Source organism: Bos taurus, chromosome 13, assembly GCF_002263795.3.
Source record: "Bos taurus isolate L1 Dominette 01449 registration number 42190680 breed Hereford chromosome 13, ARS-UCD2.0, whole genome shotgun sequence".
In the NCBI taxonomy this organism is placed as follows: domain Eukaryota; kingdom Metazoa; phylum Chordata; class Mammalia; order Artiodactyla; family Bovidae; genus Bos; species Bos taurus.
This window is the reverse complement of record NC_037340.1, coordinates 60410451-60471398: the sequence shown is the minus strand read 5'-3', so window position 1 is coordinate 60471398 and position 60948 is coordinate 60410451. Positions and strand designations below refer to the sequence as shown.

Below are 60948 nucleotides of genomic sequence, written 5' to 3'. Positions count from 1 at the left end.
AAACAATAAGGTGTTAAAAACTACATCAAAGGAGAAGCCAAAGCATATATATGCTGAAATTAATTTGTTAAGATGCAAAATTATTTTCTTCTAAGAGGGATGGGGAGCAGGGTGGGGGAATTGATTATACCTCCAGCAGATAAAACTTGCTTCCCGATGAGCAAGAATTATTTGTGTCACTACCAGTCTTGTTACAACTTACATAGAGATGCGCCATAGCTCAAAGAAAGGGAAAGGGATATACTACCATAGAATCAGTTAACCCAAAATGAGGGGAAGACTAGGGACAAGATTCTATAGGACAGCCGGTGATCTTTGTGGTTCTTGTTTTGTTTTGCATTTTGCCATCTTGAAGTCGTTTCCAATTTTCCTTAATATGAGTCAAATCCGTACTAGGTACTAGTAATACAGAGGTAAACCATACAGACACAATATCTCCCTCAGGGAGAAGAATGTTAAATGTTCCCTTAAGTTCTTATAGTGGGGCAGTGGGCTAGGGAACAGAAAGTTTTGGGAAGCCAAACCAAGTCTCTGCCATTTTTGTCTAATAGTCAGATCAGATTATAAAAACACTTTATAGCCTGAGAAAAACCAGGGCTCTTCTGTCTGGTTCTAAATCCCCAAGCAAGCAAGGCTTTGAGGCTTTCCTGTGAATTTCCACCTCTCTAACAAAAACAATTTTATTTCTTACTTCTGCAAAACTATGTCCAAAAATAAGTGATTACCTTTGCAGATATAATAATCAGGTGAGAAAATAATTTTTTCTAACTTGGAAAAACTAATCCTTGGTAATTTTTTTCCCTTGACGTATCTGTTGCATTTTTATTTTGTTTATACAAGTATCTGTTGTATCGTATCTGTCGTCTTTGTTGCTGCACAGGCTTTTCTCTAGTTGTGGAGAGCAGGTGCTTCTCTGTAGTTGTGGTGCAAGGGCGTCTCGTTGCAGCTGCTTCTCTTGCAGTGGAGCACAGGCTCTAGCGTGTTCATTCTTCGGTAGCTGTGACTCCCGGGTCTGGAGCATAGACTCGGTAGTTGTGGCACAGGCCTTTGTTGTCCCATGCCATGTGGGAATCTTTCCAGACTAGGGACTGAACCCACGTCTCCTGCATTAACAGGCAGATTCTTTACCACTGAGCCACCAGGAAAGCCCCTCTGTTATATTTTTTATTCAGTGATTTATCATTCTAAAACTTGGACCCTCTTGTAAAACTTCTTGTCAGGTAAATTTTTGTTTGCTTTCTAACTGCTTTTGTCTCTAAATTTTCTTTGAGACAACTAACAGTTATATACACTCACACATGCCAAACAACCAGGATAATTATACACTGTTCTAAGTGTGTGAAATAAATCAATGCAGTAACACAATCAAGATGAACTGGGGACAGCAAGGTCCTGCTGTAGAGCACAGGGAACGATATTCAATATCCTGCGATAAACCATATGGAAAAGAATATGAAAATGAATGTGCACAATGTACATCTGAGTTCTTTCTAAATTAACACAACATTGTAAATCAACTATACTTTAATTAAAAAGAAAAATAAAACTTGGGAAGAGGGGAAAGATTACTTTAGATAAGGAGTCAGCAAACCTTTTTCTGTAAGGGACCAAACAGTAAATATTTAGGCTTTGAGCCACATCTAGTCTCTGTTACAGTTCTTAGCTCTGAATTATAATGGGAAAGCAACCATAGATAATATGTAAATAAATGTATACGGCTGTGTTCCAATAAAACTTTATTTATAAAAACAAACGGTGGGCCAGATTTGGAATATGGGCCATTGTTTGCTAATCTCTGCTTTAAATAATGCAGTTTTACAAGGGCTTCCTAAGATGAAGCCTGACGAATGAGAAGAAGCTAGCATCCCAAGCAGAGTGGACAGGATGTGCTAAGACCACGGGGTAGAAAAGACTCTGGTGTATCTGAGGAATAGCAAAGGGACCAGGGGCAGAAGCGCAGTTATAAAAGAGTGAATGAATGAATGAATGAACTCAGAGCCTAACACAAAGTCTGCTTACATAACAGGGCCTAATAAATATTTGTTAAAATCTGAGTGGGTGATATAGTCACACAGTTCAAAAAGTATAAAAACGGATCCTGTGAAGAGTCTCATTCCCAGTCTGTCTCCTTCCCACCACTTTTATTCATTTCTGATCTTTCCAGAGATTCTTCATTCAAATTTATGCAAATGAAAACTACATCCTTGACCCCCAGGCCATGCTTGGTGAGAGTAGTGGGACTGAACAGGTGGAAACTCCTCTGTCCATGTACAAGAACCAGAGCTCCGAACTCAAGCTCCATCCTGGATGGGGCTCTGACCCTCTCCACCCTGGCCTGTGTGCAGGGGAGGCTCGGCCCCTCCACAGGAAAAACGGCTTCCTAAGAGTGGGTGGAGTGGGACAGGTCCCACCTGAGCTGCTGCCAGGTGGAGCCACTCCCAACCTAAGAACAACTGAGCCCAGAGTGGAATTTTCCTCCCTTTCCCATTTTCCTTCAGCTTGTTGTTGAGGAGAAAGTCTCTGTTGAATGCTGGTGTGTTTTTAACACCTCTCTTAACACTTACTTCCCTTTTTAACAGAGAGCAGGCCTCCACCTCCAAGCCTTCGGCAGGCAGCTGGATCTGGCAAGAATTTAATGACATTGTTTTGTTTTCATTGTACTTATTTTTATGGTTACTTTCTATTTATGGCATGAGATACTGGTTTTCCATTTATGGAGGGATCTAAAGTTCCCTTTTGAAATGAATATATTTATGTTTTTAAAAGAGGATTCATTTAAAGAAAAAAAATATTATGTAACTGATGGCACAGGTGGTACCCAGACATGGAAAAAATTGAAAAGAGGGACATGATGAGCTGAGAGGGGGAAATGCCTCTTAGGTCAAATGCCTTGCCAGCCCCTGTGGAACAGAAAGGACCTCTGAGGCTTGTCAAGGGGAAGGGACTTTTCTAAAGTCACGTAGATGACACGGACTGAGACTTGGGCCTCCTGATCCCCTTGTGGTGGGGATATGCTGTGCCAGAGGGATAGGGCAGGGTCAGGAGTCATGCATACTCTCGCGGCCACTGCGGTAGCCAGGGTCAGGGTCTTTCCAAAGATGGCCAAAACACAGACTGAATGTAAAGAGGGCTTGGGTTGTGAAGGAGAGGAGGGAAGCACAGTGGTGTCCCTCAAGCAGAGTCCAAGTGCTAGACCCTGGGCTTAGACCTTGCCCCAAGGGCACTCACAGATTCAAGGGGAAGACAAAAATAACTTAAATTCCTGGTGGCAGTGTGGCCAGTGCTCCAACAGAGACATAGCTGTTACATCCATCACTACTGATATCTGGGACTTTTGTCTGCCCCAGTAGCCATTTCTTTTGGGAAAACCACCCCTCCTCCCATTCTTGGTTTTGTAGCTCAGGTCAGGCAAACCGTACACCCACTTCAGAGATGGTCATAGGATTAGGTTCGAAAGAGAGAGAGGTTGGAGTGATGAAAATTTGTCTGGAATCCTTTCTTGTGGAGGTGGGATTGAACAGGGTTTTGAAAAACGGAAGAGGATTTTGATGCATGAGGAAGGAACGATCTTTCCAGTAAGGGGAGCAGCTCAGGCAGTAGAACAGTGCTGGGACCACATAGCCATTGTGGCTGGAGAGAGGAGGGGGGCTAGAGAAGTGGTGGGAGAGGGGCTGACAAGAAGGCATGTTCTTGAATTTTGCAGAAATTGTCTACTTCTCTGCCTGTATCTTCCTTCTCTGGAAGAGAAGTTAATTTACCCACAACCATTTTGTTGTTCAGCTGCTCAGTTGCATCCGACTTTTTGTGACCCCATGGACTGCAGCATGCCAGGGTTCCCTGTCCTTCAGCATCTCCCAGAGTTTGCTCAAACTCATGTCCACTGAGTCATTGATGCCATCTAACTGTCTCATCTGTCATCCGCTTCTCCTCTTGTCCTCAATCCTTCCCAGCATCAGGGTCTTTTCTAATGAGTCAGCTTTTCACATCAGGTAGCCAAAGTATTGGAGCCTCAGCTTTAGCATCAGTCCTTCCAGTGAATATTCAGGGTTGATTTCCTTTAGGATTGACTGGTTTGATCACCTTACTGTCCAAGGGACTCTCAAGAGTCTTCTCCAACACCACATCAAACTTCAAAAGCATCAATAAACCATTTAATGAGCACCTATTATGTGCCATGTATGGTTGTGAGAGTTGGACCATAGAGAAGACTGAGCACTGAAGAAGTGGTGCTTTTGAACTGTGGTGCTGGAGAGGACTCTTGAGAGTCCCTTGAACAGCAGGGAGATCAAACCAGTCAATCGTAAAGGAAGTAAACCCTGACTATTCACTGGAAGGACTGATGCTGAAGCTGAAGCTCCAATACTTTGGCCATCAAATGCAAAGAACTGACTCACTGGAAAAGACCCTAATGCTGGGAAAGACTGAGGGCAGGAGGAGGAGGGGGTGACAGAGGATGAGATGGTTGAGTGGCATCATCGACTCAATGGACATGAGTTTGAGCAAACTCTGGGAGATGGTGAAGGACAGGGAAGGCTGGCATGCTGCAGTCCATGGAGTTGCAAAGAGTTAGACACAACTTACCAAGTGAACAATATCTACATGCCAGGTACTGTTGAAGGGCTGGTGAGGCAACAGTGAACAACACAGCCAAAGGCCGTGCTATCTTGTAGCTTCCATTCTACACAGATGGACAATAAACCTGATAAATTGATAAGTAAGTATCATAATGTCAGGTAGTAATAACTTACAAAGAAAAACTAGGACAAAGTGGATGGAGATTGGTGGAGAGCTGTTTGGGATTATGAAATGTTCTGAAAACAGATGGCAGTGATGGTGTACATGGTGAAAGTACTTAATGTCACTGAATTGTACATAAAAAATGGTTAAAATGGTGACAGTTATGTTATGTCTGTTTTATCAGAATTAAACAAATAGATGGGTGGAGGAGCGCTATTGTAGTGATGGTAGTCAAGACAGACCTCCTTGAGGAAGTGACATTTGAGCAAAGATATGAAAAACAGGAATTAGTGAGCCTTGAGGATACATGGAAGAAGAGCAGTCTAGGCAGAGGGAACTGCACAAACAAAAACCAGGAGGCTGGAGTGTGCCTGGTGTGTTGTGAGAATTGCTAGCAAGCTGGTGTGCCTGGGGTCGAGAGGGCAAGGAGGGAAGGCAGAGAGCAAGGGGGACAGGGAGGGAGGAAGATGAGGCCACATGGCGGGCAGAAGCACAGGGAGAGAACTTTGGATTTGGTTGTAAGAGTGATGGGAACCCTTGCAAGTGTGGGCAGGAGAAGGGGCAGGAGTTGGCCCTTTCTATTCAACTTTCCCCCTCTCTCCAGCACTGTCTCTTAATCAGGCCTGTTATCTCACCTCTGCTTTCTGAATATCTCTCCTGGGCTGCTGCCCTCTTCTGCCTACCTTCACGATCACTACCTAATTTATCATTTTTTAACACGGATGACACAAGCAGCCTCCAACCAGCCTTCAGGCCTCCTGCTAATAGGGCCTCCACCATGTCTACTGGAGGCTTTTTCTACCTGCACTCGTGACCAGTCCTTCCCTAGATGAGAGCCATGTCTTCCCACTTTCCAGTTCAGCCCTGTCCAGCTCTCCAGTCTCTTCTCCCCTCACGTTCACCCCCAACACCTTGGCTACTCTGAGCCTTCCAGGGGGTCCCCCTGCTGCCTTAGGCTCTCTCCTCAAGGCTGGTGCATGTACCCTCTCCTTTACACAGGTCCCTTTTTACCTAGAGAATCTCCCCCATGATCCTTTAAGAGTCAACCCAGCACCACTGTCTGAAGAGACTTCCATGACTATCCCTACCCCAGGCCACCTTAGCTGCCTCCTCTTCTGTGTTCCCCCGCCTCTTCCACCAGCAGTCCAGAGGACCCTGTCACTCATGACTGCTTGGTTTGGTTTGATTTTTTCCAAACCTCTACCTCTCTTCACCTCCTGGAACGCCCTAGTTCTCTGCCCATAGTATGTTCTCAATAAACATTTGTTGAATAAATGAATGAGTTTGGAATGTATCTTGCAGAAACAACAAGAGCTGACTTGGTTTAAGGATGTGCTACGTGCCAAGCTAAATACTTTAGAGTCTGGATCTAATTTCTTTTTCACAGTCTTAGGAGGAACCTACTATAATTAGAACCATTTTAGAGATGGGAAAACTGAGGCTTGGTGAGATTAAGCAATTTCTCCATAGCCCTGAAACCTAGAAGCAGTGGAGATGGGAGCGGAGCTGGCAGCAGAGCTGACAGTTCAGAGTGTCCAGTTCAAAGTTATGGGCACATCACACAGCCAGGGGAGGTTTTAATAGCATTATTGGGCCCATGGTGGGGTTTCCGGGAGTCTCTGAACTTTATATGAAGCTCAGTTGTTCGTGAGCGGTTTTCAGACAGCAGGCTGATTGCTGTCATCAGAGTCTCAGAGGGGTTCTTGATAACCACTATGTTCAAGATGTTCTTCTGCATACAAGAGAAAGGTGGGGAATTTTTGAATATTGGACTGATGAATTCCAAGTTATGCTTTGGAAGGATCACTTGGGCAATTCATTGCAGCATTATTCATAAGAGAAAAAATTTGAAATATCCTCAATGTTCACCAAGAATGGACAGATTATTTTATGGTAATTCTTCCATAGAAGGGAACACCATGCAGCTGTAAAGATGAATGAGGAATCTCTTTCAGCACCGATCTGAAATGATTCTAAGATACATTTTTAAGTAAATGAAGGCAAGTGCAGACGAGGGTATATAATAAGCTTCTGTTTTAGAAAGGGAGTTGAGAATAAGAGTACAGATCTAGATTTGTTTCTATATGGATAGAATATCTGGCAATATTCATAATAATATAGACAATGGAAACCCTACTTCATATAATTTTTATAAAGATTAAATGAGTTAATACTAGATAATTGTTTAGAAAATTGCCTGGCACATAATAAGTACTAGAGGAGATTTTGTTGAATAAAATAAAAGAGGAATTGCTGCAATGGGCAGACAGGAGGTAATAGGCAGTGGTGGAAAGACTTATTTCATCTCATGCTCTCAGGCAACTTTTGAATTTGGTAACATGGGCAAATATTATTATTATTATTTTTATTATTGATGTGGACCATTTAAAAACTCTTTATTGAATGTATTACAATATTGCTTCTGTTTTTTATGTTTTGGTTTTTTGGCACGAGGCTTACAGGATCTTAGCTCTTCAACCAGCATTCCCTGCATTGGAAGGTGAAGTTTTAACAACAGGACACTCAGGGAAGTCCCCATGGGCATGTATTATTGATACATATTTTGAAAGTTAAAATTAAATGTATTCAGATACATAAAAGATAATCTGAGGGGATCAGAGACTGGAAGGAGGTCCCACCCAGCATCCCCGGGAATTAGCTGGAATTGGTCAAAGATTGCATTGTGTAGTGTGAAAGTCAGGACGTGAGGAAAAAGCGGAGGGGGGCGGGTGGACACCAAAACACCCACGCCCCAGGGCCCACTATAAAAAGCACATTCGAAAACATCAGACTGGAAATGTTTTTTTTATTTTTATTATTATTATTTTTTTAAATAGCCAAAGCTCGTCCCCCCAGGAGGCGTGTTGCAGCTGCGGGCCGTGGCAGTTCCCAGGTGATGTCAGTCCTGGCCTCGTGCCAGCCCCGGCCCCTTGGAGACGGTCTTGGTGGGTTCAGCTTGACTGTTTTTCCTTCCTGAGACTTGAGGACACCTTCCTGTCTCAAAGAAAGCAGCCTTTCCAGGGCTTTCTGAGAGCCTGGGGTGGAGGAGGTGGTGGGCCTGGGCTGAGAGGAGAGAGGGAGGCAGGGGAAGGTAGGTGAGGGGTGGGGAGGAGGGGGAGGCTGCTTCGAAGGAGAAGAGAGAAGGCTGGGTGAGCTGCAGACAGGCCCAGCGCCGCCGACTGGGTGGCTTCAAAACCACCCCACAGGGGACAGGAGGGGGCGTGCTCCTTGGGAATCTGAGACCCATCTCCCTGACCCCTTCCTCCCGCTGCCCTGGCTGCTGCCTGGGGGGATGCACTGGGGTGGGGTGGGGTTGGGGGCAAGATTCATTCCCACGGAGTTCCCAGCTGGTCAGCGCCTCCTCTCTTCCCTAAGCTCTGGGCCCATCCCTCTCTCCTCTCTGGCTAAAGGCCCGTTGCCAGTATCTTCTGAGCTTCCAGGCGTGGGTTTCTACAGATGGGATGAACTGCAGAGCTGGGTTTGAGGTCTCACTGTGCTCCTCATTATGTAACCTTGGGTCAGCCACTGCTCCTTTATAGTCTCCATCTGTGAAATGGGTCACACTCGCCTTGCAGGGTGGATATGAGACTCTGATTCTGAGACTCTGGTTCCCTCAGTGAGGGCTGGACTCCAGGCAGGGGAGAAGACCCAGACTCAGAGGGATGAACTTTTCTGTCTTGTTCTGGAAGCCCAATTTCTTGGTCCTTCAGCAGGTCTCTGCTAAGCACCCATTAGGTGCTGGCACCATGTGAAGCCCTGGGATGCTGCCGCATGATGGTGGAATCCAGAGGTGTTGTGAGCAGGGGCTCTGGCCCAGCTCAGGGGCCTGGAGAGTTGCCTTCTGCCTCGGAACCTCGACACTGAGTGCATGGACAGCAGAGGAGGAAGATGAAGGGGTGGCTCTGCACTCTGCGTGTACGCTGTCTCTTCAGTTGTGTCTGACTCTGTGCAATCCTATGGGCTGTAGCTCACCAGGCTCCTCTGTCCACGGGATTCTCCAGGCAAGAATACTGGAGTGGGTTGCCATGCCCTCCTCCAGGGACTCTTCATGCCTGGGTCCAAATCCTGGTCCTTCAGTGGCCGAGTGACCATGAAGATGCTAACAGCCCCTGCCTCTCGGGGTTGGAAGAAGTCGATAAATTATGGGTTCACACCATGCCCGGCGCAGACCTGGTGCTCCGTGAGCTCCCCCATGCTTTTCTCCTCGGTCCACAGAGGCTCGCCTTGCTCTGAGTACTTTGCAGAGCAGCTCTGGGTGCCCAGATGAGACGTGTCAGGGATTATCAGGTTATGTTCAGGGGAGGTCCAGGGACCCGCAAGAGCCCCAAGCACTGCATCTCATGCAGGGGTGGCCTGAACCACTTTGCAGGACCTTTGCACGCTCGGCAAAGTCTTTTCTTGCGTCCGAGGCATCATCCTTATGTTTCCTCTATTCTTTCTCATTCACATACCCCCACAGACCTTGGAAGCACCAATCATATTTTTACTCTTTCTTTGCTCACAGCCTGTTTTTCTGATAGACCTTGGCCTCCATGAGAGCAGGCACCACATCTGTCTTGCTCTCTGGCCAGAATGACCTTTTCGATCTTGTTCTGTAAGCTCAGGTTCAGTCCAGGCCCTTACAGGACTGGGCACATACCTAGTGAGGCCGTGTGGGCCAGTGGCGAGAGTTCAGTGAGGCTCTGCAGCCAGAACACCTGGTTCAAATCCACTTGCTTGCCAGGGGCCATGTAAAGGTGGGCATGTTCCCTGTGCCTCAGTTCCCGCATCTATAAAATGGAGCCATAACTTGTTGGGTAGGTTACATTAACTTACGTAAAGTGTGTAGACGAAGACCTGACACCTAGTAGGACCTTAGAAAAAGTCAGGCACTTTTCCAAGTCTAGAGGATCTAGGCATTCAGAAAACACCAGCTCCTAAATTTTATCAGTCTTCCCTCCACAGGGCCAGTCTGTCCTAGTTCATATAGCCCTTCTGGTCTAATTTGTGCAGGCTGTGCTAAAACGAGGAAAACCAAGGCCTAGAGAGAGGCAGACACCCACCCTAGGTCACATAGGAACAGCGGCCAAGGTAGACCAGGCCAGGTCTCCTGTCTTCCAACCAGTTCAACCTTAGGATCTCCTTGGTTTCTAGGCCCTAGTGGCCTACCCTCTGACCCTGGTACCCCCGGGAGCCCAGTCCCAGGCTCGTGGGGCCTACAAGTCTGGTCTGGATTAGACACGCTGGTAAGCAAACGCCGGGCCCCCCCAGCAGGCTGCCTGGCGGGACCCGTGCTCACAGCTGCTGAAGCTCACAGGGATATAAATCATGGTGGCAGGAGCCTCTGGGGTTGGGACCACCTTAGCCTCCTGAAGGGCACAGGGGCCTGAGAGTCATGGGCAGAAATGCCTGGGTCCACTGGGGGTTTTTCTGTCTCTGCTGGGGCAGCTGGAGCAGGGCAGGTCAGAGCTGGCCAAGAGACCATTGGCAGGCCTTACCTCCTAGAGGGCCAAGATCTCAGCTCTGTTTTAACTTTTTGCTCTGGAGTTATTTACAAACATGCAGAGAAGTAACGGAAGGAGTGCACAGAACTCCAATATACCCTCTACCTGGATTCACCAAGTTTTAACAGTTTGCCACATTTGCTTTGTCTTGCTCTCACTCTTGCAGTTACTTTTTTCTATTCCATTTGATAGTATATCACCTACATCATGTTATTCTACTCCATAATACTTCAGAGTGTGTTTCTGAAGCACCAGAATATCCTCTTACATCACCATACTGTTAGCAAATTCAGTAAATGTAATGTTGATATATGTGTGCGTGCTCTGTTGCTAAGTTGTGTCTGACTCTATAACCCCATAGACTATAGCCCACCAAGCTCCTATGTCTGTGGGATTTTCCAGGCACTGGAGTGGGTTGCTGTGTCCTTCTCAAGGGGATCTCCCCAACCCAGGTGTTGAACCTGAGTCTCCTGTGTCTCCTACACTGGCAAGCAGATTCTTTACCACTGAGCCACCTGGGAAGCCCCAAGTGTGACACTGATAGGATACCTTAATCTGTTGTTCTTACTCCAGTTTTGTCAACTGCCCAGTAACATCCTCTATAGCATCAACCCCCGGTAGGACAGGACTCAGGCCAGGGGCACGTGGCATTTTGCTGTCCCTGTCTAGACTTTAGATATAAAGCCCACAGGATGTAAAATATACAATAGCAAGAGATGCAGACGGGTTGAACAAAGATGGTCAACCTTACATGTGTGTCCTATAGACTGATGATTTTGTAAATCTTCTAAGTTCTCATGATAATTCATCATTCTTGTGATTGTATATGGTTGCTTAATAAGTTAACTTGCTGAATATGCTAGTTTGGGGGATTCCATTCTGTAGTGTGTGTATTTTTTTAAATCTAATGGGAGCATCATAAAATGGAAGTGGTCTGGGCCACTGAGGGGAACTAAAAGTGGTGGAGGAGCCCTGAGCTAGACAGAGGGAGTTTGCATTCTCAGCTCCAGAAGCTGCGCAGCTCTGGCCCTTTGCTGTCCCTCTCTGTTTCTCCATTGCCGTGGGTGGCCTCTGAGGCTTTCCAACTTGCAACTGAGGAATTAGAGAAGAGCGTCCTGAACGGCAGGCAGGAAGACTTGGGCTCCTAGTGGCTCAGCAGAGCCAGGGACTAGCTAGGGGACCTCGGGCAGTTTGCTTCATCTGTATGGGCTCAACTTCTCATGATGAAACGATGCACTCTGAGATCCTTTTTGTGCTGATGCTCCTTGTGGCTAAGAAGGTTTGGGTGGAGGGTGCGAACTGATATTTAGGTGTCCCCTTCAGGGTCCCAGGTGGCCTGGATGAAGTTGCTCATCCCACCTGCCTCAGCCCTGGGTTTCTCCTCCCTGAACTCCTTTAACTCCTCTAGCCCTGAGTAAGCCCTCACTCAGGCAACATGGAATGGCTGGGCTGTCCCATCCTAAAGGCAGAAAGCGTGTGTGTTGGGGGCAGGGATGTTTGGCAAGCGGCTCCCAGAGATACTGGTCCACAGCCGTGCCTCTCCCAAGTCAGGTGTGTTGTGCTGGCCTTGTAGCTTACATGGGCCCCAAGATGTTAACCGTCCACTACCCAGGAATGAGGCCCAGGGAAGACAACAGCAACAAAATGTGCAGAATGGAGCACTATGCAGCTGCAGAAAAGCATGAGGCAGCAAAAAAGCATGAAGCAGCTCTTTCAACACTGAAGCGTGTCCAAGATGTATTGTTTAGGGGAAAAAAAAAACACACAAGTGCATATCAGTGTGTGAAATGTCACCTCTCATGTGGAAAAACAAGATACATGTGATATGCCTGTATCTACAAAGACTATTTCTATAAGAATCCCTAAGCTCTGGTTAACAGAATTGCCTCTGAGAACCGGAAGCGAGTGGCTGGGAGAGGAGACTCGTCGGTTTATTCTGTGTCTTCTGAAGTGTGAGCTCTGTAAGTGCATTGTCTATTTCAAGGGGAATACAATGGAAGCAACCCAGTATGAGGAGGTGTGCGTGAGGGGCTCCTAGGATGATGCTAATCGCATTTCTTGCTCTGCATGCTGGGTGCGCAGGTATGCTCAGCCTGTGAAAGTATACTTAATGGCACATGGACCGTCCTGCACTTATGTTACACTTTGATAAAAGTTTTAACTTAGTATGTTGTAAATGATTATTTAAGCGTATGTGTTTTACAAAAACTCTGCAGGATTATTATAGTGTTAACAGTGGTTGTCTTTGGGATGGGTGATATTTCTAAGATCCTGCAGTATTTGAGTATGTGTATATATATATATATATATACACACACACACACAATGAATACATAAGCAGAGACATCTATAAATACTTTTTCAGAACCAGTAATCAGTAAAGAGCATTTCTGGAAGGACACACAGGAAACTGCTAATAGCAGTTGCCTTTGCGGAGGAGCCTGAGGGAGGTACATACTTTTCACTGCATCTACTGGATACAACTGGCTTTGTTTACCCAATGCATAAATGGCATAATAAAAACTATTTAACAAGGCAAAACAAATAATTATTATTCTGTCTCAGCTGTTCTTGCTGGTTAGGGATTAGGCTAGGGAGACTGGGAGGGGTCACGCACCTTCTCTGGGGTCGCCCAGCAAATCTGGTGGCAGAAGTGGGCCGCTAGCCCGGAGCATCCAACTATCTGCTCTGTCCTCACTCCCAGGTTTCCTGCCATTGACAAAGTCACAGTCCTTTTCCCGTGGCTTTGCGAGGGGCTGCCTGGACCTGAGTAGGTGTGGGATGTACAATGTGCTTTCCTAATTAGCTCCCAAAGGGGGACTGTTTGCTGATCTGCAAAATGGGCAGCCCCATTTCAGGCTCTGACTGAGGGCCAAATACAGGGTGTGACAGAGTGGGTACGGCATGGAATCTGGAACCAGGCTTCAGCTGGTAAAAAGTGTCTGTTAAAAAAAAATAAATTTAAAAATAGGCATACGAAAGTACCTGGAGGAAAGGGTGGCTGCCTGGCTCTGCCGTCTCTCCTGGCCCTTCTCCTTGTTCCCTGCCTCCAGCTTCCCCAGCTTCTCTGATCCTGGACCCACAGGGACAGAGCCCCACAGAGAGAGCCAAGAATGGCTGCACTGACCAGCCGTTCCCATCACCCTCTCGGCTGGACCTGTGAGATGGGGAAACACCATATCCCAGGGCTGCTGGGAGGATAACAAGGGTCACAGGGGCTGGCACCCCGACTGGGGCATCTCCAGGGCAGGGGAAGGAGCTCACTTTGGGCTTTACAGGTGGACAGACCTCACATCATTAACCTGCCATGCTCCAGCCATGCGCCTTTGGGTGTCATTATTTCTTCAAATCATCTCAGTTACAACATGGGTAAGAGTACCCTCTGTTAGCACACACTCATTTGCACATGTGGAAAACCACATGCCTTCCCAACCCTGTTTGTAAAGACATGGATAAGGGATGGATTAAAGTATGGTTCGTTCATAAGATGGAACAAACAGCTACTACAGAAAGGAAGAGAACCCTTTACCTTTATGTACTGACTTGGGATAAGAGCCAAACTAGATTAAGAGGAAAAAAAAAAAAAATGCACGGAGAAGAAAGAAGGTAACAAGGGGCTACTGTCTGTGTAAAGGGTGGAAGAAAGCATACGTGAGTATTCCTGTATTTGCTTGGTTATTCACACACAATAGAGAAGTCACACAAAGCCAGTGGCTGAGCCTGTCTGCGGCGGGAGAGCTGTGGCCGGAGGACAGGAGGGAGGGAGGCTTTTTTTTACCACATACCCCTCTGTACCTTTTGAATCGTGAACCACATGGATGAATACATGCCTCATTCAAAAATAAATAAAATTAAGATTTTTCTTTTACCAGCCACACCAGATACCCAACAGTTGTTCAAGAAGACAGCGATGAAAGACTGGTTCTCTCGATTTCTGGAGAGGGAGACCCCTATCTTCCTTCAGCCCCACCCCCTCCAGGGCACAGGGCGGCCCCTGTGACACCTGTGTCTCTTCCAAGGTCCAGGAGAAGCGCCACCTCTGACCTCTGATGTCCCTAGGCCCCTCCCTTCTGCAGCTGGGAACATCTTTTACTTAAAAATACCTTTTATTTTAAACCCATCAATTCTCTCTCTCACACATACACCCACACTCATCCATAGACACGCACACATCCTGTCACCAACAGTCTATGTTTTTCCAAAAGATCTGCCTTGTCTCTGACCAGCCAGGGCTGGGGCCGGCTGGACGGGTCCTCACGGCTCTCCAGGGTGGGGCGGAGATGTCCCGGGGGCCTGCTCTGAGGGACGTGGGCCCAGGTCATTGTCCTCTGGTCCCTACACAAAGAAGGGACCCAGGTTTGGCTCCTGGGGTCTTCTCCCCTTTTCACCCAGTGGCTGGCCTCTGGCCTTCTTCTCAGGGTCCTGCTTGGAGCAAATGAAACAGGGATCCGGGCTCATCTCCGTGGCACTCGGAGTGGGGCTACCCCCCTCACCTTCAAGCAGCTGCCCCCCAGGTCACGACGGCTTCCCTGTGGGAAGGGAAAAAAGAGGTATTAGGGGGTTCAACTGGCTCTCCTTGAACACTGGAACTAATCTCTGTGCCCAGCAATAGGGGACTTGATAAACACATCACTTAGCCACACAATCAAGTTCATGAAGCAGAACGCAGAAGACACTATATGGACTAACAGGGGATGATGCTGCAATAACATCATTTAAAGACAAGATCAAGGACTCAGTGCGTGCTCCTGTGTGCTGAGATGTCCAGAGAGAAGGGTACATGGGAAACTGCTAATGGTTTCCTCAGAGAAGAAGAGTGTGATAAGGAGACAGGATGGGAGGGAGGCTTTTTAAAAAACTCTGTATACTTTTTTACCTTTTTCATTTCTTTCCCATGTAATCTGTTGCTTAAAAAAATCCAATATAGGTCAAGTCATACAATTTTACACTCAAAGGCATAACACATTCCACAGTGGTTCTCCTACTGCCCGGGCTGGGGACTCAGTGGCCTCCTCATCAGCCTCAAAAGTAGATTCTGGAATTCTGGCCTCCCTGCCTTCATTCAAGGTGTTCCCAGGAATATGCACTCTGGTCCTGTCCTGGGAAGATTTCTCTGTTCCTGCAATTGCCTGGCAGTCCTTGCCTTTCTGGGGCCAGGATAAAACCCAGAAGGGGAATATGGGATCTCTCTGTTCTCCCATCAGGCTGGGAACTCAGTGGGGTGGCTGGGGAAAGTCCTTCACTCTGTAGCCCCAGTTCCAGCCTGGGAACTGGCATGGAGCAGTTACCAACCAATGCTGCTTGGATCAGGGGTGTCCACTGGAAGATGAGCTAATGGTGGCAGGCCTGGAGGCCACCTGTTTCCCTCACGCGGCAGGGACAGTCTCTCCCCGCTATTCTGAAGTCTGACTCCAGGGTTTCAGCCTCACTGTAAACCAGCGAAGTCACAGACATCAGAGCACCCCCTCTTTTGCGTCCTCCAGCATTGCATGAATGGCTCAGAGGCACCCAGCCAGTTGGTAAAAAGGGCTGGGCTAGAAAATCCATGTTGTCCACAGTCTGTCTGGTTTCCAGGACATGGTGGGGTCTGAAATCCCACTGTAAACGCTCATTCCTGAGCCTGACTAGGGGATGACGGGACCAGCCTTTTTCTCAGCCATCTAGAGAAATAGCTGACCATCTGGGAGCTCTGCCCCTGCCCCCCTCCACTCCTGGGCCCAGGTTGGGGCAGATCCATCCAGATGCGAGCCCAGCCTCCCTTGAGGCTCTCTGGGCCCAGGGACAGCGTGTTCATTCACAGGCAAGGCTATTTTGAGGGCTGAGGCCACAGTCCCAGCAGAGCCTGGGGCTTGGGCTTCTCAGACAAACTCTGGCAGCCGTGGCTGAGAAGGGCGGATGGAGGTGGGGGTGGGGGTCGGGTTGAGGTTGGAGCATAGAAAACCAGCTTCCCACCTTTTCAGGGTCAGGAGAGCTGCCTCTACCCCACATCTGGCAGTCATCGTGAGACTGGCATTCCCCTGAGAATGCTGAGACTGTTCACCTCCCTGAACCTCAATCTCTCCATCTATGAAATGGGGACAAAATGATTCTACTTGCCCCCACAGGGGTGCAATCAAACGCAAGTGCAGCTGCGAAAGAGGCTTATAAACTGCCAAACACATTTAGAAGAGGCCTTGACTAGGCCCCAGATTCTTTGTCCCTTTGCCCCTGAGTGCCAAGGGCTCTGGGAAGCACTGTAGTTAGTAGGTGGTTAGAGCAAAGCAGACCTGGGCTTCAACCCCAGCTCTATCTTGGACTACCTGTCAGACCTTGGGCAAGTGACTTCAGCTAATGAAGCCTTGGTTTCCCCACGTGTAGTTACCATGAGGATTATACACATTAACACAGGTAAAGCCCTTAGCAGAGTCAGGAACATAGCAAGTGTTCAACGAACATTCACAAGTATTAGCATCAGCATCACCTGATGATGGCATCTCCTTGCTCCACGACTCCTGGGCTGGTACCCCAAGTGGGGAAGGCTTTATAAGATGATCTTATGTGACCCCTACCTTCAGGTGACAAAAGGGAAAACAGGGCAGAGAAAAGAACCCCCTACCTCCCCTTGCTATTTCTACCACAGAGGGCCACACCTAACCCTCCTTAAACAAGATGCGGCAGGGAGCTATCTCCATGGTGACCCCAACCCCTGACCAGCCAGCTTGGGGCAAGGCGGTAGCTCGGAGTGAAGGGATAGGGTCCAGGGCTTTAGAGCTCTCCAGAAGGCTCCCATGGTCTCCCCAAGACAGCCAGTTTTCTTCCAGTTGAGTCCTCAAGTCTTTGAGGAGCCAGAGCCGGCCAGTATCGCCCCTTCTGCCTACTCCCAGAGGAGTCTGTGGACTTGAGAGCATGGCTTCTATAGCCAAATTTGGCTGGGTTCTAGGTCCTGTAGACAGATCCCAGGGAAGGAGCCAGATCCAGGCGAGGCCGTGAGACCAGCAGAGAAGCCCCCAGGCTACCTGCTGTTACCAGGCCTTCCCACACTAACCTTTCCTATTTCCCAATCGAGCAGGCCTGAGTTTGAATCCTGGCTTCTTCATGGGCAGTGTCTCTGAACTAGTGATGCTATTTCTAAACAGGTAGGGATAACCAGAGCACCTTCTTCCCCAGCTATTGAGGGTTTTTATCTTTTTTTTTTTCTTTTCTGCACCATGCAACATGTGGGATCTTAGTTCCCCGACCAGGGATGGAACCTGTGTTTCCTGCATTGGAAACTCAGAATCTTAACCACTGGACCTCCAGGGAAGTCCCTGCTGGGGGATTTTAATGGTAACACACGGAGGGCGGTTAGCACGAGAGATCAGTGCTCATCAAGACTGCCGACACTGCTGTCACTGGCCTGTCTTCGCCTCCTCTTTGTGTGGTGCCACTTTCAAGGTCTTCCCTTCTTTAGGTCATGGTTTCTGACGCCAGCTCTAGCTGTGTCTTGCTCCTAGAACACCTTCCCCTACCCTTCAACCTGCCCGCCTCCATCCTCCAACATCATCAGGGACTTAGCCCCTGGGCCAGGGGCTTCCTCTGGCCCTGACAGTCCCTCTGTGCACCCCCATCAGACCATAGCATCCCTCTTTTCACCTCCAGCCCTGCCCTGACACCACACTGGGAGTTTCTGACTGCAGTACATCGGCACCTACAACCTGCTTCTCTGGGAATGTTCTCAGAGCCAACGGAAAGCAGCTGTCAGGTAGCTGAGGTTTGCTGAACTGAGTGAATGGGTGAAAGGCAGTCAGGGAATATCGCTGAGGGCCCAGTCAGCCCTTCACAGCCTGGGCTGGATTGCCCGCAGGCCCACCCTAGCTTCTCAGTCCAGCCTGGAGCACAGACAAGGGCCCACAGCTGGGAGTAACAGGGACCCTGGAGAGAGTTCAAGTCTGAGCCTACCAAGACTGACTTAGGGAAACAGAGGCAGCCATCAGGGTGAGAGGCCAGGGCGGGAGTCTGATGAGCTGGAAGGGGGTGGTCTGAGGCTAGGACACAGGGGCTTTCCTCAAACAGAGTGAAGAGAGGAGCTGGGGCAGCTTTGAGAACCAAAGACTGGGGGACCCAGAGGCCTGGCTCCAATCCCCCATGCTTTTTAAAAAAAATTTTATTTTATATTAGAGTTAATCAACAACGTTGTGTTAGCTTCAGGTGTACAGCAAAGTGATTCAGTTATACATATACATGTATCTATCCTTTTTTAGGAGAAGGGGACGACAGAGGACGAGATGGTCAGTTGGCATCAACAACTCAACGGACATGAACTTGAGCAAACTCTGGGAGCTGGTGAAGGACAAGGAAGCCTGGCGCACTGCAGTCCGTTGGGTAGAAAAGAGTCGGACACAACTGAGCGACTGAAGAACAACAATCATTTTTCAAATTCTTTTCCCATTTAAGTTATTACAGAATTCTGAGCAGAGTTCCCTGTGCCCCCAATGCCCTGTCACTTTCCAAAAGGCCATGGGCCGGTCAGGGACTCTCTCAGCCTCAGTTTCTGCAGCTGCAAATGGAAGCTGCTGGGATGCAAAGCTGTCACACAGACAACACTCCTTACACTAAGAAAAGCCCAGGCCAGAAAGGGAAAGGCTAGGGGTAAAGCAGGCTCCCTGGGACTGGTGCAGAGATGGACCAGCTTTCCGCCACAAGTGCCCCTCAGCGACCTCTGCAGCTGCTCACCCTTACCCAGTCCCTACCAGCCTGGTACCCATCCTTACCTAGGGCAGACCACAGAAGCCTACCTCAAGCTCTGCCCCAATGACTCAACAGTGCTTTTCCTGGACACTGCATCTCTTTAAGGGGTGGGTATCCTCAGGGGACCCCCTCATTCATGCTTACTGCTCATGAGCTGGGTACCTCGGGCTCTTGACTGGGGGTGTGCGTCCCCTTTTCTTCTAGCCCCCTGTCCCTGGGTCAGTCTCAGGATGCAGGAAAAATCTTTAACAAAAAGGGCAGTTCAGGTCACACACACCCAGCAGACCCGGAGCCTGCATTCTGGCTTCCGAGCTGGGTGATGAGGGCACCCCTGAGCCTCAGATCCTCATCAGTGATGAAACCAGCAAAGCTACCTGCCTGATGGGGTCCTGCGAAGGTAAAAAGAAAGACCACGAAGGCGCCCCTACGTAGGTAGAGCCCAATAAACGATGCCTTTGTTATGATCTCCCCAAGCGCTCTTCCCAGCAGACCTCTAGTTGGAGGGAGTGTCCCTGGAGGAGCAATCTCCATCCTCTAAAGCACGCCTGAGCGCCGGGCTTCTCTGCACCCCGCGTTTGGGGGACACTGTGAACTGCTGTGCTCCACACCAAACCCTGGGCTTGGAGGGCCGCACCCCCGACGACTCGGTGTTGCTTCCCCTCTCTCTTCACTGGGGTCTCTGCCTCTCTCTTGCTACCTAAGGGGCCAGTTCCCTGACCCCACGGTCGCAGTGCTGGAGCGCGGCGCGCACTCACCCCCTTTCGCTGGTTGCTGAGGCAGAAGGTGCAGATGGAGCGTGGCTGGCGGCCGCCTTCGGGGGCGGCGGAGACCGCGCTCTTGGCACTGCCCGCAGCTCGGAAGCACGGCTGCCCGTCGTCGGCCGCGTCGCCCAGCAGCAGCACGTTGGCCAGATGTGCGATGTAGCTGGACGCCAGGCGCAGCGTCTCGATCTTGGACAGCTTGCGGTCCACCGGCTCGGTGGGGATGAGCGTGCGCAGCGCCGTGAAGGCCGTGTTCACGCTCTGCGTGCGGTCCCGCTCCCGCGCGTTGGCCGCCTGGCGCTGTCGCACCACCACCACCGGGCCCGCGCTGCCCGCCGCCCGCCGCCCGCCCCCGGGGCCCGGGCCGCGCCGTGCCGCCTCCAGGCCCTCGCAGCAGCCGAACGACTGATCGGAGGCGTCGCTCTCGCTCCGGTTCTCCTCGTCCTCGCTCAACAGCCGCACGTCCGGGTACAGCACGTGCGCGCCGACGGGGCGCAGCAGTGCGAACGCCATGGGCACCCGGCCTCGTCCCTGGATGAGCAGCGTTCCCCCTGGATGAGCAGCGTCCTGGCGTCTGCCGCGCCCCGCCGTGCGCTCCCGCGCGCTCCCACGGCCCCTCCGGCCGCAGCCTTATAGCCGAGGGAGGGGCCAGTCCGGAGGCCGCCCCGGCCGGGGCGGGGGGGCACCGCCCCGGCCAATGGGGAGGCTCCCGCCGCCGCCCGGCCAATGGCTAGGCGCCCACCGCCCCCGTCCCCCAGGTTGAAAGCGGCCCGCGAGCTGGTGGCCCGCCCTGAAGGCTCCAGGTCCCCGCTGGCGAGCTGGGTAAACGTGGGGGTCGGCGAGGGTGGGATGGACTGTACCTAGATCCAGGCTCATCTTCAGCCTAGACCGCCCGGAGACTGCGAGCAGATCCCTTCTCTCTTGGCTTCAATTCCTTGTTTGGAAAGAGGGTTGCAGGGAAACCAACTCGGGTTTTTCTGCCCTCAAATTCCGCTGTTTTGATGCTGCAACTCACGTGTTGTCAAATAAGGGAGGGGGGATCTTTTAACTTGATAAATGCCCAGATTCCTCCCAATCTGATTCAGCAGACCCAGGAATCTGCATTCTCTACAGGATGGTGGTGTCCACGGAGAACAATCGGAGAAACACTAATAATCTTTCCAAATAAGGACTCAGTGGTGTCACGTCCCTGACAACAAACTTAGAAGGGAGAGGCGGTGAGAGAGAGAGAGAAAACGAAAACGAAACACACAAACGCCAGTAGCTTTATTCATTATTCATTCAACAAATACTTTCTGGGTCCCGGCTGTGCCAGGCATGGTTTTAGGTGAGAAGAGAAATGTGAACAAAACGAATTCTTGGCTTTCACAGAGTTGGCGTTTTGGTTGAGGTTCTACCACCAAAATGGTTGTGCCAGACACAAGGCTGCGTGCTCTACTGATGGTTACTGTTCTCTGCTGAAGTTGTGGGGGAGTGCCCCTGATTGACAGAAGAGAGCTCTGTCCTTCAGAGTGAGTGAGAGCACTGGCCCTAGCCTGCTTGTCTTCATGATCACCCCTGTTCTGTCTCCACCCCCAATACAAGGAGAACTTCTCTCCCTCACTCTCCACAGTCCCATCCTGTATGGCTGCTGCAGCCCCCCTGGCTCCCAATCCACACCCTCCCCTTTCCTTCTGCTTGAAGTGCCAACACCACCCCCTCAAAACACAGGCGCTTACAGAGAGAGTGGGTGGGAGGAACTATCTTCCCTTGTTGCCTTCCTTCCTTCTGGAAACCTTAGATTGTTCAGCCAGATTTCTGACACGTCCTTTTCCTCAGAGGCTCTGGGAAGAATTACTGAAATGATGATGGTTGCTGGGGTCCCCAGGTTGCTCACGTCCCTTTCCCAGCTCCCTTCTGTGGGGCTGGCCTAACCTGGATTCACTTGGCCTTGACAATAACTTTCTCTTTGGCCCACATGGCAGCCCGTGAAGCAGAGAGAGCCCAGGGAGTGAAGTCAGAGGAGCTCTAGGTACGTTTAGGCTCCATCTTCCTTCTGGGCATCAGTTCTCTGGACGATACCTCTCAGCTCTGCCATGCTGTGCTTTCCTGGCTCTCCAGACCCAGGCCAGAATGGGGGAGAGGCAGGGAGCTGGAGGGTTTTCCTTGGCCGCTGGGAGAGCAGTCCCTGAAGTCTTCAGGCCCTAGGGTCTTCGGGAAGGTCTGTTCCCACACCTGGCTTTCCCCCACCTCATTTGACCATGACCCCAGCCAGGCTGGGCTTTGGAGAGGAGGAGAAGGAGTCTGCTCGGCCCCCTCCCTGCAGGGCCAGCCCCACACACAGCCCCAGGCCAGGCTGCTGCTTCCTGAGCCGATGAATTATTACCGGGAGATTTCCTTCCCTGTCTGCGCCTCCTCACAGGGGCTCCCGCTCCCTTCACTTTCGCTTCCCCCCCACCTTCTCCCCCTCTCTTCTGCTCTGGACCCTCAGGCAGCTTGAGATTCCTCTGTCCAGCCCCCTCCCCTTCCAGCACGACCCGGAGGAGCCAAATAGGGCGTGAACTGGGCCCGGAAGGCGGGGAGGGGGGCTTCCTTGGAAGGCGTATTCATTCATTTGCTCCTCAGGCAGGTTTTGACACAGGGGACCCTGGGAGTAAAATAAAACCATGAATGAGACTCAAGGCCTTCTGCAGCCCAGAGGGGAAGGCAAGCTGTAAACAAAGAATTCCAGGACAATGTGGACGGTGCAAGCCAGGGCCTGGCATCAGAGAGACCCAGTTCCGGCCCAAGGTTAGCTGCCTCTTGGAGTCTCAGCTTCCTGCTTTGAAAACGGAGGAGTAATAATAGTACTTATTCCTAGGGCTTCCCTGATGGCTCAGTCGGTAAAGAATCTGCATGCACTGCAGAAGATCTGGGTTCGATCCCCGGGTCAGGAAGATCCCCTGGAGAAGGAAACGGCTACCCACTCCAGTACTCTCACCTGGAGGATTCCATGGACAGAGTCTGGCGTGCTACAGTCCATGGGGTGGCAAGAGTTGGACAGGACTGAGCAAGTAAACTACCACCTCCACATTCCTAGAGCTTTTGGTGGTTGTTCCCCGAGTTGATGCCAGTAAAGCTGGGGCCTGGCACACGGAATGCACAGCACCTGAGAGCAGTGGTTGGTGCTAGCCGTTAGCCGTGTCAGGGGCTGGGCCCTGCCAAGGAGCATTCTCCCTAGGAAGTCACTGAGCAGCTTGGACTCTCTTAGGCCTTTTTCCTAGGAGGGGGAGGGGGCTCCTGCCACATTCTCAGCCCACCCACACTAGGCTTTCAGCCCCTCCCCTCTTCTGTTCCTCAACCTGCTCCAGCCACACGGGGCTTCTTGCTATCCCTGGAGCACACTTCCGCCAGGCGCCAACTGTCCCCAAATATTCCCAATGCTAGTTCCGTTCCTTCCTCCCCATCTTCCCTCAAATCTCATCTCCTCAGGTAGGCCTTCCCTACCCGCCAGCACCTCTCTGGCTCTCCCTCTCCCCTTCCCCTGTTTTATTTTTTTCCAGAGTATTTATCATTTCTTTCACTCATTCATTTATTCATTCATCCACAAACATTAATTGAGTACCTACTCTGTGTCAGGCGTGATTCTGGGTACTGGGAATACAGCAGCAAACACACCACATATTTACTTGTCTGCCAGCTGTCTGTCTTCATCAGGAAGATAAGTCCCCTGCTTATGAATGAGTTCCAGCCCTAGAGGGTGTTCAAAAGTCCAATTTGTTCATAAGTCCAACAAAGTTAGCTGAGGTACCTGACTAACACAATTGGCTATATAGTACTGTACTTTAATAGGTTTATAATAATTTTCACACAAATCATACTTTAAAAAATAAATAAAATATTTTTAATCTTACAGTACAGTACCTTGAAAAGTACAGTAGTACGGTACAGCAGCTGGCATACAGAGGCTGGTGTCGAGTGAATGGCAAGAAGAGTTACGGGAGGGAGAGGAGGTGGGAGACGGTAGAGCTGAAGGATTGTCAGCAATAGGAGACGGAGGGCAAGCTGCAGTTTCATTCACACCTGATGTTGATGGAATGCACGTTTGCATCTTTGGAAGTTTGCAGCTTGAAGGTTTGTATATAGGAAACTTACTGAAAGCTTCTTACAGCAGGGACTTTATATTTTGTACTTTGCCCATCACAACCTTCTGAGGTAGGTATTGTTATTCCTACATTACAGGTGAAGAAACTGAAGTTCCAAGAGGGAAAACGGGTCTTGCCAAGGTGGCAGAGTGGTAAAGAATCCACCTGCCAAGCAGGAGACTCTGGTTTTATCTCTGGGTCAAGAAGATCCTCTGGAGAAGGAAATGGTAACCCACTCCACTATTCTTGCCTGGAAAATCTCCTGGACAGAGGAGCCTGGCGGGTAGAGTCCATGGAGTCACAAAGAGTAGGACGCAACTGAGCGACTAAACAACAACGTCTTACAGGGGCCAGCAGGGGAGCTCAGCTCAGTCTTCCTCAACCACACAGCTTAGGCATCCCAGGGGCGTGTGAGGGCTGAGGCCTGCCAGGTTAGAGGAGGAGGGTCTTCCAGGCTGAGAGGACCACAGATGGCCCCTGCCTTCCCAACCACGGCACCCTAACTTCAGTCATCTGAAACACTTGCAGCTCCTCTGCAGCCCCAGCTTTACCCGTCTGACCACCTCTTTTGGAGTGCCCACTCCTTTGGGTCTGACCAGGCAGCTCTCCTGCTCTATCAAAGTTCAGTGGAGCTTCTCAGTGGAGCCCCCTTTGTGGCTCCTTCTCCACCTTGATGCAAAGTCCTGTGTTGATATACCGTGTTTTGACTTCTCTCCCTGATTCCCCACTCCCTTTCCCTCTCCCTACATGGCTCAGTTGTATCCAACTCTTTGCAATCCCATGGACTATACAGTCCATGGAATTCTCCAGGCCAGAATACTGGAGTGGGTAGCTATTCCTTTCTCCAGGGGATCTTCCCAACTCAGGGATCTAACTCAGGTCTCCCGCATTGCAGATGGATTCTTTACCAGCTGAACCACAAGGGAAGCCCAAGAACACTAGAATGGGTAGCCTAGCCCTTCTCTAGCAGATCTTCCCGACCCAGGAATTGAACTGGGGTCTCCTGCATCGCAGGAAGATTCTTTACCAACTGAGCTATCAGGGAATCCCCCTACATGGCAACCACCCTATTTAAAAATTCTTTTCTTTTAATACATTTATTTATTTTTGGCTGCACTGGGTCTTCATTGCTGCATGCAGGCTTTCTCCAGTGGTGGTGAGCCGGGACTTCTCTTGTTGCAGAGCACAGGTTCTAGGGTGTGTGGGTTTCAGTAGTTGTGGCACACTGGCTTAGTTGCTCCAAGACAGGTGGAATCTTCTGGACCAGGGATTGAACCCGTGTCTCCTGCATTGACAGGCGGATTCTTAACAACTAGACCAGACAGTAAAGAAGCTGCCTGCAATGCAGGAGACCCAGGTTCGATCCCTGGGTCTGGAAGGTCTCCTGGAGAAGAGAATGGCTACCCACTCCAGTATTCTTGCCTAGAGAATCCCATGGATAGAGGAGCCTGGTGGCTGCAAGAGGAGGCTGGGTCTCAAAGAGTTGGATACAACTGAACGACTAAGCACACACACCAGGAAAGTCCCCACTCTATGTTTTTAAAGACAATTTTTTAAGGGCAATTTTAGGTTTAAACAAACTTGAGAAATTCAGAGATTTCCCATAGACTCCTTGTCCCCACAAGTAAATAGCCTCCCTGTCATCAACACTTCCAGGAGAGTGGTACATCTGTTATAGTTGTTAAACCTCCATTGACATATCATGGTCACCCAGAATCCATAGTTTACCTTAGTTTCCCTCTTGGTGTTGTACATTCTATGGCTTTGGATAAACGTATGCTGACCCATATCCATGATTATAGTAGCATACAGAGTATTTTTACTACCCTAACATTCCTCTGTGTTCTGTTTGTTCATCTACCCACAATGCCTGCAACCACTGATCTTGTTATTGTCTCCATAGTTTTAAACTTTACCAGAATGTCATGTAGTTGGAATTAGATAGTATGTAGCCTTTTCAGATGGAGAAGGCAATGGCACCCCACTCCAGTACTCTTGCCTGGAAAATCCCATGGACAGAGGAGCCTGGTAGGCTGCAGACCATGGGGTCGCTAAGAGTCGGAAACGACTGAGCGACTTCACTTTCATTTTTCACTTTCATGCATTGGAGAAGGAAATGGCAACCCACTCCAGTGTTCTTGCCTGGAGAATCCCAGGGACGGGGGAGCCTGGTGGGCTGCCGTCTATCGGGTCGCACAGAGTCGGACACGACTGAAGCAACTTAGCAGCAGCAGCAGCCTTTTCAGATCTACTTCTTTCACTTAACAGAATGTACTTAATGTTCCTCCATATCATTTCATGGCTTGATAGCTCATTATTTGAAGCACTGAATAATATTCCATTGTCTAGATGGACCATAATTTATTTATCCAGTTACCTACTGAAGGATATCTTGGTTGCTGCCAGGTTTTTGCAATTAACAATCAGGTTGCTATAAACATCTGTGTGCAGGTTTTGGGTGGATATAAATGTTCAGTTCCTTTGGGGAAATACCAAGGAGAACAACTGCTGGATCAGATGATAAGAGTATGTTTAATTTTATGAGAAACCGCCAAATTGTCTTCCAAAGTGGTTGTAGTATTTTGCATTCCCACCAGAAATAGATGAGAGTTCCTATTGCTCCACATTCTCATCAGCATTTGGTGTAGACAGTGTTCCAGGTTTTTGCCACTCTCATAGGTGTGTAGCGATGTCATTTTAATTTACATTCCCTTATGATGTATGATGAAGAGCACCTTTTCATATGCTTATTTGCCATCTGTACATCTTCTTTAGTGAGGTGTTTGCTAAGGTCTTTGGCTCATTTTTTAATAGGGTTGCTTTCTCATTGTTGAGTTTTGAGTTCTTTGTATTATTTTGGGTAACAGTCCTTTATCAGATGTGTCTTTTGCAAAATATTTTCTCCCAGTCTGTTGTTTGTCTTATTCTCATGGCATTGTCTTTTGCATAGCAGAAGTTTATAATCTTTTTTTCCCCCAAAGTTTATAATCTTAGTGACGACTAGCTTCTCAATTATTTCTTACATGGATTGTGTCATATCTAAAAAGTCATTACCATACCTGATGTCATCTAAGTTTTCTCCTCCATTATATTCCAGAAGTTTTATAGTTTTGTGTTTGACTTTTCAGCCTAGGGTCTATTCTGAGTTAATTTTTGCAAGGGGTGAAAGGTCTGTGTCTAGATTCATCTTTCTGCATGTTGATGTCTATTGTTCCAGCACCATTGGTTGAAGAGAATATCTGTGCTCCACACGGTCTTGATTACTGTAGCTTTATTGTAAATCTCCAAGTCGGGTGGTGTCAGTCCTCCAACATCCTTCTCTAATATTGTGTTGGATATTCTGTATTTACTCTAATGTTTTTGATGCATGTCTTTGAACATGTGGGTGTCCTTATACAAATATATGGTGCTGATTTGTGTGAGTGGGTTATTGCATGTATGCTAAGTGCTTCAGTCTTGTCCCACTCTTTGTGACCCGATGGACTGTAGCCCACCAGGGTCTTCTGACCATGGGTTTATCCAGGCAAGAATCCTGGGGTGGGTTGCCATGCCCTCCTGTTAGTAAACTTACACAGATGTGAAGTTTTCATAGGTCTGTTTCTAGGTTGTTTTGTTTACTTGACCCCAAGCTCCACGTGAAATCTAACTGGAGTCATTGCTTCTTCCTTCTGCTTAGTATTTGTGGCGTGCATGTGTCCACCATGCCTCCTTTCTCCACTCTCTGACTAATGGGCACTGTGGCTAACTCCACTTCCCAACTCCCTGAACAAAGCTATGACAAACTTTGGTGCATGGCTCTCCTGGACTCGGTGCATGTTTCTCTGGCCTGTACACCCAGGGGGAGGATTCCGGAAGTGGAGAGTTTACACATAGCCTAAGTGCTGTCTGACTGCAGTCTAGGATGACTGCTGCCGTCCACATGCCCAACAGGGGCAAAGGGACCACTTTCCCCCATGTCATCCCTGGCACTTGGAATTATCCTACTTGCTGTCTTAATCTGAGTTTCTCTGATGACAGAGAAGTGGGTTGTTTTCTGCCTCACTGTGCTTGCCTCTCCCACTAGACTATGAGTTCTCCAGGCAGGGAAATTACCCCAGAATCTTAGGCCAGAACCCGGACATTGTGGGTAATAGTGAATGCTTATCGTATGAATGAATGAACGAGTTAAAAGGCCAATACACAGCCTCCTAAACCTACTTTATACCAAACCTTGACCTTGATGGTGGTGGTACAAGTGTTTGTGTGCAAACAAGGGGACACACAAACAAGGACAAAGTCCTACAACTCAGTCTACTTGGAAAAGAGATTAATGGTAGTTAGCATTTAATGTGGAGAAGGAAATGGCAGCCCACTCCAGTATTCATGCCTGGAAAATTCCATGGACCCAGAGCCTGGTAGGCTACCGTCCATGGGGTCGCAAAGAGTCAGACACGACTGAGCGACTTCACTTCACATAGTGACTTGGAGAAGGCAATGGCAACCCACTCCAGTACTCTTGCCTGGAAAATCCCATGGACGGAGGAGCCTGGTGGGCTGAGGTCCATGGGGTTTCGAGGAGCCAGACACTACTGAGTGACTTCACTTTCACTTTTCACTTTCATGCATTGGAGAAGGAAGTGGCAACCCACTCCAGTATTCTTGCCTGGAGAATCCCAGGGACAGAGGAGCCTGGTGGGCTGCCTTCTATGGGGTCACACAGAGTCAGACACGACTGAGGTGACTTAGCAGCAGCATTTAATGAGAGCCTGAAAATTGAAAGTGAAACTGTTAGTTGCTCAGTTGTGTCTAACTTTCTGTTACCTCATGGACTGTAGCCCACCAGCCTCCTCTGACCATGGAATTCTCCAGGCAAGAATACTGGAGTGGATAGCCATTCCCTTCTCTGTCCCAACCCAGGGATCAAACCCAGGTCTCCTGCACTGCAGGCGAATTCTTTACCATCTGCGCCACCAGGGAAGCCCAATGAGGACCTACTGTGTGCCAAGAACTCATAGATATATTAATCACAATCTTAATTTCAGTTAGGCAAAATAGAAGTGTATTTCTCTTTGGCATTCAAGGTGTTTGCAGGTAGGGCTGGTCTGACATTCCATAGTGTACATAGCTTCCAGTGATCCTTGTTCCCTGTCACCCCCTTGTGTAGACACCTCCCCCCATTGAATCAGATCTGACTTTGATGGTAGAATCGAGGTGATAAAGATATAGGCAGACCTGGAAATACCGAGGATTCCATTGCAGACCACATCAATAAAATGAGCATTGCAAAAAAAGGTGAATCACACAGATTTTGTGACTTCCCAATGCAGATTAAAGTCATGTTTATACTATATTGTAGTCTATTAAGTGTGCAATAGCAGTATGTCTAGAACATACCTTAGTTTAGAAATAAGGCTTATAGGAAAATGGCTCCAATAGACTTGCTTGAGGAAGGGTTGCCATAAACCTTCAATTCATGAAAAATACATTATCTATGAAGTGCAATAAAATCAGGTGCAATAAAGCAAGGTCTGCCTGTACTTAGTTTCTGCCTTGTTCTCTTGAATCTCTAACTGTGGGGATGGCAACCACCAATCAGGAGACATTCAAGTTGTCCTGTGGAGAGATACATATAGAGAGGAACTGAGGCCCCCAGCCTACAGCCAGCACCAACTTGGAGCCATGTGACTGAACCTCCCTTGATGTGGATCCTGGATTCCCAACCTGCAAGAACTGTGAAAAATAACAAAGAAATATAAAGATAATAAATAATGAGTGATGTCGTAAGCCCCTAAGTTTAGAGTATTTTGCTATGTAACATTAATTCACTAAAGCAGATGGTATCAAGGACCCAGGCTCTGCTCGTCTTTTTGCTCCACCATCTGTGACTTCCACTCCCTAGGTCGTCTCATAGACCAGCATGGCTGCTGGAGCCATTCTGTCTGTGAAGGAAGCAAAAGCAGAATGAATCAGAAGAAGGAAGGGAACACTTCATCTGTTGAGGACGCTTGTCTGGGAGTTACAACTTCACTTCTGCTCACGTCCCATTGGCCAGACCTTGCCCTTTGAAGGTACTTTCCTGAAAAGGAGACTAAGGAATGTAGTCTTCATTGCTGGGTTTCTTTTCCTATAGAAGAAAGGAAGACTAGATACTGGAACTCCCTAGTGATGCCTGCCATAGAGGTTACCTCTGGAGATGATGCAGTGTCACATGGTTAAATTTGAGATTTGGGAGCCTGCCTGTATTTAGCTCTGCCACTTACCATCCCTGTGATCTTGAAAAATTTACCCAATTTCTCTGTGCCTCAGTTTCCTTGGCTGTAAATCATGGGCTCTAAGAGAGCATGCCTGTATAGGGTTATTGTAAGGATTAAATGACTCAAAATTTGTAGCATTTGTAACAATCCTGGCACTTGGCATAAGTGTTAGCTGTTACCATTATATAATCCTTGAAAGAGGTTTTCTCAAGGTCACACAACTAGTAAGTTGTGGAAGCAGAATTTGGCCTGATAGCAATTTTTCCCACTTGCATCATCCCATTGAAATTCTTAGAGAGCAAGATCAAGACCTAGAGCAGTACCCTGCACATAATATGTATCCAGAAATATCTGTCGAATAAACACTTAAATTGTCCTTCCATAAAGATGCCAGGTTTTATTTTGTTTTGTTGCTCTATTAATAAGAAGGCATCATTGACCCCATGTGGTTCCTCCGGTGAGGAGCTGGTATCTTTGATTCCATCACAAGAGCTCAGTCCCTCTGAGGTCCCTCCAGGCCATTATTTTTAAGAATGAATTCCTGGGAACTCTTGTTCTGGAAGATGCCCAGAGTTTCATGATAAGAAAAAGTCTGGGTAGCTGTATTTTGCATCTTCTCTCTAGAGAGTGGCAGATATTAGCCTATTAAAATCCCTGAGAAATCCTGCACAAATAACGTCCATAGGCTTTTTTTCAGTCTTCATTTTCTAGGCTTATTTGATCACATACTCTCCCCCCGCAAACCCCCTCACCCCTCCCCACACTGACACTCAGTAAGACTGCAGAGGACGTTTCTCCAGCTGTTGTCCATGACAGTTATCTTGGTATGAGTGGGTATCCCATTCTTCTTGAAAGTACATTAGATAAGAGTGAGGGGGAGTGAGCAGCTGGCTGCTGGTTACCGGGCAGAGTTGGGTTAAGAAAGGGATTCTGGGCATTTTCCCAGAGCCCCACTCTCTACGGGACACCAAAACATCATTAGAAGTATAGAATGTTAGGGGGTGGGGTGGGGGGGAAATGTGTTTCCTGGCACTTTCATCAGGGAAAGAGCAATGAAAATAGGAAGAATACTATTTGAGAGATTACTCTTTGCCAGGCACTCTTATAAACATTTGTAGGCATCTTCTCAATTAATCCTCAGAACAGCCCCATGAGCTAAGTACTACTAATATTCCCATTTAACAGATGAGTAGAGTAAGGAGCAGAGAGATTTAAGTAACTTGCCTAAGGTCATACAGCTAGGGAGTGACAGGAATTCTTTGATAAATTGTTTGTGACCGGGATGAGGAGGGAAGAGACCCACTTTAGGGTATTTCAAACTCAGATGCTCACAAAACTCCACCCCAGAGAGAAAAGGCCTTTTAACTGCAGTGTTCTGATTTTGTGGGGTTGGGGATGCAAATTTGAGGCCAAGGTGAAATTGCTCACTAATAGAGAGGAGGTTGCTCCTGCTATGGCTGTTTGCCTTCAGTTCCATCCCTCCAAAGGAGTATCAGTCTCATGCTTAGAGGCCATCAAGCTGTATGATGGCCTCTAGAAAGTACTAAGTAATTTAGCCTGCCCAGATACCCACCTGGCTCAGGCTGGCACTCATACCAGTGCCAGGTGACACAGTCACTAAGATGATACAGAAGTTCAAAACTTGTTAAATGAAACCACCATTGAAGGAGTCCTTTGAAAAGTCAGAGTCCTATTAAAAATACTCAAGGCTGAGTGTCAGGGGCAGACACCTCTTTCCCAGCTCAGCTGCTGACTGTGCCTGTGGACAGCTCTACTCCGCTTTGTACTCTGCATGGTGGAGGGGGTGCAAGTCGGGGAGTGGGCCCCTGAGAACTCTGGCATAGACAGATCATCTATCCCCAGCTCCAGGTTTGGTAGCCCAGACCAGACAACAGGATTTCAGAGAAGAGTGACACCAGATACCTTGTGCAGACTGGAAAGGCTTTCTGAGGGAGGTGGTCTGGATCCAGATTACAGCGTCTCAGTTACCTTAAATAAGGGAGTCCCATGATGAAGTTGTGGGCTTCCCTTGTGGCCCAGCTGGTAAAGAATCCACCAGCAATGTGGGAGACCTGGGTTCTATCCCTGCGTTGGGAAGATCTCCTGGAGAAGGGAAAGGATACCCACTCCAGTATTCTGCCCTGGAGAATTCCATGGACTGCATAGTCTATGGGGTCATAAGGAGTTGGACATGACTGAGGGACTTTCACTCACTCGCTCATGATTAAGTTGTATTTCCGTCTAACCTCAGTTGTCAGTGGTGATGCTGGCACAACAGGTACATTTGTGAGTCGTCCTCCTGGATTGGCATGTAGACTTCTCTATCTGCTTACACAATATCTACGCCTTCCCTAGCAACAGAACCTCAGTTTGTCTAGGGTGGCAATGGCTCCCTGTTAATAATCCCCTTCTCAGGTTTCACTGCAGCTAGGGGTGGCCATGTGCCTCATTCTGGCCCATGAGATGAAGACAGAAGTTCCTAGGGAGGGCCTACTTCTGTAAGTGAAATGACAGAGTCTCCTAAGGAGTTTTTGTCCCTTCCCCTTCAACTTCTTCCTGCTTGGAATGGAGATGCAGTTCCTGGAGGTGTAGCAGCTAACTTGCTGCCGTGAGGACAAAGGTCACATGCTGAGGTCGGCAGAGTGGAAAGCCACAATAGCTGGGTCCTGGATAATTTCCTTGAGCAGCCACAGTAGTTCCTAATCTCTTGGGGGGAGAAAAAAAAAAAGACAAAACAAAACTCCTATTTGGTGAAGCTACTCTATGGGATTTTTCTTCCATGCAGTCAAATACAAGCCGTTATCAGTCCATCCAGGTCTCATACGAATAACGTTCATACTGTCACCATCTGTGCTGCACTGCGTGTCAGGCACTGAGTAACAGTCTCGTATCCACTGTCTCATTTCATCCTCACCATCCTAGAAGTGGGGGCCTGTAATTACCATCATGTAACAGAAAGGGAAATGAGGGGTTAAGAGGGGGTTAAGGAACTTGCCCACAATTGCCCAACTAGGAGAAGGGAAGAGTCAAAGATTTGGACCTGGGTCTCTAATTTTATTAAGTTGGTGTTAATGGCTGTGGTGGTTTGAAAACATACCCTTCCCCCAACTCTTTCTATTAATAACGAGGGGCTATGTCCCCTGTCCTTGAGTCTGGACAGGTTGGTGGCTGCTTGATTAGTTGAATTTTAAAAATTATTTATTTATTTTTGGCTGTGTTGGGTCTTCGTTGCTGCATGCAGGCTTTCTCTGTGCTGCTGCTAAGTCGCTTTAGTCGTGTCCGACTCTGTGAGACCCCGTAGACGGCAGCCCACCAGGCTCCTCTGTCCCTGGGATTCTCCAGGCAAGAACACTGGAGTGGGTTGCCATTTCCTTCTCCAATGCATTAAAGTGAAAAGTGAAAGTGAAGTCGCTCAGTTGTGTCCGACTCTTCGTGACCACTTGGACTGCAGCCTACCAGGCTCCTCCGTCCATGGGATTTTCCAGGCAAGAGTAAGGGAGTGGGGTGCCATTGCCTTCTCTGGGGCTTTCTTTAGTTGCATTAATTGGTGGCGGGGGTGGGGGGAGTGGTGGGAGAGGTGGGGCGGTGGCTGTTCTTTGTTGTGATGCTCAAGCTTCTCATTAAGGTGGTTTCTCTTGCCGTGGAGCACAGGCTCTAGGCGAGAGGACTCAGTAGTTTGTCACACAGCCTTAGTTGCCCTGCAGCTTGTGGGATCTTCCCGGACCAGGGATCAAATCAGTGTCCCCTGCATTGGCAGGTGGATTCTTAACAACTGGACCACCAGGGAAGGTCCTGACCAGTTGAATTTGACAGAAGTGACCCTCTGTGACTTCTGAAGCAGGGTCTTAGAGGTGACGCATCTTCTGCCTTGTTCACTGGAACCCTCTTTACTTAGAGCTCAGAGTTGCCATGTAACAGGTTCAAATTCCCCAAGACTGCTGTTCTGTGAGGAAGCCCAGGCCACATGATGGTGCTTCTAATCGATTATACTATCTTTCCCATCCTCCCAGCCCAGGGGACAGATGGGTGAATGAAAATGCCTTTGTATGATTCCATCCCTAGCTGTTGAAACATCTTCACTTTTTTTTTAATTGGAGGATAATTGCTTTAAACGTTGTGCTGGTTTCTGCAGTATAACAATGCAGAGCAGTAATAGCTATGTGTATATCCCTTCCCTCTTGAGCCTCCCTCTTCCCTCACCCCTACTTTTGGGTCTTCCCAGTTGAAGCCTCAGATATCAGGGAGCAGCGGCAAGCATTTCCCTGCTGTGTCAATTATTATGAATCCTGAACCATAGACTCTGTGAACATAAGAAAATGGGTATTTTAAGACACTAACTTGTAGGGTAATTTGTCCCATAGCAATGCTAATTGTCACTGCAGCTCACTGCAATGCCTCCTAAGTATTATCTTCACACCTGAAAGTACCAAACCCCTGAAAATTTAATTGATTTTTTTATTATTTGCTGTAATTATAGTCTGTAAAGTTACCACCAACACTGAATTAGCAAATACAGAACACATCACTCCTAGGGAAAAATATAGAGGTAGTCTACTGTGAGACTCTAGTCACATTTTCATCAACTGATCAATAAATAGCCTTGTTTTAGGTGTGCTTTAGATTAGATAACGGAGAAGGAAGGCAATGGCACCCCACTCCAGTACTCCTGCCTGGAAAATCCCATGGATGGAGGAGGCTGGTAGGCTGCAGTCCATAGGGTTGCTGAGGGTCGGACACAACTTGAGCAACTTTACTTTCACTTTTCACTTTAATGCATTGGAGAAGGAAATGGCAACCCACTCCAGTGTTCTTGCCTGGAGAATCCCAGGGACGGGGGAGCCTAGTGGGCTGCCGTCTATGGGGTCACACAGAGTCGGGCACGACTGAAGTGACTTAGCAGCAGCAGCAGCAGCAGCAGATTAGATAAGGATGCCTTATCTATTATATATGATGCTTCCCCTTGATGGCTCAAGTGGTAAAGCATCTGCCTGCAATGCAGGAGACACAGGAGACTCAGGTTTGATCCCTGCATTGGGAAGATCCCCTGGAGAAGAAAATGGCAGCCCACTCCAGTATTCTTGCTTGGAGAATCCCACGGACAGAGGAGCCTGGTGGGCTCTAGTCCATGGGGTCACAAAGAATAGAACATGACTGAGCATGTACACATGCACTAGCTAATGTATCCTGTTGATTCATTCACATTAAAATTATGGACGACAGCATTATAACTCACACTTGAACAAAGCTCATCTAACACACATTGTTTTCTCTGTAAGACACCTCACAGCCCTCTTGAGTTTGGTGACATCAGACAGCACTTTAGTACTATGCTTGAGATCATTTTAAACAGAGAAATCACCAACAAAAAGCATGAAAATGTGCAAAGAGTGGTGCTAAATAGACCACAAGCAAGACACTTGTTTACAGCATAAGATGGAGAGAGAAGGCAGAGTTAGTATGATCCATTTCAGCTGGAAAAGTGGGTGGGTGTTGGTGACTCAAATTTTTCTTCACTCTGCACACATCCGTGAATGACCATAAAGCCACTAGAAAGTATTCATTTTGGTGTTACAAATAAATTTTAGGGAGCAGGCCAATTCACGAATACGGAATCTCCAAATAATAAGGATTGACTGTATTATTTGACAAGCTCAGGGTTTGCAGTCCTGATTGATAATTGTAGAAAGTAAGGCATTGAGCAAGTGAAGACGAGTCCCAAGAGCCTTGATTTTGTCGTGTAGTCAAGTGTGGGTGATGATACCTACCCTGTCGGGCTTGTGGAGGGGAGGAGGTAGTCATAATAACAACTATCATTTATTGAAGGCTACATGCTAAACACTTTACATATCTGATCTCACTGATTCCTCACAACACTCCTATGAGACAGATCCTATCATGAAGCCCATTTTACAGATGAGGAAACTCTGACCTAGCAAGGTGAAGGGACTTAGTCCAAGATCTTGCAAACTGGAACAGGCAAAGCTTGATCTCAAACCCATTTCTGTTCACATTCAATGCCCATGTACTCAACCACCTCACTCCAGACTTCTCATGAGCCTGTGTTTACAACATGCTGGCATGTGGCATGCTCATGGCAAGTGGTTGCTTTGCGGATGATCCTAAAGGGGCTTTGGGGTCTTTGAGGCTGTTCTGCAAAGGGAGGAGGGGAAGCTGAGCCCCAGGGCAGGGTGGGGGCCAGAGTAAGAGCCGCTGAGGAAGGAAGGGAGCCAATGGGGTGGGCAGGCAGGGCAGTCAGCTAGGAAGATCGTGAATCAGACCCTGTGGTCCCATCCCACAGAGGGTTAAAGCAGCCCAAGCTCCTTCCAGCAGAGCGGAAATCACATTTTGAGAGCTGAGCAGAGCTCCAGAGGGAAGTTTTCTTCTCCATTTGTCTGTTGCGGCTGGCCCATAAAATCTGCCGGAACTCTGTGCTGGACTGAGGAATTCCTGCTGAATGGAGATGCAGAGAAAGGAGCAGAGGGGAGCCCTTACCAGGCCAGCAGTCACGCCCCCTCTTCAAGGCCTCACCTCTAGATCAGGTGATCCCCTTTGGAGGCCTCACAAGATTTCTTGGATGGGGCACATACAGGGAAGAAGTGACACCCCCTGTCTCAAGTGAACTTGTGGGGTCGGGGGGATGTGAGGAGTAAGAGCAGACAGGGAGGGGTCATAGGTCAGGCTGTGGTAAGTCAGTGGGGGTGTGGTCCATGTCCTCCTCTTGGACGCTGGGTGGCACTGGGCAAATCTCTGCCCATTTCCTCTTCTGATCCCCAGACAGCCTAAGCCGCTCACCTTTACCTGTGGCTTCCCAGTCAGAGCTGACAGTTTGAGGGTTGTTGTTGTTGTTTTCCATCTAGAAGGCTCCTTGCTGCATTTTCTCCCTTGAAGATAGCACAATTATTATCACACCTATTTTACAATAAACGGAGGCTCAGAGAGGCAAGGTGTTCTGCCCAATGTCACCGACTAGGAACGGCAACCGGGAACTCAAACCCAGACTCCATCTCTCAAACATTCACGCTCCTGCCTCTCAATGTGAGCATCCCTAATTCTCCCTGTCCTGGGATGCCCGATGTCATTTCTCTTGGTTGATCCTCTCACTTTTTAAGACTCAGCTCATCCATTGCATCCTCCAGGAAGCCTGCCCTGATTTGCCAAGCTGGACTGGAGCTCCTCTGGCTGCCTCTACCCCGAGAGGTAACTGTTTTGGTCACAGGGCTATGAACCCTGGGTGAGCAAAACCACTTCTGATATGGCTGTCCTCTGTGCCTTCTGCATCAGCCAACAAAAGAAACTTTCAATTTGCATGCAGATGCTAAGTGTTCATGGTGGTTTTAACACATGGCCCCATTGAGAGGTCGGGTCCACGTCCTTTCTTCTTGAGTCTGGGTGGGTTTGTGACTGCTTTAAACAATAGATCATGGCAGAAGTGACTCTATGTGACTGTGGAGGCTAGGTCATGAAAGGCAAGGCAGCTTCAGCTTGTTTACTGGAACACCCTGAGCTGTTGAGTAAGAAGTCCAAATGCTCTGAGACCTCCATACTGTGAGGAAGCCCAGGCCACATGGGGAGGTCACATGTAGGTATTCCTGCTGGCAGTCCTGGTCTTCAAGTCATTCCAGTCCAGGGACCTCCAGATGATTCCAGCCCTCAGTTGTTAATTCCTATTGATCTCTGAGTCTACCCAGTTGAGGCTCAAGATACCATTTCACAGAGACAAGCTATCCCCACCACACCAGCTCTGAATTCATAAGTATCACCAAATAGTAGTTGCTTTAAGCAGTTTGGGGGGAGTTTGTTCTGTAGCGGTGGTAACTGGAATAGTGCTTTCATTTCTTGCCAGGATTACTGCAACAGTCTCACGAGCAGCCTGGTTCCTTCCTCTCCCCTCTGCCATGTGCCCTCACATAACAGCCAGACAAGTCCTATAAAGCACAGATGAGACCCTTCTCACCCCACCCCTCACCCCTGCTCAAAACCCTTGCTTGGCTCCCAGCTCGCTCAGAGCAAAAGCTGAACGCATACAATGACCCACCGGCCCCAGGTGATCTGTTCCCTCTCCTACCCTCTCACCCCTCTGTCCTAACTCCTACCCTCTTCCTTCACTGACTCCTCTGCAGCCACACTGGCCTCTTGCCTTATACACAAGACACTCCACCTCAGGGCCCTTGCACATGCTGTGGACAGTGCTCCACTGCCTGGAACACCTGGAACACTTCCTCCAGGTGTTGCCTGGTTCAGGTCTCTGTTCAGATGTCACCTTCTTGGCGCTGCTGAGCTGCTAAGTCACTTCAGTCGTGTCCGACTCTGTGCGACCCCATAGATGGCAGTCCACCAGGCTCTGCCGTCCCTGGGATTCTCCAGGCAAGAACACTGGAGTAGGTTGCCATTTCCTTCTCCAGTGCATGAAAGTGAAAAGTAAAAGTGAAGTCAGTCAATCGTGTCTGACTCTTCGCGACCCCATGGACTGCAGCCTACCAGGCTCCTCCGTCCATGGGATTTTCCAGGTGAGAGTACTGGAGTGGGGTGCCATTGCCTTCTCCAACCTTCTTGGTGAGGCCTGCCTTATTTAACACCATGACCCTCCCTCCCCACTCCCAAACCACTTGCCTTGCTCTCTTTTTTATTTTGCCATGATCCTTATAATTACCAAACATGTTACATCTATAATATTCTTTAATTTAATTTAATTAATTAATTTTTTTAACACCAAAACATTTGTATTGGGGTATAGCTGATTAACAATGTTAAGATAGTTTCGGGTGAAAAGCAAAGGGACTCAGCCATACATAAACACATATCCATTCTCCTCCAACACCACTGACCCCCCCACGCCATCCAGGCTGGCACATAACATTGAGCAGAGTTCCATGTGCTATAAAATAGGTTTCTGTTGGTTATCCTCTCTAAATATAGCAAACATGCTATATATTTTACTTAGTGTGTTTTGTATTTACCATATTTTCTCCACCCCAGAATATTAACACTACAGAGCAGGGATCACTGTTTATTCATGAATGTATCTATCCCCCTTGCATAAAATAGTAGTTGCCACTTAAGAGTGGTTTGCTGAGTGAATGAATGCGCTGCCAAAGCCCAGATAGGTGGCTGTCTGGGTGGGGAGGCAGACGGGTCTCAGGAAAGCACAGGGGTGGAGAGGCCAGCCTGAGTCAGTGCGGTCAGGCAGGGGATGTACCATGGAAGTGACAGCTTGCTGCTCCTCTGGGGAGTCCTGAGGATGGGCAAGGCTTTGAAGATGCACACATGGGCCGTCTCCTGGGCCTCCCTCCTTCCTGGTCTGGTGTGTCTCCGGTCCTGCCAGTAAACAGGATTTCTGGGCAACTGCCTGAGAACCCTGCCCCACACCCCAGAGGCCTTGAGTTGCTCCTTCCTGCGCTATAAATCGGGTCCCTTCCAGCTGTGACATCCTGGATGCTGCTGGGGGAGGTGAGGCAGGCAGATTGGTTGGAAAGAGCTGTGCGTGGCCTTGAGCAAGGGCACTGCCCCTCAACATTCTTATCAGCAAAATGGGAATGAGAAGAGGAGGATGGACTTCAGGGCACGACTGTGATGTCCAATGAGATGAAGGCGTGAAAGTCCCTGCTAAACTGAGGTGCTCCAAGGACTCATGGTGGGCAGTGGCACAGGGGCCAAATCCCAGCTCCGCTGCTGAGCTCAGTCTCTTCACCCGTAAAATGGGGTTAAGTGAGTCATTAACTTCTAGGGTTGTTGAGAGATTCAAAATGCAGAGGAAATTCTTAGCACTTAGGAGACGTGTAATAGTTGTTAGCTGTTATTGATGGTAATTATTCTAATAATGATAGAGATTGGAATGTTATTGAAAAGCCATCTGGGAGTCCAGAAGCCTTGTTTCACATCCCAGAGAGGACCATGGACTTGACACAGCATAACTTCAGTGATGCAACCTTGTGTCCATCCTGGGTATAGGGTGTGGGGGGTTCATATCCAAGCCTCACTACTCCCCAGCTATGGACGTATAGACATGTTATTTAATTGCTTTAGGCCTCAGTTTCCTCATCTGAGAAAGGAGAATAATTATAGTACGTGCCTCTTATAGTGACCATGAGGATCAAGTGAGTTAAAATGTGCCCAGTATCTGGCCCTGCACGGGGCAAGCAGCAAGCAGACCATATGCAACAGTGCTGTTCTGTTCACTCCACCGATGGGTAAACTGAGGCTCAGCCAGGAGAGCACACTTGGTCCAAGACGTCAGTTGTGATGTTCACTGGGGCTGAGATGGGACCAGCTTCAGTAGAGCATTAGAAACCACAACCAGTGAACTCATTGTTTGTGAGCTGTCCCCTTTTATCTCAAGGATTTTTCCGGCTAAGTGGGAGTCTATGCCAATAATGTTAGAAGAATGGATAAGGGAAAAACTCAACACCGAGAAAAATCTCATCCATGCACTTCTTTCCAGAGAGCTGGGGAAACACTTAGGACTGGTATTAAAAGGTCTTGGGTTCCAGTCTGAGATGTGCCAAGCAAGGTAATGGGCGGTCCTTGAAGGTTCTTGAGCAAGGGAGGATTTAATTTAAAGACTATGTATCTGGGGGGCTTTCCAGGTGACTCAGTGGTAAATAATCCTCCTGCCAATGCAGGAAACACAGGTTCCATCCCTGGGTTGGGAATATCCCCTGGAGAATGAAATAGCAACCCACTCCAGTACTCTTGCCTGGGAGATCTCATGGACAGAGGAAACTGGCGGGCTACAGTCCATGGGGTCACAAAAGATTCAGACACGACTTAGCGACTAAACACCAACAATGTGTATCTGGGAATACATTTGGGTTGATTCCAGTTCCTGAGGTCTGTACATTGCTGGTGGTGAGTGAATTGGCACAAATCTCTGTGGAGGATGGTTGAACTCCACAAATATCCCAGATATGTTTGTAGAGCTCTTCCTCAATGCCAGGTACTGAGCAGAGCTGATTATCGCCACTGCCCCGTGCTTGTGATCTGGAGAGGAGACAGACAATAAACGAACATACAACTCCCCATACTGCATGTTGGAGGAAGAACTGCTATGAAGAAACCAACACAGGATAAAGAGAAGAGCTTAACTGGGAGGGGTGGTGTTTGAGGCACAGATTGAGTAGGGAGGAGCCATGGAGACCCGCAGGGAGAGAGCATTTTGGGTAGAGGGAACACTGACTGCAAAGGCCCTAGGATGGGAGCATGGCTGGGAAGCTCAAACTCCTGCCAGGAGCCAGGGGTGCGAACATGCCGGGTGGGTTCAAAACCCAGTGGGGCAGAAAAGGAGAACGTGGAAGGCACCAGGTGAGAGAGATCACCGGGGCGGACACACAGCATGTCAGAGTCATCGAGAGAATGTATTACTCTGAGTAATATGCGAGATCAGCAGAGGCTTCTGAGCAGAGGAGGGGCAGGATCTGACTCAGGTTTTAAGGGAATGCGTCTGGCTGCAAGTGGAGAATGGACTGTGGGGGCTGGAATGGAAGCTGGAGCCCAGGGTCACCAGGAGGGTGACTGGTACCCGGGTGGTGAGGGCAGAGGTGGTGAGAAGTGCCCTGGATTTGTTATGAAGAAATGGAGCTCAGAGTTGATTGAAGGATTGGCAATATCTGTCAAAATTGCAAATGCACATATCCTTTGACTAGCACGTCTGCCTCTGGGACTTTTTCCTACATTCACACTTGCTTATGGGGAAATGACCCATATGCAAGAATGCTAGCTGCATGCAAAGGAAGAACTGAACAGGCTGGATTCAGCCAAGTGTGGGTGGGGATGTGGAGATAGTGCTGGGGAAGTGGGGGCTGGAGCTGCCATCTGGAGAACAATCTGTTGTGTTAAATATATATATCAGAATGTGTAAAAGATGGCCACCACTTCTCTGACACTGTTCCCATAGAGAGGTGAGGTCTATGCACCTGCTCTCTGAATCTGGGCTGGCGCACGGCTGTCTCGACCAACAATTATGGCAGAAGGGATGCTGTGTCAGTTTCTAGGCCCAGATCTTAAAAGACTAGCAGCTTCCAATCATTCTTGGAATGATTGCTTGGGGAGAAATCAGCTGCCAAGAAAGAAATCCAACCACTGTGAGACTGCCATGCTGCAAGGAAGTTCAGGTAGCTATGGAGAAGTGTCCTTTAGGGTGAGATGCCAAGGGTGGGGAAGCAGAGAAAAAGAAAGAGAGAGAGAGCGCAGCCAGGTACATCAAGGCTGCAGACACGAGTGAAGATGCCATCTTGGAAGGGAACCTTCAGCCCCAGCTGTCTCAGCTGACACTACATGGTTCAGAGCTGAGCTCCCTAGCCAAGCCCTTTGTGAATTCTTGACCTGCAAAATCACAGACAAAACAGTGTTGTTTTACGCCTCTCAGTTGAGGGCAAATTTTTGTCGTACAAAAGATAACCAGAATACATATAACCAATGAACCAGTAATTATACACCTATTTGTCCACACAAAATTCTCATGCCAGCCCATCCAAGGACATAGCAGTGCTGTTATGGTGGTAAACTTAGAGACTACCCAGTGCTCATCACTGGAAAAGTAAGAGAGAAGAATGAGTGTGGTGGATGCAAACCAAGGAGTCTTGGTCAGCAATTAGAAGTCACAGGTCAAGTCACAAACTATATCAGTATTAAACAGGGAATCAGTACTGGAGCACAAATAAATTAACAATGCAGAAAACACAGTAACACAGAAAGCAACATCACACATACAAGCACACTGTGTTCATTATGTTCTACAAGGAGACTTACACCCCAAAGAACACACATGGAACCCAACAGAAAGGGTCTATGGAGGTCCCAAAAGTGGGAAGGGGAGGTAGGATAAAAAGGAATAGAGGGAGAGAAATAAAACACAGGAGGGTCATGCAGGGGCCAACACTGACCATCAGCCATGAACTGAGGAGTGGTTTTCTTTGTTGTTTGTTTAACTTAGGTCTCTACATTTGAAGCTTAAAATGTAGTAATAAAGGTAAACAAACTAAATGTCTATAAATAGGAGTTGGTTGAATAAGTTACAGTACCTTCACGTGACAACAAAATCATGAAAAAGAATGGAGAAGCTTGCTATGTATTAGTTGAATTTGTAAGAATCGCCAACATACCCTGGCAAGGAGAAAAAGTGATGTAGAAGGGTGTGTATAATACACCTCCATTGGCGGGGGCAGGGGCGGGGGGGAGGAATAAAAATGTATGTATTTGTGTTTATGTTTACAAACAAATGGGGTCTCTGTGTAAGAATGTCACAAAAACTAATACTAGTGGATGCTTCTGGGGAAAAGAGCCAGGTGTCAGGGGACAGAAGTGAATGGGAGACTTCAGAAGAGCTGGTACCCAGGAGGTGTGTTCAGAGAAAGAATCATCGCCCGCACTGGAGTCATCTTCTCCAGGCAGGCTTGCCTGGTGCAGGGGCTCAGAGGGAAAGCAGACCCCATCCTGACCTGCTCAGGGTTCTGACTCTGCCGCATCCATGACAGGACCTTGGCCAACAAGACTCTGCATGGTTGGGGGGCACTGCTCACCGGTTGCCGGCCTTGCCTTCCTTACGACTCACCCATCACAGCTCCCCTTCTCTACTCCCCATCTCCTGCTGTGTTTTTAAACACTTAAATAAATACAAAGGCTAATATAACAAAGCTCCACGTTCTTATCACCCAGTTGAAGGAAGAAAATATCCAACATAATTGAGTATAGTGGTTTTTTGTTTTTTGGGTTTTTTGCACGTGGTGTGTAGAACCTATAATTCCCTGAGCAGGGTTCAAACCCATGCCCCCAGCAGTGAAAGCGCTGCGTCTTAACCACTGAACCACCAAGGGAAGCCCTAAGAGAGTGTAGTGGTTTTAAAATACATCCACAGATCCTTTGAAACAGCTTCCTTCAAAGGGGGGCCCTAGTTTCCCTTACCTTTGAGTATTGGGTGGGGCTTAGTGACTCCCTTCTGATGAAGAGAATGGGGTGGAAGTAATATTTAAGGCTAGGTCCTAAAAAGGATATGGCTTCAGCCCAGATGTCTGTCAGTGCTCACTTTTGGAGTCCAGTCCCCATGCTGTGATGGGGTTCAGGTCACATGGAGAGGAACTGAGTCCCTCTGCTCTCCCTCCCCTGCATGCCCAGCAAACAAGCAGCACCAACCTGCCAGCCATGTGCATGAGCCACTTTGTCAGCAGCTTCTCCAGCCCCAGTCAGGTCTTCAGATGACTGCGGCTCCGCTTGACACCCGAATGCCAACTCTTGAGGACCAAAACCACCAGCTAAACCACCCCTGACCTGCAAAAGCTGTGAGAAATAATGATAAATGAAATAATAAATGACTATTGTAGCTTTAAAACATCATGTTGTGGGTTATTTGTTACGCAGAATAGATTGCTAGTACAGAAGGCCCCTGATATCCTTTCCCAACAACAGTCTCCCTCTCCAACCAAAAGAAACTCCTCTGTTGGTATTTATTATTCTCAGGAATGTTTTAACTTTTACTGTGTCGATACAAATCATTATACAATGTATAGGACTGTATTTCACTCTCAAAAGTGTATAGACGTGCCCATGATGTAAAACATACATTTGTATTTATGATATGTATCCTGTCTCACTTGCCTTCTTCTCTTCCATGGCATGTTTTGGGGCTTCCCAGGAGGTGCAGTGGTAAAGAATCTGCCTGCCAATGCAGGAGACACAGAAGACGCAAGTTTGATCCATGGGTCAGGAAGATCTCCTGGAGTAGGAAACGGCAACTCATGCCAGTATTCTTGCTAGATTTTTCCCATGGACAGAGGAGCCTGGCAGGTGGAGTCCATGGGGTTGAAAAGAGTCAGACGTGACTAAGCACCCCAGGCACGCTTTCGGGATACATCTGTGTTGAGGCAGGCAGCTGCAGGTCCTTGTGGCTGCTGTACAGCGTCCCAGTGTATTAATAAACCACAGTGTATTATCCAGAACTCCTTGTTGGTGGACATTCAGGTCATTTCTGGGTTTTGCTATTACAAACAACATTCTCGGTAACATCTAGTTACCCTCCACTCTTCTTCATGTGGGAACTTCTTGTTTGAAATCTCAGCTGTGATGTCACCTTGCTGATCACCCCTCCTAGCTGTTGGGTTCTTTAGGGCTCCCCAAAGCTGGTCTCTATTGGTGCTCCCTTGACTTTTCCTTCCAGTATCTAGTGTGCTTGGTCAGCTGTCAGGCCTTTGGTCCTTTCCCTGAACTGGATAGTAGCTCCATGAGGAGGGCTTTCCTCCCAGTTTCCCCTCTTTCTGCCCACCCCCACCACACACCCAGCATAGGGCCTGAAGCACAGTAGATCATCAACAAAAATGTGCTATATTAGAAACAGCTGAGAATAGCTTCCTCACTTCGGGCCTCAATTTCTCCATCTGCATGGTAAAAATGTTAAATCAATTTTGGGGCGACTTTCATTCAGCTTTTGAGAGGGGCCTCTGTGGCCACCGCAAGGTAGAGAGGAGAGAGCTTCAGCTTTCGCAGAGCCCCCATTCTTTCCTCATGTCCTAGCTTGGTCTCCACGGGAGATTTGGTTTGCAAGGGAATAGCTACCATTTACTGAGCCCCTGCTATTTATCCGTGACAGGCATGTTCTAAGCCGGCACAGGATTTTTCTCATTTCAGCTACTCATTAGCGCTTGGAAGTCGACACTATTACTCTCCCCTTGCTACAGAGGAAAACTGAGGCAAAGAGAGGCTAACTAACTTGTCATGGGATTAGCAAATGAGGGATTGAGATTTGGGCCAGAAGAGACTAGCTCCAGAGCCGATTGTCTAACCACTAACCCACCCTGCCAGCTTTAGAGAAGGGTAGGGACAGAAGAGGAAGAAGGAGAAGGGCAGGGCGGAGAGGAAGGTAAACAGAAGGCTGACAGTCACCCTTTTGAAGCCTCCGCCACCGAGAGCATCCTGGTGTCCCCAGTCATTTCCCCAGCCACCTGTCTCTCAGCCCTGATGGCTTTAAAACATCCTGCCTCCCCCCATTTGGCTCCCTGGCCCAGATCCAAGCCTCAGCAGGGTCCTGCTGTGCTTCAGCAGCTCATAGCTCTTCCCCCGCATCTCCTTCCAGGTGTCTGGACACTAAACCCCAGAAGTTGGGGTCTGGAGTCACAGCCCAGCTCCAGCAACAGGACAGGGGGGTCTTTCCATATCAGTTCCTATTCAGTTGGTCAGTCGTTTCCAACTCTGCGACCCCATGGACTGCAACATGCCAGGCTTCCTTGTCCTTCACCATTTCCCAGAGCTTGCTCAAATTCATGTCCATTGAGTCCATGATGCCATCCAACCATCTCATCCTTTGTCGTCCCTTTCTCCTCCTGCCCTCAATCTTCCCCAGCATCAGGGTCTTTTCTAATGAGTCAGTATCTTGTACTTTCCCAGGAATGTCAGAGGAGGGAAGTATGGTGAAATTAAAAGGGCATCTGACTTCCCTGATAGCTCAGACAGTAAAGCATCTGCCTACAATACGGGAGACTCAGGTTCGATCCCTGGGTCGGGAAGATTCTCTGGAGAAGGAAATGGCAACCCACTCCAGTAGTCTTGACTGGAAAATGCCATGGACAGAGGAGCGTGGTAGACTACAGTCCATAGGGTTGCAAAGAGTCAGACACAACTGAGCAACTTCATTTTCTTTCTTTCTGTCTCTCTGGACACCTGGGCTCCAGGGTGAGTTGTGGAGTTGGGGTGAGGCAGCTCATAGCTGTCTCAGTCTCAAGGGATTCTGGTCCAGAATTGGCTGCAGGGTGGGGGGGCGGGCCCTGGATCTGGATGGTACCTGCTCCCTGGCAGCCAGCATCCCCAGGGACTAGGACGGAGGCGCCTGAATGTGAGTCCTGAAGGGTCCCTGGCAACTTAGGATTCTGGTGTTCTTTTGCATGACTTCTGAGCTTGTCAGCCTAGCTGTCTTCCATCTCTTTCTCCCTTCTTCAATTTATTTTCAAACTGTATGTGGTTCCAGGCATCGACCCTTCCTTTTATTCATTCAACAAATCTTTACCAAGGACCTACTGTGTGCCAAGCACTGGGGAAACAGCCATAAGTGAGCAAAACTGACAAATATTCTGACCCCTATGGAATGTGCTCTCTCTTTGCAACAGAAAATAGGAAAAATAAGTAAGTCAGGAGAAAAATTAAGAAGAGAAGAAGGTAGCAACTTTTGGGAAGGGAAATAAGAGGGAGAGGTAGTGGCAGGGGAGAAAGAGGAGGAAGAAGAAGGGGAAAGTACTTTATTTTTCCTTTTTTAATTAAAATTTTTTAATTTTATTAAAATTTTAAAAATGTAATGCAACTTTTAAGGGTTACACTCCATTTACAGTTATTACAAAATATTGGCTATGTCCCCATGTTGTACAATACATCTTTGTAGTTTATCTTATACCCATTGTTCTGTGTCTCCCACTCCTCCCTGCCTATATTGGTGCTCTCACCCCTCCCCCACCCTGGGAAAAAGTCTTTAGCTGGCCTCCTGAGGTATAATCATAGTCACGCCAGGCACCCTCTTGTCCTGGCTTAGGTTGCCGGTGTGCCACAAATACTGAGCCTGAGCCTTAGAGGCTGTGAGCTGCAACTACTGAAGGCTGTGTGCCCGAGAGCCTGTGCTCTGCAACAAGAGGAGCCACTGCAATGAGAACCTGTGAGCCGCAACTAGAGAGGAGCCCCTTCGCGCCACAACTAGAGAGAAAGTCAGCAACAAACGCCCAGTGCAACCAACCATCCAGACAAATCCACTAAAGCCTCTCTCCTCAGTGAAATTTCTTCCTGCCTTCCACTCCTTTGGGCTCCCACAGCCCTTTGCAGCTCTCTTTTCTGGTTTGGTTGGCTTCCCTGCGAGTCTCCCTCAATGGCCAGTGAGCCTCTGAAGGGCAGAAGCTGGATGTGGCTCATCTCTTCTAGTCCTCATGCCAAACCCGGAGTCTGGTACGTGGTGGGCATTCCACAACGGCAGGGATCATCCCATTTCACCTTTATAGCTTCAGGGGCTGGTTGAGAGGAAGTGCTTGATACATGCTGTTGGACAGATAAATGAATCAATGAATGCCTGATTGAAAGCGTGAGTAATGATATCAAGGCTACTTTTCCAATAGCAACAAAATCTCAGTGCTGGGAAAACAATCCAAAGCCTAGAATCCTGATTTCTAGGCCCTTCATTCCTAGATCTTTAGAATGTTGTTGAAGAAGAGTCCTTGTCATCACTTCTTCCAACTGGGTGAACTTGGGCAAATTGCTTCCCCCTGTGCCTGGGTGCCTTCATTTGCTCAAAAGAGGAAACAGTTACATCTTTCTCATGGGGTTGTTATGAGGATGAAATCTGACTGTGTGCGCCAAGCACTAAGCACAGCCTCTGGACACCCATGAGATGTTGGTTCTTCAAGTCTACACTTGACTTTTTATTTTGAAACAATTTCAGATTTACAGAAAGTTTGCAAAAATAGTACAAAGAATTCCTGTATGCCCTGCATTCAGATTCCTCAAGTGTTAACATTTTACTACCCTTGCTTTATCCTTCTGTCTCTGCATATATTTTGTCTAAACTGCTGGGGATGAATTGCAGACAGGACACCCTTTTATCTCTAAATGGTTTTATGTACATTTTCTTAAAAACAGATGCAAAAATTAGGAAATTAACATTGTAGGTAACTATTATCTACATTTAGACCTATTGAAATGTTGCCAATTATTCCACTCTTGCCCTTTAAAGCAAACAAACAAAAAACTTTTTTTCCTGACCCAACATCCAATCCAGGATATATGTTCTATTTCGTTTTTGTGCCTCTTTACTCTTTTTTTAAAATCTGGAACAGCTCCTTTTTCTTTGACTTTTGCGACCTTGACATTTTTGAATCTGTATAGGCTAATTGTCCCTTTATTTGGAATCTTTTTGATCTTTCCTTATGAATAGATCAGGTGCTTCAGGCAAGAAGACCACAGAAGTGATGCTTTTACATCACTTATGGAGGGGCACACAATTTCACTTTGCCCAATTACTACTGATGTCCTCTTTGATCACTTGGTTAAGGTGGGGTCCGCCAGTTCGCCCACAGTAAGGTTACTCTTTTTCTCTTTGTCATTATCTGTGCGTGTGTCCCAAGTCGCTTCAGTCGTGTCTGACTCGCTCTGTCCATAGGATTCTCCAGGCAAGAATATTGGAGTGGGTTGCCATTTCTGTCTCCAGGGGATCTTCCTGATAGGGAGATACATTAAGACAATGAAGATATTCTGCTTCTCTTCATACTTCCTACCCACATACATCTTTTGCATTAAATGTAGTTCCTATTCGACTACAGAATACATAAACATGGACCAAGAATTCAATAGGACCCAAAGGAGTGTAAGGATGAGTCTCTCTCCCACCCCATCTCCAGACACCACGAGGTCTCCTTCATGAGCCATCCCTACTCCTGCTGCTTTTTGTGTCCTTCCAGAAGTGTTCTAGCAGGTTATACACTAGGCAGACTAATACACACAGGTCCCTCTTTGAGAGCTATATGCACCCGGAATGTAGCTGAATACACCATTGCTCTGCATCTTGCTTTATTTCACTTAACGTTTTGGAGATATATTTGCACATAAAGATCTCCTGCTGATTTTAGAACCTTATTTCTACCTGAGATACAATCCCTTCCCTTTCACAAATAAGGAAACCGAGGCCCAGAGTGGGGAAGGAACAGGTCCCCAAAGTTAGAAGGAGAAGGAGACTTGGAAAGCAACCTGGGTCCCAGGCACGAAAGAGTGGCTGGGTCTCCCCACTGGGGAACCAGGCCTTCCACGGGCTGCCCCAGATGAGACACCAGGGCCAGGCTCAGGCCCCTGTTCTCCTTCTGAGCTCTCGTTCGGGACTTCCCTGTAGCTCCCTGCTGGGCCGGGCCTTGGGAGCCCCACTGATCCTCTGACAGCCCAAGACAGATCGTCAGCGAGTGTGTGTTCAGGTGCAGGCCAAGCACATGGAGGCCAGATGAGACGGGTTGGGGGGGTCAGGGGCCCACTTGGGTGGGGGAGAGGCCTGGGAGGAGAGGAGAGAAGGTCCCACAGACACCTGCCTCCTCTCTCCCTCCCCCATTATCCTGCCCTCCTTAGGGCTACTGCTCCCCCAGCCTCTTCTCGCCAGGCAGGGCCATCCGGCAGGGACAGGGACAGGCCTCACCCAAGTCCTCTCCCCTCCTTCTGGCCTGGGAGGCTTGGCTGTAGTGAAGTGGGATATGGAGTGAGCCCAGTTTGGTCCAATCGCAGCTCAGGCTCCTCTATGAAAGACAATAGCACCTCCTGAGCTTCAGTTTCCTTGGGACAAGGAGGAGCAAACATGCTTCACATGGTCCAGTAGGCAGTGAAGCAGGCTGGTGATTGTCTCCACGACCTCCCATCAGCCTCTCAAAACTCCCACTGCTCGTCCCTCTCTAGTTATGGAAGCCCCCACCCATCTTCCCCAACTCGCCTTCCTTCCCCAGAAGGAATGTAGAACTGAGCTGGGCCTGCTGACCCAAGAAGGCTCCTGGCCTTCAAGTCCCCTGGGGTCGCTGTGTCTTTGCACTGTGAGGAGCCCAGTCACAGCTGTGAACAGGTCTCTGTCTCTGGGCTCGGGTGATGGGCACTCACTCCGTGGTGAGGTGGCTCCTCAGCCCTGCCTGCTCTCCCTTCTTCATAGAAATCTGCCCCCCTGTGGCTACCAGATGACAGTGTGGACCCCAGAGTGGAGGGGCCTGTCTAGCTGACCTGTGACTGCCCTGTCCAGAAGCCCTGTAGATGGCACATGCAGCCCAAGTGGGTACTTGGTAGTGTGCAGTGTGCAAGGAGGTGGGGGGCTCAGGAGGCCAGACTGGGGGTAGAAATGGGCTCAGAGAGAGGGATGGGGGAAGAGGAGTGGGGCTTAGTGAGAGAAGAGGGTCTTCAAGGGAGATGTGAGAGCAGAGACAGGAACAAGGATTCAGTGAAATACACTGGGACTTGGTGAGAGGGGCTCTTGGTGACAGGGACTCAGAGAGAGGCCTGGGGCACGGAGAAGAGGCTGATGGGACAGAAGGAGAGGGTGCTGTAGACTCAGAGAGGAGAATGGGCCTAGGGCGAAGAAGACTCAGGCAGGAGGCCAGGGGACATAGGGGAGCATCAGTCTGGGGAGGAGTGGGTGCCCACCGTCCCCCTGAAGCTCAGGGAGGAGGAGGCTGGGTCCATGGAGCACAGCCCCAGAACAAAGCCCGTGGGAGCAGTCAACTGAAGCTTCTTCCCAGCTGACAGACCCTGAGCTAATTGTCTTTAATGAGCAGCTGGGCCCGGTTTCCTGGGATTTGCATTTGCAGATATTCGGGGCAGCAGCACCTCTGTGGATGGCAGCCAGACTGGCCTTCCAGGGGGTGATTATTCCGGCAGCTGAGGTAAGATCTCAGGAAGGGCCTCCCCTGCCTTGTGCAGGGCTGGGGAAGGCGTTGATTTGCCCCCCTCTCATCCCCTGCAGATTAGGGGATATTGGAGGGCAAAGTCCACTGGAGGCAGGGGGCTGGCATCAATTATCCATCTTGGCCAGGGCCAGGGGTGTGGGTCCTGGGGAGGGGACCAGGGTTTTAGCGCTTGCAAATCTCAGGACATTAGGCTTGGAACCCCTTAGATCCTGAAGTAGCCACCATTGCAGAAACAAGAGAAAGAGCCAGAGAGGGTAGGGTGCTGTGTAAGGTCACACAGTACAACAGAAACACTTGGGAGCCTGTCTGTGCCAGACCCTATCTGAAGTACGTTCCTGAATCTCACTAGCAACTCCATGAAGTGCTGGTAAAACCAGTGGTCGCTATTAGTAACCCCATTTTACAGATGAGGAGACAGAGGCACTGAGCCCTCACACAGCCCAGAGGCCCCACAGCTGGGATCTGAACCCAGTCATCTGGCTGGTCCCTGCAGGGTAGGGTAGTGGGGCTCGGTCCTTGGCTCCCCCTGGCCATGGGGCTGACAGCGTCTCTCTCCCCCTCATTCCCCTCTCGGCAGGGATGCCAGTATGTTTTGTGCCCCCGGCAGGGTTGGGAGGTGAGACTTAAGTATAAATAAATAAACAGGGAGCAGATGGTGGGGGGGGGGGGTGGGCAGGGGTAGGGCCAGGGCCTCCTACTCTTCCCTGGGAAAACACTACTAGGCCAGAGCAAATGGATTCCAGACTTAGGGCCTAGGGGCCCCCTCCCCAGCCCTGCTCTCTGGTCTCCCAGTCTGGGACCTGGCTGAGCCCTTGGGAAAAACGGTGGGCTGGGGCTCCGAGTTCTAGGCTCTGCCCATCCCTCATTTCCTCTCTTCTTCCTATGTGACCTTGAGAAAGTTACCTGTCTGTGTCCCTGTTTCCTGACCTGTCAAATGAATGGAAGATGGTGGTCAAGTTTCTGCTCAAGGGCCACCTTCTCAGGGCAGCCTTCCTTGATTGCCCTAGGAAGACATTGTTGGAGCAACAGCTTAGAGAATCAAGGAGAATGTGACTGTTTGTGTCTTTTAACCCACAATGATCCATGCAACAGGTATTTGCTCACAGTCCACAAGGTGTTGGCCACTACGCTATCCTCAAGGCTGAGAGTGTCTCTCCTAGCCCCAGCAGCTGGCTCAGTATGGCTGCTAACACTTGTTTTGTAAATAAATGAATGAGTGGGTGGATGAAAGGGGAGATAAGGAGCTGCCATGTTTCCCGAATATGGAATCTGTATCAGCGGGGTCATTGTGGGAGTGGACCAAAGATGATGTGGGTGAATAACAAGGTATTAAAAAAACAAATACACCGTGAAAAAGTCATTCTTTTTTCAGTATCTTCCAGATTTTCCAATAGGCCAAAGAGAAAGTCTCCAACGATGCTGTTAACATCTTTTGAACACCCGTGGATCGCGTGTGTGCTCTCCCAGTCTCTTTTGCTCTCTCTCTCACCTGGACAAAGCTGATCTTGGACCCAGAACTTCTACAGACAATGGTATCCAGCTAGAATTTGAGAATATTGTTTTGTTTCCATTTTGCTCATTTTGGTCAGTTACTTTTTATTTGTGGTAAGGGATTCTGATTTTTTTTTTTTTTTCCTGTTTGGATATTACTGGTGAGAGTACAAAGTGGCCCTGGAGAAGCTATGGAGAAGTGTTGGCATTTTCTGATAAAGTGATTGTCTGGGACCAGGCTGGTGCTGGGGGCCTGATGTTACAAGGGAACTTGTGACGGTAATGGAATGTTCTGTTTTGACTGAGGTAGTGGTTACGTGGGTGTGTATATTTGTTAAAATATGTTGCACTGTGCACCTAAATAGATGCATTTTATTCTGTATAGATTTTACCTCAATAAAGTTGATTTTAAAACACATATTTAAATTTTAGTCAGCCTCCCAAGGCTGACTGAAGACATTATGTACATAACATATATATTAAGATATTAAACACAGATGCCCTGTGGGTGTGGCCAAGTCATGAAGGTTGTCCATCACACAGCAGTTTGGGAAACATGGAAAGCAAGACACGTGAAAGTCAAAGTCGCTCAGTCGTGTCTGACTCTTTGCGACCCCATGGACTATACAATCCGTGGAATTCTCCAGGCCAGAATACTGAAATGGGTAGCTGTTACCTTCTCCAGGGGATCTTCCCAACCCAGGTCTCCCGCATTGCAGGTGGCTTCTTTACTAGCTGAGCCACAAGGGAAACCCAAGAATACTGGAGTGGATGGCCTATTCCTTCTCCAGCAGATCTTCCCAACCCAGGAATCGAACCAGGGTCTCCTGCATTGCAGGTGGATCCTTTACCAACTGAGTGGAGTCAATGAGTAAATGGATAGATAAAAGAATAAATGAATGGGTAAATGAGCAAGTAAATGAATAGCTACCCCATTAATAGTAATCCTACACAGCGCCAATATACCAGGGGCTATCCTATCTCAACTTGCATAGCCCCTGTGATGGGGAGCTCACTACCCAATGACATAGCCTTTTCTAATGTCCAAATGTTAGGACTATGTGAAAGACTTTTCCTCACATTAAATTGGTCTTCCTGGTGACCCCTTGCCCTCTATGGCTCCACAAACACATCTGCTTCCCTATCTGGGGACAACACAAATGCCCCTCCCCCAGTCTGCTCTTCTCTGGGCTCTTCACCCCAGATGCTTAGTTGCTCTAAGCTGAACCACTAGGTTCAGCTTAAAGAGCTTACATCATAGCAGTGCAGCAAGATATAGAACAAGTACACAGGTAAATAAAACAATTACAAGCCATGAAGGAAAAAAAATGGTGAGAATATTGGGGAATCTATGGGGGAGATGAAGCAGCAAGGGAAGCCTCTCTAAGGATTTGATATTTGAACTGAGTCCTAGAGAATGTGCGGGAGCCAGAAGAACCAGAGGAAGAGCATTCCAAACAGAGTCCAGAACAAGTGCAAAGGCCCTGAGGTCAGAAAGCAATTGGAAACTGTGAGGCAGCCAGCCTGGCTGGAGTGGGATGAGGTGAGGAAGGGCAGGTCATTCATGGCATTGATGGCGAGGAACCTGGAATTGTTTTCTAGATTCGATCCTCAAATACTGTTAAGCAAAGGTGTTACGATATGACTTTCACTTTAGTAGACACTCAATAAATATGTCGGAGAAGGCAATGGCACCCCACTCCAGTACTCTTGCCTGGAAAATCCCATGGACGGAGGAGCCTGGTAGGCTGCAGTCCATGGGGTCGCAAAGAGTCGGACATGACTGAGTGACTTCACTTCCACTTTTCACTTTCATACATTGGAGAAGGAAATGGCAACCCACTCCAGTGTTCTTGCCTGGAGAGTCCCAGGGACGGCGGAGCCGGGTGGGCTGCCATCTATGGGGTCGCACAGAGTCAGACACGACTGAAGTGACTTAGCAGCAGCAGCAGCAGCAATAAATGTGTACTGACTTAAAATTAACAGAAGACTCTTGTAGTTCCAGTAGTTCAGCACGTTCATAGTGATAATCATATGCCTTCACGTGACAAGGAGTGGCCTTCAGAATGGGCCTGACTAGGTTTGCCTCTAGGCTCTGCCTCAGCCCTGCTGTGTGACTGTGGGCAAGGGGCCTCATCCCTTCGAGCCTCAGCTTCCTCATCTGCAAAGTGGGAATCATAAGTGTGTCCACTGCATGTGGTGGTTGTGAGGATTCAATGCCTTTATACTCGGGAAGTATTTAAATAACGTAAGTGCTTTTGTCTGTTAAATAAAACAAAAAAAGGTGAGGACACAGAGAGCAAGATGACTAATCTTTTTTCAGTATCCTTGAGTCCAGGAGAAAGTCCTGAATTGGTGGGGGTGGGAGAGAGAGGGAAGGAAAGAGGGGAAGGAGGGTGGAGAGGAAGGCGGGGAGGGGGAGAGAGAAGTTGGACAAAGTAACAGTGTTATGTTTACACTGTTCACATTGATCATCACATAGTTTTATGTCACCTGCTACTGATTTTCCATTTAGTCCAACTATCTCCAGTTTCTTAAAAAATTTTTTTGTTGTTTAAGTAAAACAAAAGCAAATAGATTTAACAATTCAAAAACAGTGGTTCCTATAGGTGATACTGAGCCCTCCTGTCCCAAGTGGCCCAAATTGTGGAGGAGGCTCTTGATGGGATTTTAGGAAACATGTTTCTAACTTCACCTCCTCTTTGCACTCTTGAGGAACTGGAAGCCCTAATGTGTGTTTCATGCTTAGCTGAGTCCTCCAGGGCACTGGGGACAGAGTGGTTTCACCCCGGGGATTCTGTCTACATTCTGGCCTGCAGTGAAGTTTCTGAAAAGGGCTGGTGGACTCTTAAATCTGGGGGTCACTAGAGTCCTCTCTCCTACCCTCATCCCTCAGATCCAGTTCCATCCATTGGAAAATTCTTGGGCTCTATCTTCAAATTACATCCGGATTCTGGTCACTTCTCTCCACCCTGATCCAACCCACTGACCAGAATCTGGGGCCCTGGTGACAGCAACAGGCTCCCCTTCACCCCCTTTCCAACCCTGCTTGACTCAGCAGCCAGAGGCACCAGGTCCCTCCTCTGCTCCAAGCCTCACATGACTCCCAGTCAAAGTGCCAGGCTGACAGTGCCCACCTCTCCCACCTCATCAGCTGCCCAGCCCAGTCTTGTCCCATCCAGGCTGCCCCTCCCACACTGGCCACCCTGCTGTTTCCTGGACAATCCAAGGGGCTCTCACCTCAGGGCTTTTGCACGTGCTGTTCCTTCTGACAGCCATAGGGCTTCTTTCCTCTCTGTTCAGGTTGATGTCCCCTCCTTGGAGAAGCCTAACGCCTTAATGAAACTGACGTTTCCCATCTCCTTCTTTCTCCTTCCCCTGCTTTTCCTTCGCAGCACTTAACACTATCAGATACTGCAGTTTACATGTCATACATGTTCCACGTGTGTTTCTTGCTCATCTCCTGCGAGTGGACTTCAAGAGGATGAGAGTTTCCATCTGTTTTGTACTCTAATATTCTCAGCACCTGGAGCAGTGTCTGGTGCCCCATAGGTCCCCGGAAGAAGGAACATCCAGGGAGTGTGTGAGGGCTGGGGCAGCCACTCCCAGCCCCCTCCTGGCTCCTTGGTCTCCTCTCTGGACATGGCATCCCCACCTCCCTGCCCTCACCTCCTCAGCCCTCAAGGGCAGCACAAGATACGGAAGCTTATCTCTCAGGGGAAAGGTTTCCAGCTGCAGGCAGACACTCCTCCCTCCCCCACGAGCCCAGCAGTAACCAGCAAGAGCATCGCCCTCTTTGAAGAGTCCTCTAAAGACAGAGGGTTTGGGGACAGACCCATGTGGTGCTCCTGAGCAAGCCAGGGAGCAAGCCATTCCCAGCCCTGCGTCCTCAGTTGGAAGGAGGTAAGACCAATAAGAGTGAACAGCTCTTGGGGAGCTATTTTGCAGACAGAGAAACTGAGGCACAGGAGTTGAATGCGTCTTCAGGAAAGCTGGGGCCAGGGTTCCTTTCTCTGTGAAAGAGGGGTGATAATCATCCCTCCTAAATTTGTGGTGAGGATTAAATGAGTTCATTGGCTCAGACAGTGAAGAATCCACTTGCAATGTGGGAGACCTGGGTTCCATCCCCCGAAGAAGGAAATGACAACTCACTCCAGTATTCTTGCCTGGAGAATCCCAAGGACAGAGGAGTCCGGTGGGTTACAGTCCATGAGGTCGCACAGAGTCAGACACGACTGAGCGACTAAGCGCAGCACAAAGCCTTTGCACTTAGGGTCTGGCACAAAATAGGTGTTCAAGAAATGCTGGCTACTGTTGCTGTTGTTCTGAGAGGTGACCGTGCTCACGAAGGTTCCATGGCCAGCAGGTGGCAAAGCCAAGATGCAAACCTATGTCTGTGAAAGCGACTCCCCCTCACAATCACAAAATACTTAACAATAATAGTAATGGCAACAATAACAATAATAGTAACGCAGTCACCTATACTTTCCACCCGGTGTGGCAGCACTCAGCTTGTCAGCGGGCAGCACCTGCCTGGAGCCTACAGCCGGGACCACTGGGGCTGGTGCCTCGCCCTCCCGCTCCCTTCTCGGGGACAGGTGGGCGGCCCTCGCGACCTCCCGCTGGGGGCGCCCCCGCCCATCCCGCCGCCCGGGGAGCCCCACCAGGCGGGCGGGGGAGGCGAGAGCAGCTCCGGGGGCTCTGCGAGGAGCCGCGCGGGCCTGGAAGACATTACACGGCTGTCGGCCGGGGGGCGTCGCGCGGAGTTCCGGAGGGGGTCCCGGCGGCGGCGCGCCGGGGGAGGGGACGGCCCCACCACAAAGCGCGCTTTGTTCTGCGCTCCCCCCGGGAGCTGGAACCAATGGATTGGCGGCAGCTGAGGTCATCTGTCAGGCAGCGCCGGGGGTCAGGCCCGGGGAAGGGGCCGCCGGGGAGGGCGGGGCAGATGGGCGGGCGGGGATGGGGCGGGGGTCCCTGTGTGCGGTCGTAACCCGGCTCCCCCAGCTTCGGGTCTCAGTTTACCCCTCTGTCCAACAGGGAAGATCATTCCCTCTCTGTCCAGTTCTTGGGATGGCTGCATCAAGTATGGAGGTGCTGACGGTGGAGCCTTTCTGTAATGAGCATCCGCTATGTTCCTGCTCTGTGGAAGAGCTCGAGGTGGGATTCGAACCCCAAAGGCTGCCTGCGAACACTGGAGCAAATATGGTTTGGGTGGGAGGCAGGGAGGAACGCCTTGCGGTGTCCTTATCTGGCCCAAGGGACTCAAGGCCTCTCTCTGGTTCCCAGCTTTGACCCTGGATGCCAGACTTGGCCTACTTCTCACCCTGGCTGACAAGTGGAGCTACCCAGACCTACTCTAGAGAGCCTTTGGATCTGGTTCTCAGGGGACCCCAGGGTCCAAGATAGAGCAGGGCTGGACGCCCCCACGCCTCCAACATAGCTGTTTTTTTCTGACTGGAGACAGATCAGGGTCTGAGCACTTTTATCTACCCTCACAAAGCTGCTGCTGCTGCTAAGTCACTTCAGTCGTGTCCGACTCTGTGCGACCCCAGAGATGTGAGCCCACCAGGCTCCCCCGTCCCTGGGATTCTCCAGGCAAGAACACTGGAGTGGGTTGCCATTGCCTCACAAAACTAGAGCCCATTTATTCATTTGTTCACACCCCTACCTGTGTGTGCCTCATTCATTCCTGGCCATGCAATGAAACAACTAGGATTCTAAACACTGGATCCAGGACCTGGGGGATAAGACCTTTAAATCCAGGCATCCTCAGAAATCCTCAGATTTGTGTGTGTTTCTGGAGAAGGAGCTCATGGCTGTTTTTCAGATTCTCAACTGTGTTCATCATCCAAAGCAGGTTAAGAAACACTGGCTGGAGTGCAGGGACAGAAAGCTGACCCCCACCCCTACTCCAAACTCAGGGAAAGGCACTTGGAACAGCCACTCTGGAGAGCAATTGGCCAACACCCATGCACAGGCCAGGCTGTGTCACTCCTGTGTACAAAGCTGACTGAGCACAGAGCGCGATGGCAGAAAGCGTTTATAGTAGCAAATAACAGTAACCCCTCAGTCATTAACAGAATGACTAATACATGGTTATATGAAGACCCTGGAACACCATGCAGCAATAAAAAGAATGAGCTAGACCTATATGGACTTTACTCATTTAGCATTTTTATTGAACATTTATGTGTCAGGCAGCTTTTTTAAAATATTTATTTATTTTTGGCTCTGTCAGTTCTTGGTTGCGGCATCTCTAGTTGTGGCGAGGGGGCTTAGTTGCCCTGTGGCATAGGGATTATAGTTCCATGACCAGGAATTGAACCTCAGTCCTCCACATTGGACTCCCAACCACTGGACCACCAGGGAAGCCCCTGTCAGGCAGTTCTTGGCATTGGGCCTACAGTCAAAGGACAGATCAAGTCCTGCCTCAAGAACTTACATTCTAGTGGATGAGACAGTCATAAACAGATGCAAAAGATAATTTCGGGAAGTGTGATAAATGCCATGAAGAAAATAAAACCGAGTGCGGTGACAGAATGATGGGAGAGGTGACACCTTAAATGATGATAAGAAAGGCCCCTCTGAGAATCAACCAGGGGGTTTCTCTGGTGGCTCAGATGGTGAAGAATCTGCCTTCAATATGAGAGACCCAGATTCAAACCCTGGATCGGGAAGATCCCTCTTAGAAGGGAATAGCTACCCACTCCAGTATTCTTGCCTGGAGAATTCCATGGACAGAGAAGCCTGGTGGGTTACAGTCCATAAGGCTGCAAAGAGTCAGACACGACTGAGCGACTAACATTTTCACTTTGCTTTTTTCACTTTCAAGAAGCAACTAGAATGAGGGAGACTCTGGGAGAAGAATAAAGGCACTCATGGGGTGGAGGACTAAGGCACATCACTAGCGAAGAAATGTGACCTGCAAAATTAAGTAAAAAAGAAAAACATTGTATATTCACACACATACACCTTCTAAGTTAGAAAAAGGTCTGGAAGGGTATATGCCAAATTCATGAAGGTGTTTAACCCTACAAACAGAGAGGGCAAAGGGACAACCAGGACTAGGAGTCATGGTGGATATCAGCTTGTCTCTCATATTTTACTTTGTTAATATTAATTATTTAGCATTTTGCTATCTTAATGTTTAAAAGGTAAATATACACACATTTACCTTGTGAAAATAAAACATTTAAAAAGTCTACCATGGTGAAAGGGGTTCATCCCAGGGCAGTAAGGGAAATAGGAGGTCCCAAGTTCCCTGGAGCAGTGGTTTGTTTCGGGAGGGGACACATTTTTGGATCAGGGGGAGCCCAGAAGAGGTAGGGAGCTCAGCCTGAAGGATCTGGAAGCTTCTTGCAGGAGGTGAGTTTAGGATAAATTGGCCCAGCACACCCCGTGTAGAGACCCTAGTCTCCTATGACAGGCCTGGAGATGCCATGATGTGTGTGGGGCCAGAGAGCAAGATCCGACAAGGGTAAGTAAACCTGAAACTCCAAACTCCCAGCCAGGTCTCCTTCTCCTGCCTGAAGCCCTGGCTTCCCTGGACAATCTATGGGCATCCCTCACAGTCAGACCCCTCCATCTTTCCCTCTTCCCACAGCAGTTATTCTGTAGGTCGGAGGCCCAACCCTGCTTGGGCAGCCAGAAAGCAGCGCCATCTGCTGGCCCAAGCGGGAAATGCAGCTCTTAGTCTCCACTGACAGCAACCAGGTTTGACGCTTCAAAACCCAGCACCTCTTCTTAAGAACCACCAGTCCCTCCCGCACCAAGTCTGCTCTGCAGCTTCCTCTCAGTGCCCAGTAGTACCCCTAGTGCTGCCTGCTTGGGCCTTATCTGTAGGAAGGGAAATCGTTCCAAGAAGGGGTAACCGCTCTGCTACTCAGTGGGTGCAGGTGTCTCACATGAGAAGCAGCAAGTCATGACAGCAGCTTATAAAGCATGTCCTCAGCTACCCTCCACCCCGCCCCCAAGCACCTCTACAAACCTCAGGGGTAGACAGTCCATTAGACAACTTGGAAGAAGCCCCAGGAACGGGCTTGTCCAATGTCATATGGAGC

The 60948-nt window shown here is 48.9% G+C and overlaps 1 protein-coding gene across 1 annotated transcript; it reads right to left on the bottom strand.

Moving 5' to 3' along the window:
• Window positions 1-14307: 14307 nt before the first annotated feature.
• On the bottom strand, window positions 14308-20290 carry TCF15 (transcription factor 15). Its single transcript, NM_001081721.2, has 2 exons — window positions 19682-20290; window positions 14308-14749 (listed from the first exon to the last, which is right to left on the bottom strand). The coding sequence occupies exons 1-2, from the start codon at window positions 20198-20200 to the stop codon at window positions 14675-14677; spliced, it is 594 nt and encodes a 197-aa protein (NP_001075190.1). The 5' UTR covers window positions 20201-20290; the 3' UTR covers window positions 14308-14674.
• Window positions 20291-60948: the final 40658 nt, after the last annotated feature.

Bases quoted from the DNA above. Each gene is read 5' to 3' on its own strand.
- TCF15 (NM_001081721.2), bottom strand. From the start codon at position 20,200: ATGGCGTTCGCACTGCTGCGCCCCGTCGGCGCGCACGTGCTGTACCCG. The intron at 14,750-19,681 runs GTGAGTGCGCGC...CCCTTCCCACAG, and splicing joins TCAGCAACCAGCGAAAGGGG to GGAAGCCGTCGTGACCTGGG.